Source organism: Hemitrygon akajei, unplaced genomic scaffold (assembly GCF_048418815.1).
Source record: "Hemitrygon akajei unplaced genomic scaffold, sHemAka1.3 Scf000057, whole genome shotgun sequence".
NCBI lineage: Eukaryota > Metazoa > Chordata > Chondrichthyes > Myliobatiformes > Dasyatidae > Hemitrygon > Hemitrygon akajei.
The window spans coordinates 1184344-1245291 of record NW_027331943.1 but is presented as its reverse complement, the minus strand read 5'-3'; the positions used below and the strand labels follow the sequence as shown (position 1 = coordinate 1245291).

At 44.2% G+C, this 60948-nt stretch overlaps 2 non-coding genes across 2 annotated transcripts; both read left to right on the top strand.

Moving 5' to 3' along the window:
* Positions 1-21997: 21997 nt before the first annotated feature.
* On the top strand, positions 21998-22069 carry trnae-cuc (transfer RNA glutamic acid (anticodon CUC)). Its single transcript has one exon. It is a non-coding gene; the product is annotated as a tRNA-Glu (tRNA).
* Positions 22070-28133: 6064 nt separating this feature from the next.
* On the top strand, positions 28134-28206 carry trnav-uac (transfer RNA valine (anticodon UAC)). Its single transcript has one exon. It is a non-coding gene; the product is annotated as a tRNA-Val (tRNA).
* The last annotated feature ends 32742 nt before the right edge of the window (positions 28207-60948 follow it).

Below are 60948 nucleotides of genomic sequence, written 5' to 3'. Positions count from 1 at the left end.
GCTCAGGGACATGAATAGTTACTTCAAGTTTTTACATGTTTCAGGAAGGACAGGGAGGGAGGCAAAAGAGGTGGGGGCGTGGTACTGTTGATCAGAGATAGTGTCACGGCTGCAGGAAAGTTAGAAGTCATGAAGGGATTGTCTACGGAGTCTCTGTGGGTGGCGATTAGGAACAGGAAGGGGTCAATAACTTTACTGGGTGTTTTTATCGGCCGCTCAATAGTAACAGGAAACAGGAGGAGTAGATAGGGAAACAGATCCTGGAAAGGTGTAATAATAACAGAGTTGTCGTGTCGGGAGATTTTAATTTCCCAAAGATTGATTGGTATCTCCCTACAGCAAAGGGTATAGATGGGGTAGAGATTATTAGGTGTGCTCAGGAAGGTTTCTTGACACAATATGTAGATAAGCCTACAAGAGGAGAGGCTGTGCTTGATTTGGTATTGGGAAATAAACCTGGTCAACTGTCAGATCTCTCATTGCAAGAGAATTATGGAGATAGTGATCATAATTCTATCTCTTTTACCATAGCAATGGAGAGAGATTGGAACAGACAAGTCAGAAAAGCGTTCAATTTGACTAAGGGGAATTGTTAGGCTATCAGGCAGGAAAATTGGAAGCTTAAATTGGAAACAGTTGTTCTCAAGGAAATGTACGGAAGAAATGTGGCAAATGTTCAGGGAATATTTGTGTGAAGTTCTGCATAGGAACGTTCCAATGAGACAGGGAAGTTATGGTAGGGTGCAGGAACCGTGGAGCACAAAGGCTGTAATAAACCTGGTTAAGATGAAAAGAAGAGTTTACGAAAGGTTCAGCGAGCTAGTTAATGCTACAGATCTAGAAGATTATAAGGCTAACAGGAGGCAGCTTCAGAAGCAAATTAGGAGAGCCAGAAGGGGCCATGAGAAGGCCTTGGCGGGCAGGATTAAGGAAAACCGCAAGGCATTCTACAAGTATGTGAAGAGCAGGAGGATAAGACGTGAAAGAATAGGGCCTATCAAATGTGACAGTGGGAAAGTTTGTATGGAAACGGAGAAAATAACAGGTACTTAATGAATACTTTACTTCAGTATTCACTGTGGAAAAGGCTCTTCGTGATAATAGTGAAGACTTGCAGCAGATTGAAAAACTTGAGCATGTAGATATTAAGAAAAAGGATGTGCTGGAGCTTTTGGAAAACATCAAGTTGGATAAGTCGCCGGGACGGAGGAGATGGAAAGTACCCTAGGATACTGTAAGAGGCGAGAGAGGAGATTGCTAAGGCAATCACTAGGGACGGGAGAGGTTCCAGAGGATTGGAGAGTTGCGAATGTTGTTCCTTTATTCGAGAAAGGAAGTAGAGATAGACTTGGAAATTATAGACCAGTGAGTCTTATCTTAGTGGTTGGTAAGTTGATGGAGATGATCCTGAGAGGCAGGATTTATGAACATTTGGAGAGGCATAATATGATTGGGAATAGTCAGCACGACTTTGTCAAAAGCAGTTCGTGCCTTACAAGCCTGACTGAATTATTTTGAGGACGTGACTAAACATATTGATGAAAGAAGAGCTGTAGAAGTAGTGTATTTGGATTTCAGCAAGGCATTTGATAGGTACCCCATGCAAGGCTTATTTAGAAAGTAAGGAGGCATGAGATCCAGGGTGACATTGCTTTGTGGATCAAGAACTGGCTTGCCCACAGAAGGCAAAGGGAGGTTGTAGACGGGTCATATTCTGTATGGAGGAAGGTTGCCAGTGGAGTGCCTCAAGGATTTATTCTGGGACTCCAACTCTTCGTGATTTTTATAAATGACCTGGATGAGGAAGTGGAGGGATGGGTTAGTAAGTTTGCTGATATCACTAAGCTTGGAGTTGTTGTGGATAGTGTGGAGGGATGCCAGAGGTTATAGCGAGTCATTGATAGGATGGAAAACTGGGCTGAGAAGTTGCAGATGGAATTAAATCCAGATAAATGTGAAGCGGTTCATTTTGGTAGGTAGATAGATAGATAGATAGATAGATAGATAGATAGATAGATAGATAGATAGATACTTTATTCATCCCCATGGGGAAATTCAACTTTTTTTTTCCAATGTCCCATACACTTGTTGTAGCAAAACTAATTACATACAATACTTAACTCAGTAAAAAATATGATATGCATCTAAATCACTCTCTCAAAAAGCATTAATAATAGCTTTTTAAAAGTTCTTAAGTCCTGGCGGTTGAATTGTAAAGCCTAATGGCATTGGGGAGTATTGACCTCTTCATCCTGTCTGAGGAGCATTGCATCGATAGTAACCTGTCGCTGAAACTGCTTCTCTGTCTCTGGATGGTGCTATGTAGAGGATGTTCAGAGTTTTCCATAATTGACCGTAGCCTACTCAGCGCCCTTCGCTCAGCTACCGATGTTAAACTCTCCAGTACTTTGCCCACTACAGAGCCCGCCTTCCTTACCAGCTTATTAAGACGTGAGGCGTCCCTCTTCTTAATGCTTCCTCCCCAACACGCCACCACAAAGAAGAGGGCGCTCTCCACAACTGACCTATAGAACATTTTCAGCATCTCACTACAGACATTGAATGACGCCAACCTTCTAAGGAAGTACAGTCGACTCTGTGCCTTCCTGCACAAGGCATCTGTGTTGGCAGTCCAGTCTAGCTTCTCGACTAACTGTACTCCCAGATACTTGTAGGTCTTAACCTGCTCCACACATTCTCCATTAATGATCACTGGCTCCATATGAGGCCTAGATCTCCTAAAGTCCACCGCCATCTCCTTGGTCTTGGTGATATTGAGACGCAGGTAGTTTGAGTTGCACCATATCACAAAGTCCTGTATCAGTTTCCTATACTCCTCCTCCTGTCCATTCCTGACACAGCCCACTATGGCCGTGTCATCAGCGAACTTCTGCACATGGCAGGACTCCGAGTTATATTGGAAGTCTGATGTGTACAGGGTGAACAGGACCGGAGAGAGTACGGTTCCCTGCGGCACTCCTGTGCTGCTGACCACCGTGTCAGACCTACAGTCTCCCAACCGCACATACTGAGGTCTATCTGTTAAGTAGTCCACTATCCAATCCACCATGTGAGAGTCTACTCCCATCTCCGTTAGTTTGTGCCTTAAGATCTTGGGCTGGATGGTGTTAAAGGCACTAGAGAAGTCAAGGAATGTAATCCTCACAGCACAACTGACCCCATCTAGGTGAGAGAGTGATTTGTGCAGCAAATATATATGATGGCAGAATATAGTATTAATGGTAAGACTCTTGGCAGTGTGGTCGGTCAGAGGGATCTTGGGGTCCGGGCCCGAGTCCATCGGACGCTCAACGCTGCACAGTTTGAATCAGTGGTTAAGAAGGCGTAAGGTGTATTAGCGTTAATCAATCGTGGCATTGAATTTAGGAGCCGACAGATAACATTGCAGCCATATAGGACCCTGTTCAGACCTCACTTGGATTACTGTAAACATGAGGAAATCTGCTGATGCTGGAAATTCAAGCAACACACACAAGATGCTGGTAGAACGCAGCAGGCCAGGGAGCATCTACAGGAAGAAGTACAGGCGATGTTTCAGTCCGAGACCCTTCGTCAGGACTATCTGAAAGAAACGATAGTAAGATTTGAAAGTAGGAGAGGCAGAGGGAAATCCGAAATGTTAGAAGATAGGAGGGGTAGGGGTGAAGCTAAGAACTGGAAAGGTGAGTGGGAAAAGGGATACAGAGCTGGAGAAGGGAAAGGATCATGATTCGAGGCCTAGGGAGAAAGAAAGGGGGAGGGGAGCAGCAGAGGGAGATTCAGACAAGCAAGGAGAGATTGCGAGAGGGGCAGAGAGAGAGAGAAAAATGTGCGGGAATAAATAAATAAATCTGAGATGGGGTAAGAAGGGGAGGAGGGGCATTAACGGAAGTTAGAGAAATCAATGTTCATGCCATCAGGTCGGAGGGTACCCAGACGGAATATTAGATTGTTTTTCCTCCAACCTGAGTGTGGCTTCATTTTGACAGTAGAGAAGCCATGGATAGACTTATCAGAATGGGAATGGGACGTGGAATTAAAATGTGTGGCCACTGGGAGATCCTGTTTTCTCTGGCGGACAGAGCGTAGGTGTCCAGCGAAACGGTCTCCCAGTCTGAGTCGGGTCTCACCCATATATAAAAGGCCACACCGGGAGCACCGGACGCAGTGTACCACACCAGCCGACTCACAGGTGAAGCGTCGCCTCACCTGGAAGGACGGTCTGGGGCCCTGAATGGTGATGAGGGAGGAAGTGTAAGGGGAGGTGTAGCAATTGTTCCATTTACAAGGATAAGTGCCAGGAGGGAGATTGGTGGGAAAGGATGGGAGGGGGGACGAGCAGACAAGGGAGTCGCGTAGGGAGTGATCCCTGCGAAAAGCAGAAGCGGGGGTAGGGAAAAATGTGCTTGGTAGTGGGATCCCGTTGGAGGTGGCGGAAGTCACGGAGAATTATACGTTGGACCTGGAGGCTGGTGGGGTGATAGGTGTTACGTACCCGTGACACGTGACAGTGGTGTACTTGTCACGTGACAGGTGTCGAAGCTATACTGCACTTGAGGTAATGGTCTTGTGATGGTGGAGTGACGACATTTTCCCGCCAGTAGAGGTCATGTGACAGTTTTTTTTTACAGGGTACAAAAGGACGACCTCTCCCTCTGAGGAGGGGCAGTTCGTGGCTGGATTTGCCATGTTGACTTCATGCCACTGCGTGATTTAATGTTATGACGCAGTTTAGTTGAAAGATGGATTTTTATTTAATGCCTAAAGTTTAAAAGGTCATTGCCAGCAGTTTCTTTATAATACTGCTTGTTGAGAATCAGTGGAGAGTGAAGATCGGAGTTCGGGAGTTAAAAGATCGAGGAAAGTCGATTTCGATGGTGAAACAGGTTCGACCTTGTTTGATCCTCATTGGGAAGGAATTGGTTAACTGTACCCGTGTTAATCCCTGTGAAATAGCAGAAAGGATTGAGGACAGTTTTGTAAAGGAAAGGTCAGTGCCTTTAAGCCGTTTCATTTTCCATCTTCGTAAATTCTCCGTGGGAAAAGTATAGTTCGACTGGGAATCGCAACGACACGACGTGAAGGAGAATTTAAATCGTCTTTAAAAAGTCTCTCCCTTAAATGGACTGTAAGCATTTTGAACATTTGCAATACTACTTTGAAGAACTGTTTTTGCAACATCGCTTTAAGAACTGTTTAAGCTTCATTTCTTTAAGAACTGTTTAAGCTGCCGCACAGCAGCTGATTTCCGGTTACGTTAGTGATTTGTTTATTTTGGGGGGTTTGTTTTTCAGTGTTTAATAAATGTTTTATTTGTTATAAAAACCCATGCCTCACTCATATATTTATTGTTGCTGAATCCGTAACATAAATATGGGGGCTGCGTCCGAGATGAATCATTTGAGTTTAAATGCTTGTTAAATTTTGAATCGGTGTTTTGGAAAAGGGGAATACTCGTTTCTTTTGTTTGATTGGCTTGTGAGTGGTATTCGGCAACAATGAATATTGATGAGTTTCTGGCTTCGCCAGACGCGGACTTGTTAGCGAAGGGGAAGAAAACTGAGGTGTCTGAGATAGCTAGTAGATTGGAACTTAAAGGTATTTTGAAGACTACATCAAAGGCTCTAATATAGAGAAAAATCGCGTCACACTATGTGGATTCGGGTGATTTTGATGAATCGATTTTAGAGTCGTTTCCAATAAGTAATCTGCAGATGCAGTTGCAAATCGAACAAATGAAGTTGGAGCGTTGTAGGTTAGAAGCTGAAAGTGAACAGAAGGAATTTGAATATGCAATGGCGGAATTAAGGTCTGGTAATCAGTCTTCTGGTTCTAGAAAACCGTTTGTTGCTAGTCAAGAAATTAAATTGGTCCCACTATTTAGTGAAACAGAAGTGGAAAGATATTTCCAACATTTTGAAACGATTGCTTAGATTTCAGAGTGGCCGAAAGATAAATGGTCAGTGTTGTTACAGAGTGTAAAGCAGATCAATTTTATACAGCTTTAACTGCTGCGCAAGCACTTCATTATGATATTGTGAAAAAGCATATTTTGAAAGCAGACGAATTGGTCCCAGAAGCGTATAGAGAAAGATTCAGAAGTTTGAAGGAGTCTGTGGAAAAAAACTTATGTGGAATTTGCCTATTATAAAGCTGTGTGTTTTGAGAGATGGGTTTCTTCTAAAAATGTAAATGGGGACTATGATACATTGAATGAGCTGATTTTAATGGAGGAATTTAAAAGAAGCATCCCTGTTGAAGTAAGGACCTACTTAAATGAGATGGATACTGATACATTGCAGGACTCTGCAAGATTAGCTGATGAGTATGTTTTAATCCATAAGAATAAATTTTCTCAGGGCAGAATTTTTAAGTGGAAAAATAACACAGAGACTCAAGGTAAATCAGAAATTAAATCAGAATTTAATGAGAACGGTAAGGAGGAAGGAAAACCTGTGAAGGAAAGACAGTTTGGTCCTATTTGTAACTATTGTAAGAAACCTGGCCATGTAATAGCGAACTATTTCAGATTGAAAAAGAAAGAGAAGGAAGCAGTTCCAGATGCTTGTGTGCAACATACTGAAGCACCTGTAAAATTACAGCGTCCGATAAACACAAATGAGGTTTTGTTAGAGTTTGTCCAAGTTAAAAAGGGATATGATCATTTATAACTGTAGGGTTTGTATCCTTGAATGAAGGATCTACTCTGGTGCCAATAAAAATCCTTAGGGTTACTGGAGCTTCTCAATCACTGATGTTAGACTGTGTATTGAAGTTTAATGAAGAGTCTGATTCTGGTGAGGTAAATTATATAGGAGGTGTTGGGAGTGATTTTATGCCTGTACATTTGCATAAAGTAAATTTAAAGTCAGGGTTAGTTACAGGATTTGTTAAAGTAGGATTACAGCATAGCTTACCTGTGAAGGATATTTCTTTATTGTTAGGTAATGACTTGGCAGGTGGACAAGTTTATCCTGAAGTGCATTTGACAATGGAGTCAGAGGAACCAGAGATGAATTCTAACACAGATTCTTCCAGTGTTGTGACTAGAGCTATGGCTAAAAAGATTGATGCGCAGAATGAGGTTGTTAATCATGACTGTTGAACTCAGGATTCGAGTTCTGAGGATGTGTCAGAGATTTTCTTACCTTCGTTGTTTGAACAAGATTCTTGGAGTAAGTCTGACTATGAAGATTTATCTCTGTCTCGGAAGGAGATGATAGCAGAGCAGAATAGAGACCCTGAGATTCTAAAATTAAGAGAACAAGCTCTACTAGATAGTGAAATTGAGAAGGTGCCAGTAGGATATTACTCGGAAAAAGGAGTGTTGATGAGGAAGTGGAGGTCACCTACAATTCTTGCAAGTGAGGAATGGAATATTGTTTACCAGGTAGTTGTCCCTAAAGTTTACCGAAATGAGATTTTGACTTTAGCTCATAGTATGCCTTTAGGTGGACATCAAGGGGTAAGGAAAACTGTGGAAAAGATTTTAAAACATTTTTACTGGCCTGGACTAAGAAAAGATGTGGCGATGTTTTGTAAAACGTGTCATACTTGTCAAATTGTGGGTAAACCAAATCAAGTTACAACAGTGGCTCCATTACAACCTATTCCAGCATTTGGTGAGCCGTTTTCTAAAGTTATTATAGATTGTGTTGGTCCATTACCAAAGACAAAAACTGGTTATCAGTACTTGTTGACTATTATGTGTACTTCATCTAGGTTTCCAGAGGCAGTAACACTTAGGAATATAACAGCTAAAACTGTGTCAAAGGCTCTTATAAAATTCTTTACTTATTTTGGATAACCTAAGGAAATACAAACTGATCAAGGCAGTAATTTTATGTCTGGATTGATTCAACAGATAGTTTATAAATTGGGAGCTCAGCAAATCACTTCGTCTGCATACCATCCAGAGTCGCAAGGTGCCTTGGAGAGGTTTTATTCTACCCTCAAGAATATGATTAGGACATATTGTGTGGAAAATGAAAGTGATTGGGATGAGGGTATAATTTTTTTTATTTGCGGTAAGGGAATCGGTACAAGAATCTTTAGGTTTCAGTCCATTTGAACTTGTATTTGGGCATAGAGTTAGTGGACCTTTAGCTTTATTAAAAGAACAGTGGGTTAGTAAGGAAATACACACTAATTTGTTGGACTATGTTTTGAAATTTAAGGACGGGTTACATAAAGCTTGTAGCTTAGCCAAGGAAAATTTACAATTGGCTCAGGAGAAAATGAAAATTTGGTATGATAAAGAAGCTATGATGAGGATGTTTAAGCCTGGAGATAAGGTGTTGGTTCTTTTCCCAGTGCAAACGAATCCTTTACAAGCTAGATTTCATGGTCCTTATGAAATTGTGTTTAAAATCAGTGATGTGGATTACGTGATAAAAACTCCAGATCGTAGAAGGTCAACACAACTTTGCCATATAAATATGATAAAACCATATTATGAGAAACAATCTGATACTGTGACTGTTGTGGTTAGTGAGAATGAGTTTGATTTAACTAGGAACATAATAGATGATTCATCTGAATTTCATTCTAAATCCAACATTGCTTCTGTCAGGTTACCAAATCCAACCATTCTGGAAAATATTGTTGAGAAATTAGCACATTTACAGCTAGAGCAGAAACAGCAAATGAAGGGATTAATTTTTAAATGTAAGGATTTGTTTCCAGATGTTCCGAGAAGGACTACTATAGCTTCACATGATGTAGATGTTGGAGATGCTAAACCTATTAAGCAACACCAATATAGAATGAACATAGAAAAATGTGAACTTGCTGAGAAAGAAATTGAATATATGTTAGAGAATAATATCATTAGACCTTCTAACTCGAATTGGAGTTCACCCTGTGTTATGGTGCCAAAACCAGATGGTAGTATTAGGTTTTGTACGGACTATAGGAAGGTGAATGCTGTAACGAAAACAGACGCATATTCAATTCCTAGAGTAGATGATTGTGTAGATAAAGTAGGATAAGCAAAGTTCCTTACAAAGATTGAGCTATTGAAAGGGTATTGGTGTGTTCCATTAACGGACAGAGGTAGAGAGATTTCTGCATTTGTAACTCCATCTGGGCTATATGAATACAATGTTCTTCCATTTGGGATGAAGAATGCCCCAGGTACTTTCCAGAGAATGATTAACTCTGTGATTCAGGCATTGAAAGGTACAGATGCTTATATTGATGATTTAGTGACAGGAAATGATACCTGGGAAGCACACATTATTGCGGTGTAGAAATTGTTTGAAAGGTTTTCAAACGCTAACTTAAATATTAATTTAGCTAAGAGTGAATTTGGACATGCCACTGTGACTTACCTTGGTTATGTTGTGGGTCAAGGTAAGGTAGTTCCTGTTCAGGCAAAAGTTCGGGCAGTTTTAGAGATTCCCACTCGAACGGGGAAAAAAACTCTCAGAAGATTCTTGGGAATGGTAGGATATTATCGAAAATTTTGTAAGAATTTTGCTAATGTTGCCCTTCCATTAACTAACCTTTTGCAGAAGAATGTGAAGTTTGTGTGGACAGTGCCTTGTCAAGAAGCATTTGAAAAATTGAAAACAAAGCTGTGTCAACAATCTGTGCTTAAGGCACCTGAGTTTGAAAAACCTTTTTCATTAGCTGTAGATGCTAGTGGTGAGGCTGCAGGAGCAGTATTAATGCAAAGGAATGAGGGTGATGAGGTTGATCATCCAGTTGCTTACTTTTCTAAGAAATTTGATAAGCATCAAAGAAACTATTCGACAATAGAGAAGGAATTGTTATCTCTTGTTTTAGCTTTAGAATATTTTGAGGTATATGTTGGTACAACTCAAAAACCACTTATTGTTTACACTGATCATAATCCGTTAGTTTTTCTGAGTAAGATGAAAAACAAAAACAGAAGATTATTAAATTGGAGTTTGATGTTACGAGTACAATATTGTGATAACTCATATTAAAGGTAAAGATAATGTGGTTGTTGATTGTCTATCTCGATGTTGAATGTAAAATGTAATTTTTTTATGGAGTGGTTTTTTTTTACAATTGTAACACTCCTTCTGTATTGTGAGTTGTAAGATGTTATGTGATGGTATTGTATATTGTGTATGTTATAAAATTTATACATTTGTCGTTCTTGTAAATAATTTTTGAAATTTTTGTTCTTGTCAGACCAAAGATGTTTTTTTTGGAGGGAGGTGTAACGTACCCGTGACACGTGACAGTGGTACCCTTGTCCCGTGACTGGGGTTGAAGCTATACTGGACTTGAGGTAATGGTCTTGTGATGGTGAAGTGATGTCATATTCCCGCCAGTAGAGGACATGTGGCAGGTTTTTTTAACAGGGTATAAAAGGAGGACCCCTCCCTGTGAGGAGGGGCAGTTCGTGGCTGGATTTGCCATGTTGACTTCATGCCACTGCGTGATTTAATGTTATGACGCAGTTTATTTGAAAGATGAAGTTTTACCTAATGCCTAATGTTTAAAAGGTCATTGCCAGCAGTTTCTTTATAACACTGCTAGTTGAGAATCAGTGGAGAGTGAAGATCGGAGTTCGGGAGTTAAAGATCGAGGAGATTCGATTTCGACGGTGAAACAGGTTCGACCTTGTTTGATCCTTATTTCGGAAGGAATTCGTTGACTGTTCTCGTATTAATCCCTGTGAAATATCAGAAAGGATTGAGAAAAGTGTTGTAAAGGAAAGGTCAGTGCCTTTAAGCCGTTTCGTTTCGTTACGTAAATTCTTTGTGGGAAAAAGTTCGATTTGGGAACCGTAACAACACGACGTGAAAGAGAATTTAAATCGTCTTAAAAAGTCTCTCCCTTAAATGGACTGTGAGCATTTTGAATTTTTGGCAATACTATATTGAAGAACTGTTTTTGCAACATCGCTTGAAGAACTGTTTAAGCTTCATTGCCTTAAGGACTGTTTAAGCTGCCGCACAGCAGCTGATTTCCGGTTACGTTAGTGATTTGTTTACTTTTGGGGGGTTTGTTTTCAGTGTTTAATAAACGTGTTATTTGTTATAAAAAGCCCTGCCTAACTCATATATTTATTGTTGCTTGAATCCGTAACAATCTGTTTTTAGATAATAGTTTTATGACCTTTGAACAGTTGTCCAATAAATATAATCTGCCTAAAACCCATTTTATTTGATACTTACAAAGTAGAATTTTAAAAAAAAAATAAAGTGTTATCATCCTTTCCGAATTTATGTTTAATGGACACTACGGGGGAAAAAAGCTCTGAATCCCTGTCAGAGTGGTTTAGCAGCTGTTATATATAATATGATGATGAAAACACAACCAGAGGTATCAGACAAAATTAAGAAAGAATGGGAAAAAGAAGTTCACTGTCTCTTATCTGCAGAGCATTGGGAGAAAATTGCACTGTTCCATAGTTATTTTCATAGTTAGTTAATTCCTCCTCTATTTGTGCCAAACATTGTGCCTAATGCAATTTAAGTTCGTACATAGGGCTCATATGTCAAAGGACAAACTTGCTCGATTTTACTGTCATGTTAACCCTATCTGTGACAGATGTCACTCTGAAATTGCCTCATTCACGCACATGTTTTGGTCTTACCCCTGCCTGCACAATTTTTGGAAAGCTATTGTTGGTAATATCTCAACAGTTTTAAATATCAAGTTGCATCTTCACACTATTACGGCTATCTTCGGCTTGCCAGTGGCGCACAATGGTCAATTCTCCCCTGCAGCCAGGCGGATGATTGCGTTTACTACATTAAAGGCTAGGTGATCTATCTTATTGAAATGGAAAGAAATTAATCCTCCAACCACATTTCAGTGGTTTCTCAAACAATTTCCTGCTTCAGCTTAGAAAAAATTTGAATTGTCATTTTTGATCCGTCAGTTAAATTCCAAGAAACCTGGAGATCATTTATTCAACATTTTCATATGAGTTAGGCTGACCTTTCTCAAACCTTATTTTTGATATCTTATTTGGGTAGAGGTGCAGAGTTATTGACACTACTGTGTATATTTGATGTATTATATTACCCATGATGGTTAGTATTTTTTTTTAGGTTTTTTTGGATTTTTTTCTTCCATTTTTTCTAACTTACTATGAGTTTGGGAGGCTACCATATATGAACTATTAATTGTTTATATTTGTATTTTAATCTATCAATTATGTACTCTTAAGCTCTCTGTATTCGATGTTTTCTTACTATGATTATTTGAAAATTAATAAAAAGATTTTAAAAGGATCTACAAGAATTTGGATAGACAGAGACTTATTAGAAAAGTCAGCATGGTTTTGTGCGTGGTAGGTCATGTTTAACAAATCTGTTACAGTTTTTCGAAGACGTTACCAGGAAAGTGGGTGCAGGGAAGGCAGTGGATGTTGTATACATGGACTTCAGTAAGGCCTTTGATAAGGCCCAGCATGGGAGGGTAGTTAGAAAGATTCGCTAGGTATACATGGTGAGTTATTACATTGGCTCAATGGAAGAAGTCAGAGAGTGGTAGTGGAGGATTGCTACACTGAGTGGAGGCCTGTGACTAGTGTTGTGCCACAGGGATCAGTGCTGGGTCCATTGTTATTTGTCATCTATAACATTGATCTGGATGATAATGTGGCAAATTGGATCCGCACATCTGCTGATGATACAAAGAGTGGAGGTGTAGTGGACATGGAGGAAGGTTTTCAAAGCTTCCAGAGGGATTTGGACCAATTGGAGGAATGGGCTGAAAAATGGCAGATGGAGTTTAATGCGTACAGGTGTGAGGTGTTGCACTTCGGAAGGTCAAACCAAGGTAGAAAATACAAGGTAGATGGTAGGACACTGAGGAGTGCAGTAGAATAGAGGGATCTCAGAGTACAGATACATAATTCCCTAAAAGTGGTGTCACAAGTAGATAGGGTTGCAAAGAGAGTTTTTGATAGATTGGCCTTTATAAATCAAAGTATTGAGTATAAGAGTTGGAATGTAATGGTGAGGTTGTATAAGACATTGGTGAGACCGAATTTAGAGTATTGTGTGCAGTTTTGGTCACCTAATTACGGGAAGGATACTAATAAGGTTGAACAAGTGCAGAGAAGGTTTACAAGGATGTTGCCGGGACTTGAGAAACTGAGTTACAGAGAAAGGTTGGATAGGTTAGGACTTTATTCCCTGAAGCGTAGGAGAATGAGAGGTGATTTGATAGAGGTGCATAAAATTATGACGGGTACAGACAGAGTGAATGCAATTAGGCTTTTCCCACTGAGGCCAGGGGGAAAAATAGAGGTCATGGGTTAAGGGTGAAGGGGGAAAAGTTTAAAGGGAGCATTGTGGGGGGGCCTTCTACACGCAGAGAGTGGTAGGTGTGTGGAATGAGCTGCCAGATTAAGTGGTGAATACGGGCTCACTTTTGACATTTAAGAAAAACATGGATAGGTATATGGATGAGAGGGGTTTGGAGGGATATGGCCCATGTGCAGGGCAGTGGAACTATTCAGAAAAATGGTTCGGCACAGCTAAGAAGGGCCAAAAGGCCTGTTTCTTCTATGGTTCTAATCTCAATGCCCCGCCGTATCCCCACGACATCGTGTCATTCCGCATACCCATCCCATTGTCCCACTCTCTGCCCGCAGCCCCGGGTCCGGGTCCAAATCCATCACTCTACCCTCTCTCGTCCCACAGCCCTGTGTCAATCCCCAATGTAATTAACTGTATAAGTGGAATTATGATAATATTAGGCTGGAACTTCAAACCATAAATAAGGAACGGATATGTTCTGGGAAATGCACAATGGAAATGTGAAGGTATTTTAGTCTGCATTTACATGGGGTTCTGGACAGGTTTGTCCAATTCGGACAGGGAAAGGACGGTAGGGTGAAGGAACCATGGTTGACAAGAGATGTGAAACATCTGGTCAAGAGGAAGAAAGAAGCTATAGGAAGCTGACCTCGGGATTAGAAAACAGGGATCAGACATGACTGTAGATTTACAAAGTAGCCGGGGACAAACTGAAGAATGGAATTCACTTTGGAAGGATGAATTTTAAGGCAGAGGTGATACTTGCTTGAGTCAACCGAGGGCCGCACATTAGTACGAGTTCCATAATGGAAACACAGTGGTGAGACTCTCTCCAACAAGCCGAGGCCCACTCATCGCTATGATGATAACAATAGACAAAGAGCGGTGCACTGCAGGAGCAGGAAGAAGTGTGTCGGAAGATGAGCTTGAACTGTTCTGCGCATACTTACACTGACACTCAGAAGGCAATATCCCTGAAAGTAAATCAGGAGAAAAAAAATACAATTTTTTGGCAAATAACAGAACCGCCTGGAAACCTGCAGATTGGTCAGAGATTTTACTTGTTACTTTTGTTTAAACAGAGAATGGATGGCGAAATATTGGTCGAATTGTGGCAGATTTGAGAATATTTTTAAAGTTGAATAGTTTGCATCGCACGTCACGGGTATGGGGTGGTCAAGTCATTCAATGGAGCTGGTCAAGTCATTCACTGGAAGTGGTCAGGTTCCTGCCAAACACCCCATGTGTGCGCTGGAAAACATTGTTCTTCAAACTGTCCACAGCCCTCGCTAATTTCCCGAGGACACTCTCCCTTTTTGATCACAGGTCTCTGGAATATCGATGTGCATCTTTTACAGCGTTTGAAGGAATATGTGCAGTGTATTTTATTGTAACACATGCCAGCTGTCTCTGTGATTTCCAACACTCAAAGCGCCCGGAATAACTGGAACGAAGGAAAGAAAAGAATGAACGAAAGTTCCCCTTTAATAAAGAAATGTTCTCCATTTCACCTGTCAGAACAAACACCTTCCCTCAATTTCAGAAGCGAATGTGCTCCGTCAAATATGACAAAATAAGTCGACTTTAAAATGAATACCGACTTTAAAAGTAACACCGATATAGAAAAAAATCCTATTTAAATAGCTGAAGCCAGGTATCATGGAAAATAACATGCAAATTCCAATCATGTTTTGTTTTAAATTTAATAGATTGATATCCCTTGAGGCGCAAAATTTATGGCACGGGAGCAGTGAGTAAAATAGTTTAACATAAGTGTTTGTGCAGATGGTTGTCACTAATGTCCCTGACGTGATATCCACTCTAATTGCCTCAGTGGAATTGCTCTCACCTCAATAAAAGTCTGCTAAACCGATTACCAGTCCATCTGAGCAGCTGAAACGCTCCGTACAATTGAACGTTGCTTCTGACGGAATATGGGATATCCGGCGATTTACTACATCGCGGCCATTTTCTATCCCACAATTGTAGCGGTTGGTGCCCCCGGTAAGATGCCGGAGCTGGTTACTTTATGTATGGTGCCATCGTTACTCTGCTGCGGTATCCGCACTGTTACTGAGCACAGATGCTACCGTCGCCTGAAACGTGTTTCCGGAATGGAGGATTCAGGCATCTAATAGTTTTATTTTCATTTTTCATATTTCGATCGCAGTGTTTTCTTCTTTTCTCAATTAAGCTGGTGTCGTTATTGTCGTTGTTTCATAATTTGATCGAAGTGATTTTTCTTTTATCAATTATGTTCATGCTGATATTGACATTGTTTCATAATTTGACCTCGCTAGGCTTTCTGAAGTGATGCTGGTCTCTGCTTTTCTAGGTCTGAGTCTCTATCAGTGCAGACACTTCGACCTTATAACAACGTGGCAGCTTATTTAAATGACGGTCCACTCTATTTACGACACGTAGGTCTGTTCTTCTGTAAGTCAGTAAATGAGAACTCGTTCTTTATATCTCCTCGATGCCACTTTGACACCGCTACAAATAATCCCGTCTGTTCTTTCACCTCTAATAATGGAAATGGTGTTGTTTACAGGAGCGATCGACTGCTCACCGGTCCGTGAGTCGTGGAACTCGGATGCCTCGCTCTAAACTGTGGGAAGGTCTCCAATCCACTGACACTCACATCCGTCATTGTCCTCCAGCCGGAGTACAGCGACGGAGACCGCACACACTGGATTCCCTCTTTCCACTTCCAAACAGACCATACCCTGCATAGCATCGGTAGAATGGGGGCATTCAGGGAGCTGACAATATTTCTATTTTCTTTCCAAATTTCATGCAGTTAATTTAATGGCGATTGTGATCCTATCTCGGGGAAAATGCGGACTCTCCAAATGCATTACCCGTTACCTATTTGGAATGGCAACAGCGGATCTGCTGGTTGTCATCGTTGCTGCTTTAGTGGAACAGACCAACAATATCTACATTTATTCCAGATCCCTGCTCATCACTCCTGTATGCGCCCGTTTTACTTTGCCATTGAACCTTTCGTCATCATTGACAACACGCCGTGGCGGTGCACTGGCACATATGAATACGCTACTTCACCCGTGTGGAGAGGATACCAATTACTGAACAGTATTTTAACACCATTTCTACCAATCGGCTTAATCCTGGTGTTTAACGGGTTAACCGTAAGACATATCGTTGTGGCAAATAGAGTCCGCAGAAGGCTTCGGCACAGCAGCGACAATCAGAAAGATGCCGAGGTGGAAAATCGCAGAAAATCGATGATTTTGCTGTTTTCTATTTCAGCTAATTTCATATTACTGTGGACGCCCTCTGTAGCCCATACCCTGAAATGGCACCCGGAGAACTATTTTTACCAGGACAGATATTTGAGTTCCCCGGTATACATCCTACAACAATTTAGGTTCATGTTGCAAACACTCAGCATGTGCACCAATACTTGTATCTATACACTGACACAGAGGAAATTCAGAGAAGAGCTGAGGAATGGAATGAAGTATGTGTTTACATTAAACGGCCATCTGTGTAGATAATGCCCGTGTCTACTGACGATTCAGCGGAGTTTTCCAATAAAACCGTTTTGCAATGAACAGGTTTGGCAAATATGTCATAAACTCAAACAATCATGTGCCTGGTCGCCCGGAAATTGCGGAATTGGCGGAAGATTGCCCACATCATAAGTTCAGGTTGGTGGCAATACAAGCGCTCATTGCTGCTGGCGTGATTGTTACATTAGTTGAAGTATGTTCCAAACTATCACAGACACTCGACTGTTACAAGGGCAGGGGTGGCTTCAGGGCTTTCCGCGTTTTAGATGTTTCAAAATGGACAGGGTCGTTTAACATAATGTAAAGGGAGTGCGATGGCTAACCAGGGATAGTATCGCAACTGCAGAAAGGGAGGACAACGTGGAGCGTTCGTTTGTTAATAAAATGTGAGACGAACACAGTAACATAATCACCCCATTTGGAGTATTCTGTACAGCCGCCCTCTAACAAAGTAACTGCAACTGGAACAGTGAGGAACCGATCGGGAAGCGGGACTTGCACATTTTCAAGGTTACTTACATGAGTAACTGAAACATCCAAAATGTTCTTTGGCATCTCCCCAGGGTAAAAGTTTTAATTATGGCATAATTTTTTGGTAGTGTCCAGGAAGGATTCATGTCACTACAAGAAGACAGGCGCACTAGCGAACAGTCCGTCCCGGATCTAATATTAGAAAAGGAAACGGGTCAGGTGACAGATCTCTTCGCGGGTCAGCATTTCAGAACGATAGGACAGAACTCCCCTCCACTTGCCTTGCCCAGGGATAGGACCAGAGAGTATGGAGTGTGTTTAATTGGGGGTCTGCGAATTATGGTGCTGGCGGGCATGATTTTACGAAGGTACATTGGGAAATGATGTACTCGGGGTATTGCGCAACAGATATGTGGGGATTGTTTAGGGGGTACTTACACGGGGTTCAGTATAGGTTTGTCTCAGTGATGCAGGGAAAGGATGACAGTGTAAAGTAACCCTGGGAGACAAGGAATTTGGACAACACGTCAATAGGAAGAAAGAACGATACTTACAGAACAGGAAGAAAGGATCAAATAACGCTATAGCGAGTCACAATGTAGACAGGAAGGAATATAACAGTGGACTGAAAGGAGTGATGGGGGATTTGAGAAATCCTTGACGAGTTACACTGTGAAGAACAGGAGGTGACTGGGGAGAGTGTGGGCAAATCAGAGGTAAAAGAGGAAAACTTGTCTGGAGACCAAGGAAACAGTGAAGATCCTTACTGAATGCATTGATCAATGTGCCCACAACGTAATAAGGCAGATATGCTCGAACGTGCCGACGCTGAGAAAGAGGATGTGCTGGAAACTTGGGAAAACATTATGACAGATGATTCTCGGGTGCCGGAAGAGTTATAGTCCAGCTAATTTTGGAAGGCGAACTCAGATATTGTTGAGCTTTTGGACAGGATATTTGTGTTTTCGCTGGCCACGGAAGTAGAACTAGAAGATTGGAGCGTGGAAAATGTTATTCATTTGTTGACGAAAAATAACAGGGATACTTCTTGGAATTATAGACCAGGGAGTCTTACATCAGTAGTGGGTAAACGACTGGAGACGATTACTAAAGAGGGGATTAATGAGTATTTGGAGAAACGTAGTCTGGCTACGGAGAGAAAGCATGGTATGTTGTCATTAATGAGCCAGATTGATTTAATTGAAGAAGTGAAAATAAAACTAACGGATGAATCAGGACAGTCGATGTGGGTGCATTAATTATGGTCAGGCGTTTGATCAGTTCCCATAGTAGACTCATTCAGAAAGTCAGGAGGCATGGGATCGAAGGAAACCTGGCTGCGCTGATTCAGAATTGGTTTCCTAACAGAAGGCAGATGATGTAGTAGACAGAGTGAATTCTGGCTGGAAGACAAATGGCAGCCGTGTTCCGCATGGAGAGTCGAAACTTCGGGACACTTTACAAGTCTATTGCGAGTCTGCAGTTACAGTGCTCCGAGAAATAGGGCTGAGTAATTAATCTTTTTAATCTGACCACACAGCGGCACAGGATAATTAATGGAATTAGGGCTGATGACGTAAGCAAATGGCTGAGCTATCGACCGCACCAGCGCGTTTTCTGAACTGACCTGTCATTTACATATTACAGGGCAAATGCTACAACATCTGCAAAACACCTTTTCCAGTGGAGACCTACAATTTAAAACCAGCATTTCAAAGTACTCAGCAGCAGCTTCTGGCGCTTATTAAAAGAACCAGCCTTCCAAAATGTCAATTCTAAATTCCCAATTCAAGTACACACCAATTTATCCTAAAGCTAATTTACCTCTGAATCGTGGTTTTATCGTATCGGGTGTAGATACGCTCATATTTCGATCCATTTAACCCTGAATCCACATGGCCGGTGTGGAATCCGTGTCTCCGTCTGAAATCAATAATAAATGTAACATGCAAAACTACACAAAGTGAAAACGCAGCGAGAGCAATGCAAATATCCCGGCTCACACTTGTCTTCCTTCAAAAGCATCTCAGGCAATTGGAGAATACAGAATAAACAATTTCAAAAGCTTCCATCTTCTTCTACTGTAACCATCCATTAACTCAGTCTGCCTGCTTTAGTGTGTGCAAGGACAGAGGGACAAAACAGTATCAACGGCTTTCTAAATTGGTCGGTGCTGTGGGACACTAAAGCTCTAACCCAGATATACAGTCAGACATCCATAGGGAACCACTGCACAGAAGCAGGGTCTTCAGCCGGTCCAGTCAGTGAGGAAATATTTAAACTGCCTACTCCCATCGTCCTCACCCGGACCGTGGCCATCCATATCCCTCTCATCCGTGTACTTCTCCAATCATCTCTTAAACGTTGACATCGGAATCTCAATTACCATTTGTGTTGGCAGCACTGTCTACACTCTGACCACCCACTGGGTGAAGAAGTTTCCCCTCATGTTTCCCTTAAACATTTCACATTTCACCCTTCACCCATGATCTCCAGTTGTATTCTCGCCCAACATCAGTGGAGAAAGCCCGCTTGCATTTACACTCTCTATACGCCTCATAATGCTGACTACCTCTATCAAATCTCTCCTCAGTCTTCTACCCGCTCGGGAATAAAGTGCTGACATATTTAATCTTTCCTTTTAATTAAAAACATTCAGTCCCGGCAATAGCTGTGTAATTCTTTTTCTGCATTCTTTCAGTCTTATTTGCATCTTTCCAGCAGATAGTTGAGCCCAACAGCACACAATATTTTAAATTGGGCCCCAATAAATCCTTAAACCACAGCAACGTAACATCCCAACTCCTGTACTCAGTATTTTGATCTATGAAGGCTAATGTGCGAAAAACTGTTTTTACGACCCTGTCTAACAGTGCCGCAACTCTCATTGAATTATGGACCTGCATTCCCAGATTCGTTTGTTCTATCGTACTCCTCAGTGCCCTATTTCTCGTTGGGTCAGACCAACCCTGGCTGGCCCTCCCAAATGCAACATCTAACACTTATCTGCGTTAATTCCGATCTGACATTTATCAACCCATTTTTTCCAGCTGGTCCAGATCCCGTTTCATGCTCCGGTACTCTTCCTAGTTGTCAACTACACCCGTAATGTTGTTGTCATCGGCAAATTTGCTGATCCAGTTAGCGACATCATTATCCAGATCATTGATAAAGATGACAAACAACAACGGACGCAACAACGATCCCTGGGATACTCCACTCATCACAGGTCCCCAGTCAGAGAGACAACTTTCCATTACCACACTCTAGCTTCCCCAACGTACCGAAAGGCCAATCCAATTTACTTCCTCATTGTGAAAGCCAAGCGTCTGATCCTTCCCGAGCATCCTCCCACACGGAAACCTGACAAGAGTTTAGGAATTTTGAGATTTGTTTATAAATCCAAAGATCCACGATGGCACTGGCGATTCACGCGACGTATTGCGGACAGCTCGCAAAATGTCTCGATGTATTTCTGCTGACCCACTGTAGCTGCAATGTGAAACCCCTAATTTCCCTTTAAGAAACGTACTGTTGAACTGTCTAAATTACTCAGCAGTTTAACGAGCTGCTGAAGGACCAGATGGACTTGACTCTCGGGAATGCAGGTGCGGCACCTTTCAGCGATCAGCGAAGGTCAGCCATTACCATTGCCGGAAAAGAGGTCGGTTCGGAAGACTTCAAGCCAGACTAAATCGACGGGTTATGAAGCATCCTTTACCAGGCATCTTCTTCGCGAAAGGCCAATGACTTGACAACAAGATGCATTACATCAGCGCAACATTGCAGTTTCGGAGGGAAATGAGGTGCTGCTGTCTTCTCTGTTTCATGGAGATATGGCTCAGTTCGGTGGAACAGCCGGAAGGATTCTCGATCCACCGTTCGGAGAAGATAAGAAGGTATTGTGGTGCTGGGGGTGGGGGGCGGTGGAACGGCGGTGTTGTTTCATGACTAACTCTTCATGCTCTCCGTACATAGCGGTCTTGCCGCACCCTTGTTCCCCCAATCACAACATCCAATGATTGTGTCCTGTCGGTGCTGCTTACCGAGAGGTTCTCCTCATTGATCCGGACGGCACTTCACATACCGCCAGAGGAGATGTTAAGCAAGCATACCATGTACTGAGTGCCGCGACCAGCAAGCAAGGAACTGCCTACCCTGAGGACTTTCAAATCATTGCGGGGTTTCTATCAGGCTTATTTAAAGAATTCTGGGCTTATTTATCATCAGCACGTCATTCTCAGTACCAGGGGCTCCCGCACTCTCGACCACTGTTAGAGCACGATCAAAATGCCTAGCATTCCATCCCCAGAACATATTTCGTTCATTCTGAACGTCTGGTTTTCTTTCTCCTACCTCTACCCAGGCGGAGGGTGAGGAACAAGACACCAGATGTATCGGCGACAATGTCACGGGAATCGGGGGCCGACTACTGAATTGTTTCGAGGCGAGGACAGAAACAAAAATGACCCAGGGCTCATAAGAGAATCTGAATGTTACCATCTTTATAAAGACACTGGAGAACGAGTGTTTCCCACCGATTCATACAGTCCAGCGTGTTCCTTAACCAGAAGCATTGGGTGAACAAGAGATATGCAAAGTGATGAGCAGTAGATTCGTGACAATATTCATCACATTCATTCATTCATTATTATTATTATTTATCCATTGATTTTGTTTTGTATTTTTTTGATTTGATAGTGTATGTTGCTGTGATGCAACGCATCATCAGCTTCCCTGGTGGTCTAGTGGTTAGGATTCGGCGCTCTCACCGCCGCGGCCCGGGTTCGATTCCCGGTCTGGGAATAAAAATATTTCCTGCTGTAAATTAATGTGTTGATTTTAAATTATTTTGTGTATTCATTGCTTCCACAACAACCCCATTCCTGTTTGTGTTTAACCAGCATCCGCTTGATTCAGCGCCAGAAAACCACAAAATACAGGAGCAGAATTAGGCCGTTTGGCCCATCGGGTTTGCTTCGACATTTCCTCTCAGCCCCATTCTCCTGCTTTCTACCGTGTGTACTACCTCTTTCCGGCCACAAATGCTGCCTGACCCGCTATACACTGTTTCGGCAGCGATTCGTTATTTGTTCTGTATGACACTTGTTAGACAATGAAAACATGACTTTGAAAAATAGATATCGCAGGTGCAGTCTCAATAAAGCTGGAAATAACTGTGCGACGTCTTACAGACAATACCCTGCAATCGATACAATGTAGATTTGATCTTCTTCACTCCTCACTGCACCTGAATCCACTCAGAGATGCTGTCTCTCTGTAGAACAGGGTGACCATACATTTCCCATATTGGACTCTGGTCCTACTCACTCAGTTTGCCTACATCACCTTGACTCATCTGCCCGGGGTCATCACTGCTCAAATCTCAGTGAGTATTGTCAGGTCCGGTCGGGTTTATTGCCGTGTGCACAGGGACGGTGAGGGACAGGTACAATGAAACACTTGCAGCATCATTGCAGGCTCGAAAAGACAGACAGTACGCAGAACATAAATTGTACAATTCTGCATCATTAACAAACGGTTGATATAAATCTTGTGCCAGTTTCAGACTTGGAAATGATTCATCAGGCAAACTGATGACATAGATTGCCAACTATTATATCCACGGGGTAGCATGCAGGCCCAAGAAAGGCCTGTTTATTCCTTTTCTTTAAACAGACAGACAACAGAACGAAGGGCAAGTCTCTAGTCCTTTTCAGCCAGCCCTGGCATTCAATAAGATCAGGCTGGCCCAGACTTTTTCTCAATCCTACTCCCCATACAGCAGTTGCCGGACAAAAGTCGGCCGGTGTCCTCCACCAAATCGTCTACCGGCTCCCCAGGTGAGAGGAGATAAACTTCTGTCGCCCGCCTTTATTTCGACTCTCTGACAGCGTCCCCAGCTTCGATCAGATGCATATGGATATGAATGTTATATAATGGGACATTGTTCTGAGTTTTGCTCAGTATTGACGGGACTTTGGGGAGACAGAAGCAGTCAGAGTCTGTGGGAGGGAACAGCTCTTGGGTGAAACCCTTTCCCCAATTGGATAACACGTTGGATTGACATCTGCATACACGAATGGGAGCAAGGTATGTTGCACGCCTTTTGATTAGATTGGTTGATGTCGGACCATTACACCGCGTCAGTGACAATTGGCGAGGGTGATTTTGACGGAAGGTCAGCGAACCGATTTGTCTATGGCAATAGGCGGGATCGCTCGCTAGACAAGAGAGAATGGGGAGTCTGTAGAGTGAGTGATATGAAACGGCGAAAGCTTTTCGCGTTCAGAGACCGTGTTACCCACTAATGCGAAAGGACGAAGTCCACTTCTTTACACTGACGCTGAAATATCCGTTCTCTGTATTTGATTCTTTTAGTTTTACAAAGCTCCAAACTACAGAGAGTTTAAGCTGCCCAAAGGGGATTGATCAGAGTTGTAATAGAAATGACATTTGCACAATGGGTGTAAAAATCTAAAAGTCTGCCGGCTGGTACGTAGTTGTCAGCAGTCAGGGTGTTAATTTTTTATTGGCAGCGAGGTTTCTATTCCCTGGTGCCTGTAGTGTGAGCACTGCGAGCAGGGTTCGAGCCTTCGCGGGGAATCCCCATTGGATTTCAAGTCCAACGCCTTAACCACTCGGCCATTGCAGCTCCATCAATGTTCAGCACCCACCGTAGCACTGCACCTGAAGCGAGGGTTGTACTTGATTTATTTCTAGTAACGGAAAAGGTGATTCATCATTCCGATACAAATAGAAAAATTGGACAGCTTTGGAATTTGTTTCAACACCGTTAGGTCAGAACGGGAGGGTGGAGGGATAACACTGGCGTCAGTCTCGTAAATGAAGGAGATTTCAACTGTTGGGGATAAAGGTCAGGATCAGAATCAGGTTTATAATGACGGACATATGTCAACATTACATTGTTGTTTTATATTCTGCTCCTCCTGAACCGAATGTTAAAATTGCATTTGCCTTCCTATACCGCTGACTCAGCCTGGAAGTAAACATTTAGGGAATATTGCACAAGGTCTCTTTGCACCTCTTATTTCTGAAAACCTTCCCCATTCAGAGACTTTTTTATCCTTTCTTCCAAGGTGCATCACCATACCACACGCTGATCTATTTGACAAATCTTCTCTCTTTCTCCTCAACTGTCTTTGATCTTCAATGTACTTTGAATCTTTTTAATTATTTAACACGTTAAAGTCAGACTATCTTTCTTATATTCTCCTTTCTTCAGCCTAACTTCCTTCTTTCGGAGTGAAGTGACACATCGCAATTTTCCAACCATCAGGATCTATTCCAGAATATCAAGTCAAGTCACTTTTATTGTCATTTCGACCATAACGACTGGGGCAGTACATAGTAAAAATGAGACAACGTTTCTTTTCAGGACCATGGTGTTACATGATACAGTACAAAACCGAGACTGAACCACGTAAAAAGCAACACAGAAAAAACCCCACAGAGAAACTAAAGTAGATTACAGACCTACACAGGACTGCATGAAGTACACAAAACAGTACAGGCATTACAATAAATAATAAATAAGCAATAGGGCAGTAAGATGTCAGTCCAGGTTCTGGGTATTGAGGAGACTGATAGCATGGGGGAGGAAACTGTTACATTGTCTGGTCGTGAGAGCCCGAATGCTCCGGTACCTTTTTCCCTGAAGGCAGGAGGGAGAAGAGATTGTATGAGGGGTGCATGGGGTCCTTCATAATGCTGTTTGCTTTGCGGATGCAGCGTGTAGTGTAAATGTCCGTGATGGCGGGAAGAGTGACCCCGATGATCTTCTCAGCTGACCTCACAATCCGCTGCAGGGTCTTGCAATCCGAGATGGTGCAATTTCCGAACCATGCAGTGATGCAGCTGCTCAGGATGCTCTCAATACAACCCCTGTAGAATGTGATGAGGATGGGGGGTGGGAGATGGACTTTCCTCAGCCTTCGCAGAAAGTAGAGACGCTGCTGGGCTTTCTTTGCTATGGCGCTGTTGTGCATATAATGATACGTGAAGGAGTGCCTACAGAATCTCTTCAGTTACCACTTTCAGAACCCTGGGGTGAAGTCCAACTGGTCCCGATGACATCTAACTTCAGACCTTTCAGCTTCACAGGCACCTTCTCCAGGTCACAGCATCCACTCTCACTGATGCCCTCTGACACGTGTTTCTCGGTGCCATTATGCTGGTGTCTTCAACTGAGCAGTCTGGCACAAAATATTCATTCAGTTCGTCCCTTTTCTTTTTCCCCATTACTGCTTCTTCCGCGTCATTTCCAGGTTTCTGATACCCACTTTCGCATCCCTTTTAATCTTCATATGTCTGAAAAAAGGTATTTTCTCCAGTGTTAGCCATTTTTGAAAGCGTCCCAAACCCCCGGCTTCCCTCTAATGCTTCCTTCTAAGCCCTCACTTTTGCCTTTATGCTGTCTTTACTTTCCACTGTCAGCCATGGTTGCCTCATCCTCCCTTTCGAATATTTATTCTTCTTTGGGATGCACCTTTCCAATTGCCCCCAACAAACACCAGCCATTGTGGATTTTCCGTCAGTCATGCTGGTGCCCCTTTCCAATCCACCTGGCCCGCTCCAGACTGAGGTCGCTGTTCTTTTCTGCCAGTAACGGGTGGAGGACTATTATCGTCCCTGTTTTTATTTCCGCGAGTGACGGGGTCGAGGACAGTTATGGTCCCTGATTTCTTTATTCTGCGAGTGTGTCTGATCATAAGACCCTGGGGTATATTCAGACCGCCAAATGATTGAACTCCCGCCAGGCCCGTTGGGCATTGTTTTTTTTTTTGGACGGTTCAAGTTTAACCTCACGTACCGTCCACGATCCAAGAACGGGAAGCCGTACGCGTTATCCCGCTAGCATGACTCCAAGGATGACACCTCCATTCCCGAGACGATCCTGCGAGGAGGTCGCCCTCACTTAGGAGATCGAGGCTAAGGTAAACAAAGCCTAGCGGGACGAATCCGCCCCAGGGAATGCACCCGGCGATCGCCTGTACGTGCGATCGCCTCAGGTTCTCCAATGGGGGCGCACATCCAGGTTCACCTGCCACCCCAGGAGTGATCGGACCCTGGTTCTCCTGAGGAAGCACTTTTGGTGGCCGTCCACGGAGGGGGCACCCGTTCTTATGTCTCGGCTTGTTCCATCTGTGCCCGGGGAAAGGACTCTCATCTACCGCCTGTGGGTCTTCTTCGTCCTCTACCTGTACCTGGTCGTCGCTGGTCACACATCGCCCTAGACCTCGTCACCGGTCTACCCCTTCCCGCGGAAAACCCACTGCTCTCACCGTGGTAGACCTATTCACCAAGGCGGTGCACTTTGTGGCTCTCCCTAAACTCACTTCCTCTCAAGAAACCGCAGATCTTCTCGTCCTCCACGACTTCCGCCTCCACGGAAGACGGAGAATGCCATAGTATCAGATCGAGGTCCCCGGTTCGTCTCGCAGCTATGGAAGGCTTTCTGTCGAGTCTTAGGTGCATCGGCCAGCCTGTCATCCGGCTTCCACCGCCAGACGAAAGGGCAGACGGAACGGGTCAACCAAGACCTGGAGGCGACGTTACGTTGTGTAACAGCAAACAACCCGTCGACCTGGAGCGGCCACCTCCCGTGGGTTGAGTACGCCCACAACTCCCTGGTGAGCTCGGCCATTGGGGGGTCTCCGTTCGAGTTCTCCCATGGGTACCAACCCCGCTGTTCCCCGCGCAAGAAGGGGAGATTGCGATACCGTCAATTCGGGACCATATTGATCGGTGCCGTAAGATTTGAGAGGAAACACGCACGGCGCTACTCAGATCAACAAATGGAAATACGAAGAGAGCCGACTGACACCGGACTCCGGCACCGGAGTACCAACCTGGGCATAGGGTGTGGCTTTCCTCCAAAGACATCCCGCTCAAAACCTAACATAGGAAACTCGCCCCTCGCTTCCTGGGACCATTCAAGGTTGAAAGGATTATCAACCTTGGAACCTGGGAATGATTGGGAATCCCACAGCGGTCCGCCTAATGCTGCCAAGGTCCATGCGCATTCACCCAACTTTTCATGCGTCTCAGTTATAGCCAGTCTCCGTCAGCTCCTTGTGTCCCCCAGCTGAGACTCCCCCACCTGCCCGTCTCATCGACAACCATCCGGCATTCACCGTCCGAAGACTACTGGATGTGTGCGGTCGGGGCTGGGGTCTCCAATACCTGGTGGACTGGGAGGGGTACGGTCCTGAAGAGTGTTCCTGGGTCCCCCGCTCCTTCATCTTCCACCGTTCCCTCATCCAGGACTTTCATCGGGACCATCCAGACAGGCCTGGAGGATCGCCGGGAGTCTGCTGTTGGGGGGGGGGGGGGAGGGTATACTGTCTCGATCCCTTCTGACAATCGCCTACCTGGCTATGTTCCTCAGGAATTATGCCTCAATCACCTCGTTTAGTTCCCAATCATTCCCAGGTTCCAATAACTACGAACACCTGCATTCCAACAACCAAAGTAGTATAAGAATCCTGTGACCACAACTAGAAGGTGCCAGTTCGTTGGTCGTGCCATGGTTCTTAGGACTATCAGTTCTAAGTCTGGCATCGTTCCTGAATTCTCTACTAAAACCAAGACTCCGGGTAAATACTCCCTTGGCACCCATTCCACGCCCGTGTTCAGCACTTGGGTTCGTTCCACCGCCACGTCCTTGTAACACTCTACCTATACCCATATTCCAGGGAATAAAGTCCAAACTATTTAATACTTGGTACTGAAAACGGAAAGGGACGGTGGGCAATGTTTTGTACTTATTGCTGTGCTTCAGAGCAGGGCGGGGAGGGGCAGCCTCGGGTCATTGCTCAGGAGCGCAAAGCATTGAGCGATTCACACGGTTTCTGTGGTGTAGTGGTTATCACGTTCGCTTTACACGCGAAAGGTCCCCAGTTCAATCCCGGGCAGAAACATTGTTTGGGCTTCAGTGCTTCAAATGAACTTGAGACACAACTTTTCAGTTTGTGTTCAAGTTTACTGTCATGGGCATCCAGGTGTAAATATAATGAACATTCGCGTTTCTCGCAATAGCGCATTGTATTTCAAACCTGACAAAGGTAAATTAAAGAAAGAAGAATTAATAGAAATTATATATAATTTCCAGGAGAACATAAACGGACTTAAACCTAAGGAGGTTCGTAGATAACGTACACTTCAACGAACACGGGAGAATCAGCCTTCAAACCTATTGCCATGTATTGTCGCATGAGGATGCATTGTGGTTTCAACGGAGCTCGCTTCTCAAATGTTCCCATTCAGACAAACATCAGGAAGAATAACCGTGTGCTGCAAAATTTCAAACCTACTTTAAAATGTTAAATCGCTTTCTTTTTCCTCCCTCCTGTTCCACTCCTTCCTAGTCCCACCATACAGACTCTCTGTTTCAATTTCTCCGCCAGTCTTCTAGGTTCCACCTTTTCCGTCTGCCTCTCCCTCTCTCTCTCTCTCTCTCTCTCTCTCTCTCTCTTCTCCTCTCTCTCCTCTCTCTCTCTCTCTCTCTCTCTCTCTCTCTCTCTCTCTCTCTCTCTCTCTCTCTCTCTCTCACTCTCTCTCTCTCTCTCTCTCTCTCTCTCTCTCTCTCTCTCTCTCTCTCTGTCTCTCTCTCTCTCACACACACACACCACACACACACGCATTCAATCTCTCTGCTTCTCTTTGTTTTCTCTGTCGCGATCAGCACCACAGCCACCCCACGTCAGCCGCGCAAATATGTGTGCTTCGTACAGTTTTAAACGCCGTGGAAACAGTGGTACATCAACACCTAATATTTTCTGGTCTCGAACCAGCGATCTTCCGATGATATTGCTGCGCAGACAGAAGCCAACTATCATACCATTGGTGTCGCACATTCCATTCCTGTTAAAGGACCAGGGAGAAAGGACTGATCACAACGCTGACATCGTGGTCTGCAGGAATGTGGAAAAGTATGGTTAAAACCTTCCTGTGTAATGACGGTAATGGTAGAACAGGAAAACTGGGTACTGTTTAGTTTGAAACGAGGTGACGGTGGGAGATCGCATATCGCTATAGAGTTGGGATCACGGTCCTTTTCAATATATCGAATTTGTTGTGACTCCATGTAAAATTAAAATTTGGGCGAACATATCCCGGCGCCCTGCATAAGGGTCAGTAACTGGCCGTGGAGCTTCTTCCGCAATGTGAACATCAGCAATTAATACTTATCTCGGAATACGCTCTGCCCCTGATTCAACGTTTAGAATTACACCGAAATAACCCCGATCTTTCCCCGGTTACACTCTTAACTCTATCACCTTATTAAAACCTTACGCCGGTCATTCTGATCAAAACCGGCCCACAATTATATTGTTTAACTTTTCGGCAATGTAATGACCAGTGATGCTTTACTCCAGGATCCCCACAGTGGATGTGAAATGTTTGAAATGTATGCCACTGAAAAGTGATCAATGAAAATGTATCCAGGGATATCAGTGGAGTACAGTTGAAAAATAACACCTCGCCATTGGACATTAAGGAACAGATGGATGGTATATTGACAGTGGTAATTTGCCCTGCTCAGCAGTCGCGAGTTTTGCATGTAAACTTCCATGGCAACATTTGGCGTTTTGTGCTTCTTCGGTCCGGCATCTTGTGCCGCTTTTCCACGCCTCATGTACAGTGGCACGCAAATGTTCGGGCAGCCCTGGACAAAGATTCTGTTACTGTGAATAGTTTCAGTGAGTAGAAGCTGAACTCATCTCCAAAGTCATAAAGTGAAAGATGAAACATTCTTTTTCTGCATTTTAAGCAAGATTAGTGTATTATTTTTGTTTTGAACAATTTTAGAGTGAAAGAAAATAAAACGAGCACCAAGCAAAAGCTTGGGCACCCCAAGAGAATTGAGGACTCAGATAACCTTCACCAGTGTCTCAGACCTTTATGAGCTTGTGAGGGCTCTGGCGTGTTACTGTCGTCGTAGGAAAGGCCAGGGGATGGAAATTTCAAAGCTTCATAAATACCCTGACTCCTCAAACCTTGTCCCAACAATCAGCAACCATGGGCTCCTCCTGGCAGCTGATAAGAAAATAAATAAATGATGCCCCAAAACAAGAGAAGGCTATAAGAAGATAGCAAAGAGTTTTCAGGTAGCCGTTTCCTCAGTTCGTAATGTAATTAATAAATGTCAGTTAACAGGAGCGGTCTGGAAGACCAAGAAAACTTTCCGAGAGAACTGCTCGTAGGATTGCTACAAAGGCAAAACAAAACCCCCGTTTGACTACAAGAGACCTTCAGGAAGATGGAGCAGCCTCTGGAGTGGTGGTGTACTGTTCTACTCTGCAGCGACACCTGCACAAATATAACCGTCATGGAAGAGTCATCAGAAGAAAACTTTTCCTGCGTCCTCACCACAAAATTCAGCGTCAGACGTTTCAAAAGGAACATCTAAACAAGCCTGATGCATTTTGGAATCAAGTCCTACGGACTGATGAATTTAAAATAGAACATTTCTTAGGTGTTCTATATGCATAGAAAGGTAAAATATGTATTATATACTAAAACAAACGTTTGACTAACTGACGCTAAATAAACCGATATGCCTGTTCCGACTTCAAATCCGTTTTAAAAACGGTCTCAAGAACGGAACTCCCTCATAACCCAGGAACTGCCTGTACTTTGAAATCCTCTCTAGATTACTTTTCATACCTAATACAATGTAAATAGTTGGTATACTGCATTGCTTAGGGAATAATGACAAGAAAAATAGTCTGTACATGCTCAAACAACGAGTGCTGGAGAGAGAACTTCAGGGTTTTCTTGATCCACGGTTGGTTGAATCCGCGCATGCGGAATCCGCGGATAAGAAGGTCCGAGTGTACACTTTGTTGAAGGCGTAGACAAGATTCTAAATGGGCAGTAAATTCAAATATCGAAGATGCAAAGACAACTGGGAGACCCTGTGCAGGATTGCCGAAAGGGTAAACACAGGCTGAGTTGGTAGTAAGGACGACAAATGCAATGCCAACATTCATTTGGAGAGAACCAGAGTACAAGAGTGAGGCTGTAATGTTGAGTCTCTATAATGCATTGGTCAGTCCGCGCCTGGAACAAGATGAACAGTCTGTGTCCCTTATTTAAGAACTGATGCCCTGACATTGGAAAGGGTCCAGAGGACGGTGACGAGAATGATCCCGGAACGAAAGCTTTAATGTATGAGGATCGTTTTATGACTCTGTCCCTGTACTCGTTGGAGATTAGAAGAAGGAGTTAGGGTTTTCTTTGAAAAATATCAAATACTGAAAGGCCCAGGTAGACTGGACATGGAAAGGACGATTCCAATTGTGGGTGAGTTTAGAGTCAACAGAGCTCAACCTCAGAATATTGAGACGCCCTTTAGGACAGGGATGAGGAGGAAGTTGTGTCACCAGAAGGCTATCGATATGTGGATTTCATTGCGGGGATATCTGTGGAGTCAACTCAGTTGGTAATATTTTAGAAACATAGAAATCCTACAGCATTATACAGGCCCATCGGCCCACACAATTGAGCCGAACATGTGTATAATTTAGAAATTACCTGTGGCTATATATTGCCCTCTATTTTTCTAAGCTTCAAGTACCTGTCCAGGAGGCTGTTAAAATATCCTTTTATATCCACCCCCACCATCGTCGCCGGCAACCCATTCCACGTACTCACCACTCTCTGCGAAAAAAAAAACCCTAAACCTGACATCTCCTCTGTCCCTACTCCCAAGCACCTGAAAACTGTGCCCTGTCGTGCTCGCCATTTCAGCCCTGGAAAAGAGGCTCTGACTATCCATATGATCAATGCCTCTCATCCTCTTATACACCTCTATCAGGTCACCTGTCATGCTCCATCGCTCCAAGGAGAAATTGCCGAGTTCACTCAACCTATTCTCATAAGGCATACACTCCCATTCAGGCAACGTCCTTCTAAATCTCCTCTGCACCCTTTCAATAGTTTCAGCATCCTTCGTGTAGTGAGGTGACCAGAACTGTGTACAGAACTCCAAGTGGGGTCAGACCAGGGTCTTATAAAGCTGTAACATTACCTCTCGAAACCTATTCTTAAGCGGAGATAGACAAGTATTTGATTATGAGGCGTGTCAGAGGTGACGGCGAGAAGGCAGGAGAATGGCATTGAGAGAAAATATATCAGCCATGATGGAACGGACGGAATGGCTGAATTCTGCATCTATATCGTCTGGTATTATGGCCAAATTATTAACAAACGTTAATAGAAAAACGTTGATTTTCATGATTCCCAGCCAAACACTCTATGTGACAAAAGGTGAAGGCTCGGAATTCTAATAAGTGATAACTTCAATATTTCATCCCCCAGATAAACCTGCCTCGACTAGGATTGGATTCGAACCCACGCGTGCAAAACACAACGGATTAGCAGTTCATCGCCTTAACTTTGCGGCCACCTCGTCAGCTCTTCAGCCATTTGTGTTTTATTGCTATGAGTTTCTTTCCGATCACTTGCAACCCCTGCTTATGATTCACACGTTTGTTTTCATATTCCAGTTCTAATTTCCTTGGCTGCCATGGTTACCAGAATTCCTGGGCATGGATAGGGAAGGCCTCGGGCGATATGCCCCAACCACAGGAGAATGGAACTATCTTTTGTAGGGAACTCAGACACTCTGATCATGCTGAGTTAAAAGTATTGATCCCGTGCAGTTTAAACCCGAGAACTTGTGAGTATTTTCAGTTGTGCAATGAGCGGTGGGCAGGTGTGCAAATCTCCTGGTCCAGTTGTAACTACTTTATATCCAAACACAACTACATTGTAAAATATGACAAATTTCCCATGAATCAAGCATTTTAAAACGGAGGTATAAAATTAAATATTCTTTATTAGACTGACTTAACTTTATTACACTCTTCACATACACAAGGAGCAAAAATCCTTACGTTATATCTCGGTCTAAATGTACAATGCGCAACCTTATAGTAAGTTATAATAAATATATGTACAACTCTATAGTTAATATAACATAGATATACAGTTGTGTTAGCGTAAATTAACAGTCAGATGTCCTGGTGGAAGAAGCTGTCCTGGAGCCCGTTCGTCCTGGCTTTTATGCTGCTGTACCGTTTCCCGGATGGTAGAAGCTGGATCAGTTTGTGATTGGGTTGACACGGGTCTGGAATGGTCTTTCGGACGCTTTATGCACACTTGTCTCTGTAAGTGTCCTGAATAGTGAGAAGTACACATCTACAGCTGTGCTGGACTTTCCGCAGAGCTCTCTGCAGCGTCCTGCGATTGAGAGAAGTAGAGTTCCCAAAAGTGCCAGTGATGCAGCCAGTCAGGATGCTCCCAAATGTGCCTCTAATGAAAGTTCTTAGGATCTGGGGCCCACGCCAAATTTCTCCAACCGTCTGAGGTGAAAGAGGCGCACAGCCGGTATGTACAGACCACGTGAGTTCCCCGGTGATGTTTATGCCGAGCAACTTAAAGCCGTTCAACCCCTCAACCCAGGTACATTGATGTCAATAGGGAAGAGCCTGTCATTTGCTTAGTACAGCTGAAAATACATTTATTGACGTGTTTCGTTTTAATTCAGTTGTGACATGTTAGTAAATTAATTCAACCGAAACATTTAAAATTCCCCTGATTGCAAAAACGTGTCTTCGCACTTAATACAGCGTACTTGCAGCTAATAATAATAATAATAATAATAATAATAATAATAATAATTTAGTGATCCCGCGTGGCCTAGTGGACAAGGCATCGGACTAGCAACCTGAAGGTCACTGGTTCGAGCCTCAGCTGAGGCAGCATGTTTGTGTCCTTGAGCAAGGCACTTAACAACACATAGCTCTGTGACGACACCGGTGCCAAGCTGCTTGCGTCCTAGTGCCCTTCGTTTGGACAACATCTGTGGCGTGGAGAATGGAAGGCTTGCAGCCTGGGTAACTTGCAGCGCCGGGTGGAATGCAGCCAAAATATTGTGATCTAGGTCTAAGTTCAAAGTCAAGCAATGTTCTTGTTAAGTGTTTTTAGTTACATACTCTGTGTCTATATAATGAAGCGTGTCTACAAGCTAAGCAGAGCCCCTACACACCGCTCTCAGGTGCAGAGGCTCTCTGTGATATCATGTATAATAAAGTCCTTTAGTCTGAAACATTTCTCTGAGTCTGCCTGATTTGTTCTGTCTGCTGCTCCAGAGATTTATCTGCAACAGATTGGCGACGTTGGTGGGATCCTCAATTTAGTCTCCTGGCTGAAAGGGGGAGGCTGGAAGAGCGGGATCCAGAAAAGGAACCCTAAGCAGAAAAGGAAAAGCAAGACTAAAAGGGGCCGACCAAGTTGGGAAGGGAAATCAGTCTTCTAGCTGAAAGGGGGAGACTGGTGCCCTGAGTCATAGCCGAAAGGGGGACGGCAAGGGGTGCTCGTATTGGTACCAAGGTAGCTATCGATCAATTCCGTAACTGAAATCAAAGACCCGTGGAAAGACAGAGGAAACACACTGGTGAGCGCTCTCGGTAAGATTCCGTGTGGCATAATACGAACGCTCGGTATAGCTACTCTCTTTTGCATAAAACTGGAAGTGCCAGCAGTCGAGCGACTTCTGCTGCTCCTGCGGCGAAACCTCGACGGCTGGGAATGCAAGGAAAGACCTTGAAAGCAAGAAAGAAGACCGAAAATGAAGACTGTGAAAAAGACCTGGCAGAAGGTAATAAACCTCTGGTGCCCCCATGGTCGCCAGCGGACACCGTAGTAAGAGGAACTGGGGATAACCGGTAGGCTGTAACCTTTAGCAGTGATCTCTACGGGTGGTCTCAAGGAGGCTGGCCCTATGGGGCAGATTTAAGATCCCCCTGATTCAGACTTGGTGGGACGTAGTAGCTAACGGGAATGGGGACCCTAAATGGGATTTTGAGCATGATAGGATGTTTTAAAAAATGGATGGAGGTGGCCAAGAAGCACCAACTCACCCAAACTCAAAGAGAAGGAGGAGCAGGGGCAGGAGCTGTAGGGGGACGGGACTTTTTGCTTGCTTCACTCTTAGTTATACTTCATGGGCTGACTCGAAACTACAAAAATGGTTGCAGTGTCAGAACTTCCGGTTCCTCCTTGAACTTACTTCCCTCTTCCGGATTCATGAGTTCATCATTTTTTTTAACCTTATGTGTTAATTGTAATACATATTGGCAATATGGATAAGATTATTAATTTTGTTTCTGGGAATACTAATGGTTTAAATCATCCGATCAAACGGAAAAAATATTCAAAGTATTCCACAGAATGAATGCTAATATTATCTTTGTACAAGAGACTCATGTGAGGAAGGTGGATCGTCAACGTTTTTTTTAGGTTTTGGAAAGACCAACAGTATCACTCCAATTCCCAAGCCAAAGTAAGAGGCGTTTCCATTTTTGTAGATTCTTCAACCTCCATTATACACTATGAAACAATTTCGGACCCACAAGGTAGATTTTTGCTTATTACTGGTTTACTTTTTAATCAAAAAGTTGTTCTAGTTAATGTTAATGCTCCAAACACTGATTGTCCTGAATTTTTAAGTGTCTATTTACATCCTTTCCTAATATGAATCAGTACATGCTGATGATGGGTGGGGATTTTAACTGCTGCTTAAACACTTCGATAGATAGATCTAAGCCCACCCAAGCTCTTCCGAATAAATCGGCCTCTCTTATTAATTCCTTTATAATTGATTCTGCAATTTCCGAAATTTGGCGTTTTTTACACCCCAATGACAAAGGATTTTCATACTTTTCTCATGTTTATTTTAATTATTCAAGAATTGACTACTTCTTTATTGATCATCGTTTACTTACAGATGTTATTGATTGTAAATATGATTCGATTACCATTTCTGACCATGCCCCTTTGAAGCTATCTATTAAGACAATGGATTCATCTTCTAACGCTAAATCTTGGATGTTCAACTCCATTTTATCGCAGGACTCAGAGTTTCTTAATTTTATTAAACAACAAATTGATTTGTGTTTCTCAACAAATTCTACTGCAGAGATCTCTAGTGGAACTTTATGGGACACTTTTAATGCATTTATTCGTGGACAGATCATTTCATACTCTGCTGGAGTTAGAAAACGAACTAATCTTGAAATATCAACATTGGTTGATAAAATTAAAGCAATTGATCAGATTTATTCAGTGACCCCCAGCAAAGAACTTTATAAAGAAAGAGTGGAGCTTTAAATGGAGCATAGTTAGTTATTATCCTCTTCGATTGAAAATCTGTTAATTAAATCTAGAACCCAGTTTTATGTACACGGAGATAAGTCTGGCAAATTATTGGCTAATCAATTGAAAACTGCTTCGGTTAAACGACAGATTACTAGGATTCGTAAACAAGATGGCACTCTGACGATCGACCATAAAGAAATAAATAAAGCCTTTCAAGATTTTTATATTTATTTATATAAATCAGAATTTCTTGAGGATTCTTCCATAATAGATGAATTTTTAAGAAAATTGAATATCCCAAAATTAACAACAGAGGATAGTGTATTCCTAGATGCACCTATTACGGAAACTGAAATAAAAATGACTACTTTTTCAATGAATTCCGGTAAAGCTCCTGGTCCGGATGGTTATAATGTAGAATTTTTAAAATCCTTTTCCTCTATACTTTCTCCTTGGCTTTGTAAAACTTTTAAAGATGCGTTAACTATGGTAAGTTGCCACAATCTTTTTATGAAGCCACTATTTCTTTAATTCATAAAAAAGATAAAGACTCCACTGAATGTGCATCCTATCGGCCTATATCCTTGCTGAATACGGATTTTCAGATTTTTAGTAAAATTTTGGCCACTAGATTAGAAAATATATTACCTCGAATTATTTCAGAAGATCAGACTGGATTTATTAAAAACCGTTACTCATCTTTTAACTTTAGAAAATTAATTAATATTATTTATACTCCTTCACCCAAAATACCAGAATGTGTCATTTCTTTAGATGCTGAAAAAGCATTTGATAGAGTTGAATGGCCATATTTATTTAATACGTTGCAGCATTTTAATTTTAGTTCGAAATTTATATCATGGATTAAATTAATATACTACAAACCCTTGGCTTCGGTCTTTACCAATAATCAAAGATCTCCTTTTTTTCAGCTATTCCGTGGTACAAGGCAAGGCTGTCCTTTAAGTCCTTTACTATTTGACATTGTTTTGGAACCTTTAGCTATAGACATTCATGAATCACCTAATATTTTGGGTATTACTTGTGGGGAAGGGACGTATAAATTATCATTATATGCTGATGATTTGTTACTTACATATCTGACCCTGAGAGATCTATTCCTGCTATTTCGTTCTTGCTTGCTCAGTTTTGTAACTTTTCTGGTTACAAATTGAATTTTAATAAGAGCGAATTATTTCCATTAAATATGCAAGTTCCAATTTATAAACATTTACCATTTAAAGTTGTCACAGATTATTTTACTTATTTGGGTATTAAAATTACCAAAAAACATAAAGATTTATTTAATATTAATTTCTTACCTTTAATTCACCAAATTAACCAACTTGTTACCAGGTGGTCTCCATTATCTTTGTCATTGGTTGATCGAATTAATTCTATTAAGATGATGGTATTACCCAATTTCTTATATTTATTTCAAGCCTTACCAATTTTTATTCCGAAATCTTTTTTTGATATTATTGTCTCCAAAATATCTTCTTATCTGTGGCAGAATAAAAATCCTAGACTAAGCAAAACATATTTACAAAAGCCTAAGAAGGAGGATGGTTTGGCTTTGCGAAACTTGAGATTTTGCTATTGGGCAGTTAATATACGGTATTTAATATTTTGGACACAAGAATCGACTATAGCAGCTTGTCCACAATGGGTAAATTTGGAATGTAAATCTGTACAAGACTTTTCATTGTTTTCAATTTTAGGATTTTCACTTCCTTTTTCTTTATATAAATTGAATAAACAAATAACTAATACTATAGTTAAACATACATTGCGAATATGGTTTCAATTTCGAAATTTTTTTCGCTTGAATATGTTCATCTTATCAAGCCCTATAATATCTAACTTTCTTTTTCGGCCCTCTTTTATGGACCAAGCCTTTGTTTCATGGAAAACAAAAGGCATAACATGTTTTTGTGATCTATTTTTAGATATGAATTTTGTCCTTTGAACTGTTATCTAATAAATATAATTTACCTAAAACTCATTTTTTTAGATATTTGTAAGTTAGAAATTGTTTGAATAATGAGTTACAGTCTTTTCCGAAACTATGCCCATCGGACATTACGGAAAATATTTTAACTCTGAATCCTTGTCAGAAGGGTTTAGTAGCTATCACTTATAATATGATCATGAAAATACAGCCAGAAGTATCAGAAAAAATTAAGAAGGAATGGGAAAAAGAAATTCATTGTATTATACCCACTGAGCAGTGGGAGAAAATTTTACAATTACTCAATTCTTCTTCTATTTGTGCTAAACATGCCCTAATACAATTTAAGGTTGTACATAGAGCTCATATGTCTAAGGATAATATTGCTCGATTTTATTCTTATGTTAATCCAACCTGTGACAGATGTCATTCTGATGTTGCTTCATTGACCCACATGTTTTGGTCTTGCCCTTGTTTGCAAAATTACTGGAAAGATATTTTCGGTATTATTTCAACAGTTCTGAATATCAATTTCCAACCGCATCCTATTACTGCAATTTTCGGTTTACCAATGGTGGATAATAGTCGTTTATCCCCCTTATCTCGACGGATGATTGCATTTGTTACATTAATTGCTAGAAGATCTATTTTATTGGATTGGAAAGAAATTAATCCTCCAACTATACGTCAGTGGTTTTCTTAAACTATCTCTTGTTTGAGCTTAGAAAAAATTAGAAGTGTTGTCTTTGATCCTTCAGTTAAATTTGAAGAAACTTGGAGACCATTTATTCAACATTTTCATATGAGTTAATTTGTCTTTTCCTAAAGCTCACTTTTATTATCCTTAATTATTTGGATGGAGGTACGGAGTTATTGGCACTACTGTATATATTTGACGTAATTCTTTTCTCTCTTTCTTTGTTTTTTTTTTTACTTCCTTTGTTCGCAATTACCATGAGTTTGGGAGTTTATTGTATATTGATTATCATCTATCTGAATGTTTATTTAACCTATTAACTATGTACTCTCAAACTCTCTGTATTCATGTTTCATTTATGTTTGTTTAAAAATTAATAAGAAAATTTAAAAAGAAAGAAAGATTGTGTTTACAGTCACTGGGTGTCTGACACTGAACATTAATGTGATCGGGAATTGTGTTATTGATATACTCTGGGGATTTGTACCGTCTCCTGTCTCTCTGTATCCTTCACCCTCACTCTCTCTCATCTCCAGGCTGAGGGGCGTCGGTCTCAAAGATTCTGGTGCCGCGGATTTCGTCTCCCCTCTCAGTACAAACCGATCACTGACGGAGCTGGACTTGAATGTTAATGAACTAGGAGATTCCGGAGTGAAACTGGTGTCCGCTGCTCTGAGGAATGCGGGGTGTAAAATACAGAAACTGGAGTAAGTACCAGACTGTGGGAGATTGCGTTTACAGTCACCTGGTGTCTGACACTGAACGTTAATGTGATCAGTAATTGTGTTACTGATAAACACTGGGGATTTGTACCGTCTCCTGTCTCTCTGTGTCCTTCACCCTCACTCTCTCTCATCTCCAGGCTGATGTAGGTTGGTCTCACAGATTCTGGTGTTGAGGATCTCGTCTCCGCTCTCAGTACAAACCCATCACTGACAGAGCTGGACCTGGGATACAACTCGCTGACAGACCGATCTGTCCCCGCTCTCCGCCGCCTCCCGTTTCTGGAGCTGATCGGGTGAGTGTTTGTGCTAATGTTTAATGTTGTAAAATGTCAGCTTATCCGCGGATTTCCTGATGGTATATGTCTGTGAGTGTCGGTGAAGCATTAACCCCAGTCCCCTGTTACGGACACTGTTGTGTAATCTGTTTATTTCATCTTTATTTTTCCATCTGTGTAGCCTGTGGAACAATCAGTTCAGTGAGACCGGGAGGAAGGAACTGAGATCTCTGCAGGAACCCAGACACGGATTGGCAGTGAAAGTGTGAACATCTGAATGTGTGAACAACCCGGCCCGGCATTTTGCCCGATTCCCCCGCCCTGCCCTTCAAGCTCCGGGCTTAACTCCCAACGGTATTACCGGACCCCGGCTTCCCTCGAACGTCCTGTGATGTCAAAAGCGGCACCGCAGAGACGTATATTTGACTCCTATCCAGCGGCGCTGCTTCCGCTGCATATTCGGATTCCCCCAAATGGAACACCGGGGAATTATACGGAAAGGCCCGGGTAGCGGTGTGGAGTCGGGACTCGGCGGAGCTTACGAGAGTTAATGGCTCCTAACGACGACTCCTTTGCTTGCATCTTCGGAAACAGCTCGATTTCCACCTTTAATACCTTTATTGTTCCCTTTCAGGGCTCTTTCGAAGACCCTGACCTGGAGTTACATACGGACTACGGTTTTCGGCGTTCCAGGACGGGCCGTTATTCGACATGCCATGGGTTTTTGGCCTGAGAGTCTCGTTCGTCTTTGGAAGCCTAAGATCGCGGGGCTCTGGAGCGGGCGGATCGAGGGTCGGTGTCACGGCACGATATTGATATGTCTCCCGCTCGCTGTGAAAATCGGGGACACCTCCCTCTCCCTTATTAGGAAGAGGGAGAACCTGTGGTTTGTCGAAAGTCCGACGAAAATGCAAAGCTTTTTGGGAAACTTTGGTCTGTGGCTTTACTATTGCTTAGCACACGTTTGGGCTCGGTGACTCTACCGATGCGCTATTTTTGCTCGGGGGGGGGGGGTTGAGAGGGCGATCGTTGCTCGCTGCCACTTACGCGAGGCAGGAGACTTTGGGGTTCTCACATTTAACTGTCGTTCATTCATTGGGACACTTTTCTGTTTTCGTGGATGTTTGCGAAGAAAAAGCATTTCAGGATGTTTATTCTATACAGTTCTCTGACATTAAATTGGAACTTTGCTCCTTTGACCCCACTGTCAAAGGGGACGGGACTTAGTCTGGGACACAGGTGTTCTGGGTGGGATTATCCCGGGAGGGAATCCGTTTGCTCCCTTTGCTGAGGACGGTGCATTCGGCAGCCTGGCCGATATAATGATGTTAAATTGACAAATCCCTCGGCAGTGACCCTGGATCTGCAGCGATCCCGGACACGGCTCTGAAGTGTGATTTTATAATCATCGGTTCCCCGATGCAGAGTGACGGTGAGAAACGGGACTGATTATTCAACCGGTCACTCGTTGTCGCCGGTCAGTTAATTGTGTGTGACTGTGAGTGAGTCGGGAGCAGCTTATTTATTCCCGCACGTCAGCAGCTCACACGTTGTTTAATTTACATTTGTCATGATGAAATCAATAAACCGCTGTAACTTCCTGTCCTGGTGTCGGAATCGAGTCTCATTAGAGGAGAATGAGTGGCCTGGGGTTACTGCTGCTCCCCCCCTCCCCCCGCACCCGGTGAACTGCAATAACGGGTCGGAGCTCCTCACACTGGTACAGCAGTGTCTCAGCTCCAGGCTGAGGGATGTCAGCCTGATAGTGTCTGGTTCCCAGGACCTCTTCACTAACCATCCCCATGCAGGCTGACCACCGCTTCATCGCGCCCCAGATACGCGTATTAAACTGACCCCAACTTTCCTGTGCGCTCTCCTGCTTCCGAGACATTGGAAGCTCATATACTGTATAAAATCTGAACTGCATCCACAAAGGTCACGAGCAACAGAATGGAAGCAAACAAAATGGGATGTCAGATATAGAGTTAATCTCTCTCCACAACGTCACATCGCACATTAACATTGACTGAATCTCCCAGCACAAGACCTTACCTCACAGTCACCGGATCAGACACAGAGTGAAGCTCCCTCCACACAGTCCCATCACATACAACCCCGCTCAGACGCAGAGTGAAGCTCCCTCCACACAGTCCCCTCACAACCTCCCAGGTGAGACACACAGTGGAAGCTCCATCGACGGAGACTTATCACACACTCCCAGATCAGCCACAGAGTGAAGCACCCTGAAAACCGTCCCGTCACACATATCCTGAATCAGATACAGAGTGAAGCACCCTGAAAACCGTTGCATCGCTCAATCACAGGGCGAGAGACAGAGAATACCCTCCACACCATCCCCAATACAGTCCCAGCGTCAGACCGTGAGAAAATCCCATTCCGCGCCGTCCCGTTACAAATTACTTGTGTCAGACGCTGAGTTTGGATCTCTCCACAGCGTCACATCACACACTCACAGGGTCACTCATTGAGATGATCTCCCTCCGCACCATCCCATCCCGTGTGGTCTGCTCCTGTTCCTCTTTGTGTGTTTTAAGAGAAGGAATAATCAGACCCTTCTTGGGTCTGCAGGATGTCCCAGTGCGTGTTGTAGGGACCGGTGGTTGGAGCCCAGTTGTTCCTAAAACTATGTCAACCATTTAGCTGAGGGACCAAATTCAACATTTCCAAGTCTGTTATTGACACAAAATGTATATCGATATCTTGTTAATAACAGAAAATAAATATTTATATATTATGCATAAATGTTTATTTATATATTGACAATTATATAAAACTTATATTTCTATATTATTACTGACAGAGATTTGTATAATTTATGTTCCGTATGTTATCTGAATATACTTGCCTGTGATGCTGCTGCAAGTCAGTGTTTCTCTGTACCTTTACCATGTAACCATATAACAATTACAGCACGAAAACAGGCCATCTCGGCCATTCTAGTCCTTGTCAAACGCTTACTCTCACTTAAACCCACCGACCTGCACTCAGCCCATAACCCTCCATTCCTTTCCTGTCCATATACCTATCCAATTTTACTTTAAATGACAATATCAAACCTGCCTCTACCACTTCTACTGGAAGCTCGTTCCACACAGCTACCACTCTCTGAGAAAAGAAGCTCCCCCTCGTGTTACCCCTAAACTGAGGGGAACTGAGATCTCTGCAAGGATTCAGACCTGGACTGAATGTCAGTCTGTGAACATCTGAATGTGCGGAATGGCGATATTTTGGCCGATATCTCCCCCTCCCCTTTAATGGTCGTGCTCCAAGTTTAATTCTCAACGGCTTGAACGAAATTGGAACCAGTCTCGCGCTCTGTTACGTCCGAAGCGGTCCAGTAGTGATGTCATTCCACCTCATGTCCCCCCACTACTTTCAAATCTCTTACTATCTTTCCTTTCAGTTAGTCCTGACGAAGGGTCTCGTCCCGAAACGTCGACAGTGCTTCTCCCTATAGATGCTGCCTGGCCTGCTGTGTTCCACCAGCATTTTGTGTGTGTTCGCTGTAACTCCTGTTTATTTCTGCCTCTGCCTCATGAATGGTCCCGAGTTCATCCAGCTCCAGCTCCAGTTCCCTAACACGGTTTGTCAGGAGCTGCAGCTGGATGCACCTTTTGCAGGTGTAGTCATCAGTGACAGCTGTGCTCGCCCTGACTTCCCACATACTGCAAACGGAGCACTCGACTGCCCTAACTGCTGCCTGCATTACCTACTCCTAAGCTAATTAAATTAATTAAAGGAGCTTACCCGGCCTTACCTCACTTGGAGTGAAGCTCGAACTCAGCCTCTGCTCGCTTTTTAATTTTCCCCGTTGATCTCAGAGGCCGACATTCACGTGCTTGCGCAGTCGTGCCCTGTTCAAACCTCGCCTCTGCCTGATTGAGCCAAAGCCGTCCCACTCTGCCTTAGTCCGCTCCGACGATGCCCGCTGTATATGGCGGTCTTTCTTTTAAACCTTTGGCGCGCTACGTCACGCGCCTGCGCAGTCCAGCCTCTTTGCCCCGATCAGTTAAAGAAAACTTCTCTAAAAGCTGCTTTTCTTCTTCCCTCTCTGCCTCATGCTTCGATTTAAAAGACCGTTGAAAAATCCCTTTCCTGTTTTAAACCTTTGGCGCGCTACGTCACACGCCTGCTCAGTCCAGCCTCTTTGTCCCAATCAGTTAAAAAAAAAACGGCTTCTCTCTGAGTTGTTTTTCTTCTTCCCTGTCCTCCTCCTGCTTTGATTTAAAAAAGCTGGTTGGGGATGGAAGTCTGGTCGCGACCGAGAACGATTCGTTGCATGGGAGCTGTGACTAGCTCCATCTGTAAAAGGATCTCTTCGACCGTGATCCCCCCACTGCGAGCCCGGTGCAATAACTCATCATTCCCCGGATAAAACACTGCCTTCCGGAACTCCTTCTTGGTGGTCAAAATACCGCCTTTCGCAACCAAATGCTCCATGCCCTCCACTCATTGTTCCATACTGATACCAGAATGCAAAATACATTGCACCCCGCGTTCATCTAAAGGCTGATTTATACTTGTGCGAACTGGCCACGCCGCAGCCTACGCCATGGCCCTGATTTTCACTGCTGCGTAGCTCTACGCCGTAGCCAGCATGCGTTGGTGTGCGCCAAAACGCTAGATGGCGGTGGGGTTTCTATGCCACTGTGCTGAGTTTCGTCATGAGAGACTTGGACGAGGAAATGCATTTCAGACATTTTCTCATGTCGGCAGGTAGATTTGACGATTTGGTTCATCTATTTCGTATCGGTGTACGCACAGCCTACAAACATGGCGGAAGAGTAGCAACCCGAAATGCGATGATACCAAGCTGACCAATCACAGTTCTTGCGCTCTGCGTATCCACGACGCGTGAGTAGCTTTTCTGGAGAGGTGTCGCCACCCTACTGCGTAGGGTACGTGACGCCTACGGCGTTGTTGCGACGCACAATTATAAAGAGCCTTTAAACCGATCAAAACAGGGCATCGGCCAAGGTTGGAAAGACAGCCGCCTTTGCATAACTCCACAGAGGCCTGCGACTCCCTGGAGCGTTCCGGCATGCTGGCACTATGTTCAGGAGCGAGTAGAGCAAGGACGGAAAAGGTTGTACTCGACACTACCCAGAAATTCCAAAGCCAGGTAAGGCTCCGTCCGTCCTGAAGATCTCCCAGGCCGTGAGAGTTTGAGACGTCTCAGAAATATGCTCTGACTCCTTACCGAACGAGAATCAAGACGGTAAAGGAAGAGGGAAGTTGTCCCTCTGTTAGTGGGGGAACAACGGTGTTCGTCTCCCTTTCTTTTTTGAGAAAAAAATGGCTCCCTGGCTTCCTTGCCAGTGGCCACAGCTGGGAGATACGCAATTTGCAGCCGGCAACAAAACCAGACCAAACTGGCAGAAAAGCTCCAAGCGAAGCTTTCACATTAAAACAGCCATTCACTCAGATGTCCAAGAGATATTTCGAACCATCTGCAAAGTATATCACGAAATTAATACAGCAGTTTTTCCTCGGTTTCTCCCAGCTGCGCGCTGTGTCTGAACCGGAGAGTGCGTGATGGGATGGTGTGGGTCAGAGCTTCACTGCGGGTCGGAATCCGGGAGTGTGCCGAGGGAGCTGCTGCATGTGTCTGTCCCCGGGATTTCGTGATGGGACGGTGAGGGGGGAGATTCACTCTGTATCTCTGATGGGATGGTGTGGGTCAGAGCTTCACTGCGGGTCGGAATCCGGGAGTGTGCGAGGGGAGCTGCTGCAGGTGTCTGTCCCCGGGATTTTGTGATGGGACGCCGTGGAGTGACCTTCACTCTGTGCCTGACCCTGTCAGTATGTGGTTGATTGGTGCGGAGGGAGTTTCACTCAGAGCCAGACTGTGGGTGTGTGTGATGGGACGCCGTGGAGTGACCTTCACTCTGTGTCTGACCCGGTAAGTGTTTGATTGATTAGTGCGGAGGGAGTTTCACTCAGAGCCAGACTGTGGGTGTGTGTGATGGGACGCCGTGGAGTGACCTTCACTCTGTGTCTGACCCGGTAAGTGTTTGATGGGATGGTGCAGAGGGAGCTTCACTGTGTGTCTGACGCAGGAATTTTGAAATGGGACGGCCTGGGGGGGTGGGATATTCTCACAGTGTGTGACACTAGGTGTGTGTGATGGGATGGTGTGGAGGGAACATCACTCTGTGCCTGGCCCCAGGATTGTGGGTTGGAAAATGCATACGGATCTTCAGACTTTTCATGACCCCGGGATTGTCTGGTGGGATAGTGCGGAATGAGCTTCACTGTGTCTGACGCTGGCATTGCGTGATGGGACTCTGTGGCGGGAGTCCCCATCCCTCTCCTGTTCGCGGCCTTCGTAGACACGGTCAGATATTCTACAGTACATGGGCTTCCAATCTCTTTTGTCATTTATCTCTGCGGAAGCAAGGGGAACACGCAGGAAGGTGGGAGTCAGGATAGTGCGTCTATCTGGGGTGCGAGGAAGCGGTGGTCAGCGTGGATGTGGGATGGGGTGTGAGGAGTTCCTGGGGACCAGACACTATCAGACTGACGTCCCTCAGCCTGGAGCTGAGACGCTGCTGTACCAGTGTGAGTATCTCAAACCCATTCTTGCAGGTCACTGTTTCTCCTCTAATGAGACTCGAGTCCGACACCAAGACAGGAAGTTACAGCGGTTTATTGATTTCGTCATGACAAATGCAAATTAAACAATGTGTGAGCTGCTGACGCGCGGGGATAAATAAGCTGCTCCTGACTCACTCACAGTCACACACAATTAACTGACCGGCGAGTACCAGTGATAGTTTGAATCCCGTTTCTCATCGTCACTCTGAATCGGGGAACCGATAATTATAAAATCACACTTCAACGGCGTAAAGATCGCTGCAGATGCAGGTACAGGGACGAGGCGTTTGTTAACATCACTATATATCGGCCAGACTGCGGAATGACCCGTCCTCAGCAAAGCGAGGAGAAGGATTCTCTCCTCGGATAATCCCACCCCGGGACACTGTTGTCCCAGACTGAACCCCGGCCCCCGGGCTGTTCCTGTGTGTGTAATTTTCCGGGGTCTCACGTGGGTGAGCTCTCGAACTCGGACACCTCCGCAAGCAGCGGCGCTGGACATGAGGTGGAATGACGTCACTACGGAACCGCTTCGGACGTAACAGTGCGCGAGACTGGAGCCAATTTCGTTAAAGCCGTTGGAAATTAAACTTGGAGCGTGGCCATTAAAGTGGAGGGCGAGGAATCGGCCAAAATATCGCCTTTCCGCACATTCAGATGTTCAGAGACTGACAATCAGTCCAGGTCTGCATCCTTGCAGAGATCTCAGTTCCATCTCGTTGAACTTACTGAAATCATTGTACCACAGGCTGAAACAGATGGGAGAATAAAGATGGAATAACCAGATCACACAACAGTGTCAGTATTAGGGGACCGGGGTAAATGTTTCAACAACACTCACAAACAAATATCACCAGAAAACCCGCGGATCCGCTGATATTTTACCACATTGAACATTAACACAAACACTCACTGGATCCACTCCAGGCTCGGGTGCATCCGTATGAGGTGACGGAGAGCGGGGACAGATAGGTCTGTCAGCGAGTTTGCTTGCAGGTCCAGCTCTGTCAGTGATCCGTTTGGACCGAGAGCGGAGACAAGATTCTTGGCTCCAGAATCTGTGAGACCGACATTGATCAGCCTGGAGATGAGAGAGAGTGAGGGTGAAGGACACAGAGAGACAGGAGACGGTACAAATCCCCAGTGTTTATCAAGAACACAATTACTGATTACATTAATATTCAGTGTCAGACACCCAGTGACTGTAAACACAATCTCCCACGGTCTGGTACTTACAGCAGTTTCTGTATTTTACACTTCGGGTTCCTCAGAGCCGCAGACACCAGTTTCACTCCTGAATCTCCCAGGTCATTCTGCCCAAGTCTAAACACAAACAGACAGATTGATGAAAAAAGTAATTCAGACCGTGGGTCTGAGGTATTTTCTCTCACTTGGACATTTCAGGAAACATTAAACCCTTCAGTAAATCACTGATCGGAGTTCCCATCACGGTCAATGTCTCTCTCTGACCAGCTCCAGGGCATTCACCGAATATCAGTAATTTAGTCTGTCGGTGTGACCCTGTAACCGCCACATATTGTGTCTTATTACCCAACTGATTAGTGCTCCTGACGTGAGGGTCGGAAGGGGCGGGGCCGAAGGGTGGCAGAAAGTGAAACAGTGAGGCAAATTTGTGAATCAGAAAGTGTCGATGGGAGATGGTGGAAGTGAACCCACCTGAGGAAAGGGGATGGGGAAGAGAGAAACGGCAGTAGGACGGAGATGGGGAAGAGAGATCTCACGTGAGGGAGGGGCATCAGCATGAGAGATCCCACAGGAGGAAGGCGATGGGAAAGAGGGATCCCACGGGCGGAAGGGGTTGGGGATGAGAGATCCTACAGGAGGATACCGTTGGGAAAGGATAATCCGCAAGAAGAGTTGATGCGGAAATAGATTGTACGGGAGGGGTGGGTCTGAACGGAGGCCCACAATCGGGAGAGTAGATGCACCCATGGGGTCTGGGTATCCGGTAGTGAGCACAGTCACACAGGTGGACTGATGGTGATAGTCACACACGGGGAAGGGCGGGGAGGACAATCTCACAATGGTATTTCTTTCCGTCTCACTGGGACAGTCTGCTGACGGTCTCTTGTCCCTCACCGGGAAGGCGGTGTGAATCTCTGACCCACCTGCTGCAGTCAGTGTCGGTCTGGGTGTCAGTAACAGTGAGAAGGAACATTGTCAATGGACGTGTCACAGGCAGCGAGAAACACGGCCATTCCTGTGATTTACTACCATTAAACCAATGGCCGTTGTTCACTGATCTGATGAAGTCTCCAAAATCCCTTCACAAGGAACTACAGAACCCTCCCTTCCTTGGGGAATTACTGACCGATCCCCTGGTCATTTGTCTCAATTCTTCACAATCCGATTTAATACAGTTTTACCCAAATTCCTTTACATTGAAACAACACAATGAGACACTTTCACAGTTCAGAGTGAGAGATAAATCAAGTTACCCCAACTCCTGGCACTTGTGCAGTACGGGACCAAGCCGCTGGATTCCTTCCCACTGAATGTCGCAGGCAGTAAGGTCGAGGTGTTTTATTGTATCACCGAGTCCGATGACACGAGACAGGACTGCGCAGTCAGTTGGGGTCAGTGTCATTCCACCAAATGAAAGTTTTTCCACAGATTCCAGTGCGGCCTGAGCCAGTCCACGATTCTGAGACTCAAACAGGTAGTGCAATGCGTTCAGGAGTCTCCTTTTCTCATCTTCATCATCTGTGGTAAAGAGGGCAAATGCAATGTTGGCATTTATTTCAAAGGGAATCGAATGTAAAATCAAGGAAGTAATACTGAGCCTTTACAAGACACTCGTCAGGTCGCAGTTGGAGAATTGTCAACAGTTTTGGGTCCCATATTTAAAAACATAGAACATAGAACAGTACAGCACATTACAGGCCCTTCGGCCCACAATGTTGTGCCGACCTTCAAATCCTGCCTCCCATATAACCCCCCCACCTTAAATTCTTCCATATATCTGTCTAGTAGTCTCTTAAACTTCACGAGTGTATCTGCCTCCACCACTGACTCAGGCAGTGCATTCCACGCACCAACCACTCTCTGAGTGAAAAAACCTTCCTCTAATATCACACTTGAACTTCCCTCCCATTACCTTAAAGCCATGTCCTCTTGTACTGAGCAGTGGTGCCCTGGGGAAGAGGCGCTGGCTGTCCACTCTGTCTATTCCTCTTAATATCTTGTACCCCTCTATCATGTCTCCTATCATCCTCCTTCTCTTAGAAAGGAAGTGTTGCCGTTGGAGAGTGTCCAGAGAAGGTTCACGCGGATGATTCCGGGTGTGAAGAGGTTAACATATGAGGAGCGTTCAGCAGCTTTGGGCCTGTACTCAGTGGAATTTAAAAGAATGCACGGGGATCTCCATGAAACCTACCGAATGTTGAAAGGACAAGATAGGGTAGATGTGGAGAGGACGTTTTCTAGGCTGGGGGTATCCAGAATTAGAGGGCACAGCCGCAAAATTGTTTGGCGACCCTTTAGAACAGAGGAAGGAAGGAATTGTTTTAGCCAGCGAGTAGTAATTCCGTAAAGTACTCTGCCACAGATGGCGGCGGAGGCCAAGTCCGTGAATGTATTTAAGGCGGAACGTGATCAGTCATGGCATCAAAGAGAAGGCTAGTGGATGGGGTTGAGTGGGATCCAAGTTCAGCCATGATGGAATGGAGGAAGAAACTCGGAGGGCTGAATGGCCTGATTCTGAATCCGAGCTGTGTGAGACTTCCTTTGCTGGGGCTCGATATTCGAAATGTAAAGGCTTGCTTTCAGTTTTGTCAACTCTCCAGATATTCGGCGCTAGGGAAAAGGGAACACCGAGGCTTCCTCTCTGACCGACGGGAGTGTTTGTTTATAAATCTCATAGAGGCCTCTAGGTGCACAGCCCCTGGCCCGGAAGGTGCCAGGTGTTGTGAAAAATGCAAATTGATTCCTGTCCTCCAGCTACAGCAAAAAAAAAAAACTGTCTCCTAGACTCTAACAGGCCTCTAATCACACGTATTCAGACTCCTAAAGTGAAATAAAGACTTTGAGGTTTCCGTTCCATCGCTTACCTTTCAGATGCGCGGGCACTTCAGATAATCCCCGCTCAGCGTCCATGTAGGCGAACTGGCCGTCACCTGTTGAAACAGATTAACCTGCATGAAGTCTGTTCTGTGTAATACTGTAAATTCATCAGCATTTACATCTGTAACACACAGTGTATTGTTCAACGTACCACGTTCCCGTATTTCATTCAATATTCTGCTCAGCTCCGGTAAATGATGATGTAGTTTCACAAGGGATTGCCACATCATCCTCTGGGCCCCGGAGCCCTTCTCCATCACCAGATCCAGAAGGAGTTTGGAAGCGCCCGCTCGGTTTCCCTTCTCCGCGAGCTCAGTCACCCTCTGTAATGAACAATGAGGAATATATTGAGGAGCGGAGGGATGGGTACAAATCTACCCTGGACATGGACTGACCCAGCGCGCTCTGCTCGCCACTGATCACTAACAGCCATTGAAGAGTTCATAGTGGGAGAAAGATTTTAAAAGAAGCAAGAGGGGGCAGTCGGGAGTTCCTATACGCCATAGATTGCGGGGTAATTATCTACGGTAAGTTTTAAGTGGAGCACACATAGCATAAATGAGCCAGAAATAGACTGGGGAGTTTAAACTTTGTGCCAGAGTTGGTTCAGTGAGGAGAGGCGGAGGTTTTAGGTAGATTTTGGGTAGTATTTTACCTCTCCATTTCACGGGTAGATCAGTGGGAAAGCCAGGCAGAATATTGGAATGATCTTCCTACATAGTGTGGCAAGATACGGAGACCTCCAGTGTCCCTGACAACTGAACCTTCAGGAACTGCATCTAGCTGCAGCTTCTTACAGACTGTGCTGAGGAATTGGAGCTGCAGCTGGATGAACCCAGGATCACTCGGGAGGCTGAGAGGTTGACTGACAGACTATACAGGGAGTGAACGAAATACAAGGGGCAGGACACGGGTAACTGGGTGACAGTCAGATAGGGGAAAGGGGATAGAGAGACACTGCAGGAAACTCCTCTATACAGGTGTACAGCGATCAGTTTCGGGGTGTGACCAGCAGGAGAAAGCCACGGCAATTGAGATTGGTATTGTGACTCATAAGGATTCAGAAGAGTGAGCTGCATTAATAGGGGAATTCAATGGTTAGAAGAAGAGGTCGGATATTCTGTTGACGAGAACAGGATTTCTGGATGGTGTGTTACCAAGGTCATGATATCTAACATCAAGTCTGAAACTTTTTTAAGGGCAGGGTGAGCAGCCGTCTGTCGTTTTTCACATTGGTAACAATGACAAGGGCAGGAAGTGTGTAGAGGTCCTGCAAAGTCAGTTCATGGAGTTAAATGCTGTGCTAAAGGGCAGGACAACTAGGGTTGAGTTCTCAGACTGTTACCCGTACCACGTGCTAGTGAGGCCTGAAATAGGACGATTATACAGACTGACGTGTGACTAATGAGATGGTGCATGACCGAGGGCTTCAAAAGTTTGAATGATTGGGATCTCTTCCAAGCAAGACTGGACCTGGACAGAGACGGTTGATTTGCACCCGAACTAGAGGGAAGCTGATATTTTTGCAGGAAGGTTTGTTAGCACTGAGGGTTGGAGGTGGAGATGGTGCGGGGTGTTAAGCTTGATTTGCAGGAGTTGAAGAATCAGAGCGGATAGTGGAGCGGTTGGTTGGGAAATATGTTGTTAAGCCGATATACAAAGTCAGGAAATTAAATGTTGAACATGGTGAAACTAATATTCGGAAATATATATTATTTGAATGCAGGGAGAATTTTAGGAAAGGCAGATCCGCTTAGAGCATGAATTACAGCATCGTAACCATCAAGGAGGAGGTGTGGGGCTGGCAGCTCAGCATTCCAGGATCCCCTTGCGTAAGACACGATTCAATAGAGTGGGAGGGATGAACGAATGCGGGGTGACATAACTAGTCATGAAAAAATGAAACTCAGACAGGCAAACTGGAGAGCTCGTCTACTGAGGGCTGCATGGCACAAAATAAGCAGTAAGAGATGGTCCTGAGAGACCAGGCCTGGGTAGGGTTGTATGGGAGACCGGCAGCTGCCCAAGCTGCCCTCTCCACGCCACCGATGTTGTCCAAACGAAGGGCACTAGGACCCAAGCAGCTTGGCACCGGTGTCATCACAGAGCAATGTGTTGTTAAGTGCCTCGCTCAAGGACACAAACACGCTGCCTCAGCTGAGGCTCGAACCAGTGACCTTCAGGTTACTAGTCTGATGCCTTATCCACTAGGCCACGCGCCAACACAAGAGACGGATGGGATTATGTTAAAGAGCACCCAATAGCCAATGGGATATCTGAGAAGATCAAATGTGCAGAGAAGTCGCGAGACAGTTCCAAGGAACACAATATAATTCAATCTTTCCATTTAGTAATTGGACACTCATAATTCAAAGGTCTGGATGGTATAGTGTTGGTCAAATATGTCCAGGGAAGTTTCTGTAATCAATATTTTGAGGTCATAACTATAGACAGTGCCTACTGGAATTCTATTCGGGAACAGGACAGGGCAGGTGACAGAGATCACTTTGCATCTGGTGATCACAATCCTATTAGATCATTGTGAAAAGGGTAGGTCTGGTCCTCAGGTTAAGATTCTATATTGGAGAAAAGCCAATTTTAATGGTATCAGAAAGGATCTGACGAAAGTGGATTGTGACCGGTTGTGACCAAGTCCGAAAGCCAAGCCAAGACAAGCGCAAAAGACAAGCCCAGTCAAGAGGCAAGTCAGAGTCAGGTCCAAGCCAAGACCGATTCAAGTCCAAAATCGAGTCAAGTCCAAACCAAAACAGATTCAAGTCCAAGCCAAAACAGATTCAAGTCCAAGCCAAAACAGATTCAAGTCCAAGCCAAAACAGATTCAAGTCCAAACCAAAACAGATTCAAGTCCAAGCCAAAGCAGATTCAAGTCCAAGCCAAAACAGATTCAAGTCCAAGCCAAAACAGATTCAAGTCCAAACCAAAACAGATTCAAGTCCAAGCCAAAACAGATTCAAGTCCAAGCCAAAACAGATTCAAGTCCAAACCAAAACAGATTCAAGTCCAAGCCAAAACAGATTCAAGTCCAAACCAAAACAGATTCAAGTCCAAGCCAAGTCCGAGTTAAGTCAAGTCCCTAGCCCAAGTCTAGGTTTTCCGATTTGTCTCTCTTCATCTCTCTTCCTGTTATCATTTTGTCCTCGCGCCTCGGTTTACCTAGCATCCTTAGTAAATATAGTCCAGTTCCCAGTAAATTCAGTGTCTGTCTCTTGCGTTTGGACCCGCTACCTCCTCCACCTCCCCCCCCCCCCCAGCAACAGAACGGTCCAGCCAGACATGGACCCAGCGACACAGACACTGTTGTTAAACTCTCGCCGTTCAAGGTCCATTTGGTTGAAACCGTTTCACCCCCTGCCCCCACCCGTCCGGGTCGCCGATGATGCGTGCAAGCCTGTTGGATCGCAAGGAGGCTCCCATGGTGGGGAGGGGCGGGGGTTGGTTCTGTCATAATACGGTGGGGTCCGTATTCCGGTTCACGATCAGGGCCGCGGATGCCTTACTCCGGTTATTCCGTCTTTCTCTTGTTTCCGTTCGGTGCCGTAATTGAGGCACCTGATTCTCGTTTTGGGCTGGGAACATAAATAGTTCTGGGGTCCAGTGATTCCTTGCTGGATCGTTCTTGTTAGTACCCTGGTCAGTAACCTCGCCAACATCCTTGACAGTAACTTCGCCAGTATCCTCGTCAGTACACTCGTCAAGTTAACCCGCCGGAGTGAGACTAGAGCTGTTGTCTTTCGTCCTGTGCCGCCTCGACGGTTTGCCGCTTTCCTGAGTGGGGAACGGTCTCCGTCTTCCGTGTCCAGTGCCTGACAAAAATTCCGGCTCTGGGTCCTGTATCCAAGGAGGAGCCCCGGCTTAGTGTTCTGTGTCCCGTGTCTAAGCAGAGTCCGAGCCAAGCCAAGTCCAAGAGACGAAAATACACAATGCTGGCAGAACTCAGCAGTCCAGACAGCATCCATTGGAGGAGGTAGCGGTGAAGGGTTTCGGCCCGAAACGTCGTCGCTACCTCCTCCCATAGATGCTGTCTGGCCTGCTGAGTTCTGCCAGCATTTTGTATTTGTATTTATTTCCAGCATCTGCAGATTCAATCGTGTTGTCCAAGGGACGAGCCAAATACAAGCCAAGTCCGAGTCAAGTCGAAGCCAAGTCCGAGTCAAGTCCGAGTCAAGTCCGAGTCAAGTCCGAGTCAAGTCGAAGCCAAGTCCGAGTCAAGTCCGAGCCAAGTCCGAGTCAAGTCGGAGCCATGCCCGTGTTCTGGTCAAGAACCAGGTCTATACCCAGGTACCGAGTCCCGACCAAGACCCGAGTTCCGCGTCATGACCCGAGTTCCCTGTCCAGTTCAAGTTCCAAGCCCAAGTCTAGGTTTTCCGGTTTGTCTCTCTTCGACTATCTGCGTGTTATCATTTTGTCCTCGTTCCTTGGTTTACCTAGCGTCCTGATAAAACATAGTCCAGTTCCTAGTACTTTCTGTGTCCGTGTCTTGTGTTTGAGTCCACTACCAACGCCCCTTGTAACAACTACTGAGGTTGGGTGGAAGTAGAATTAGAATTAGAGGTCATGGGTTAAAGATGAAAGGTGAAAGGCAATATGAGGGCGTACTTCGCTCAGAGGTTGGTGAGAGTTTGCAACGTGCTGCCATCGAAAGTGGTTGGTGTGCATTCGATTTCAAAATGTAAAAGCAATTTGGATAAGTACATGGACGGGAGGGGTATGCCTTTTCCGGTCTGGGTGCAGATCAATGGCGCTAAGCAAGTTATTACGTCAATGTGCACTACATTGGCCGAGGAACCCATTGTTGTACTGTGGAGTTCAACTGCTATGACTGAGTCGGACTATAACAGGGTCACTGCCGATTTTTTTCGGAGGTAAATCCCTGGTGAAAAGGTTAACAATTCACTGCCAGGATCCATGAGGGTCCAATGACAGCCTGCAGCTGGGAACTGGCAGTGAAGAGCAGGTGGCAATCACAGGGCTTTTGTGCATGTGTGTGAGACCAAAGCCTACTGTTAGTAACGCAGAGAAGGAATTTTGGAATGAAACTGTCAGCTGTCTTATAAGAAATTTTATGGTCAGGGACAGTTTATAGCTCTTCATTAAAATTCAGTTTGGGTGGCAACAGATGAATGTGCCTGGGTAATTCTGTGTTATCTATGGATGTTTGGAATATTTTCAATGATTCTAATTTTTGCAATTCTCAGTGCTAACATTACATGCTGTGGTAATTATAACCGCTACACGGAACTGTCACAAGGAGCAGAAGGTAACTGAACCACAAGGCACGACTGGATATTTGATCAAATGAAAGAGATTCAGTCGGTCAAACTAGAGATAATAGTCAAGTGCTGTCTGTTCGAGTTATTCTGTGGGATCCAATGACAGGTGAAGGGTGGAGAAAGAAGACAATCTCTATGGATTGTGTGATCCCAGGAGTCTTCAAGGCAACACTGTTGCATGGTCGCTGAGGAGAAGCATTGGAAACATGTTGGGAAGTTGGACAGAGTAAAATAAAGCCTTTCTCTGTCCACTGCCAGTACCCATCACATGTCACATCACTAACAATCACCTTTCAATCGCTGACTATATCCTAACCCGACTAAAAATGAATGTGTTCAGATAATGGGAGAGACTCCTGTCACATCTTGTACCTGCCAAATGAAGGCCCAGCGTGGCGGCAGGCCTGGTCTGTCTTGTTGACCCACACAGACCTGTTGCCTTACATCTGTTCAATCAGTCTGTCGAAGAATTTGCTTTCAATTACTGTCTTTTTCACTTACGTGAAACATTCGCCCGGTGAAGTGATCCTTGCCGGTTAACATGAGGCCAAGTCCTTCCACACCCTCTTCAATCGCCTGCTCCAGTTGCTGCATGTAGAATCTTGTCAACCGGAACAGTTGGTGGTCGTCACAAATTGACAGGAAGGCAGAGAAAGCGGAACTCAGATCTGTGAACAGACACAGAACATGGAACAGTACAGCACAGGAACAGACCTTTTGTGTCACCATGTCTGTGTCGACCAGGATGTCAACATGAAACAATCCCATCTACATGCTCATGGTCTATATACCACCAATCCCTGCCTGTCCATGTGCCTATTTGAATGTCTCTGAAGCACTTCAATCAGATCTGATACCATCACCTCCTTGCCGGCTCATTCCAGGCACTGATCGCTCTCATTGGAAATCTCCTTTGCAGAATCCCCTCTCAGATGACCTCAAGCCCTCAGTAAGTTACTAACTGTCCATGTAGTCTATGCCTCTCTTTTATATACCCCTACACTTATATATACCCATATCTTTCCTTATATCTGACACTTTGTAATTCATACAGCATTGTCCTGAACCTTGTCAGGAGACTCCACACTGTTCATGTAACGGACAAACCAGAACTGCACACAAACTGCAACTGGGCACTGATCAAACTTCCCTACAGCTAAGGCATGACTTTACATACTGGTACTCCAATGCTGTAGATCGTATTTACGGTCCGACTATATATATTTCCTCTTACACGGAGATATGCACTTGTACATCTCCCGATACATCAATTCTCCTCAGTCTTGCGCTTTACTGTCATGAAATTTCCTCTTACATTTCACTTCCTAATAGGCACCTCCTCACACTATCCCCCATTAAAGTCCAGTTGGCATCTCTCTGCCCATGCTTTTAGCGAATCAATATTCTAATGTATACTTTGACCAACATCCTTGATTTTCACAACTCCGCCTAGTTCTCTATCGCCTGTAAATTTGTGAATCAGCGAAATCAGAGTTTTCCCAAGTCATGGATAGTTATCACTGAAAACAGAGAGTTCATTACGGAACCTTGCGGAGCACGACTGCTCACAGAACTCCAGGCAGAAGAATGCCTCGCCACCAATACCTGTTTTGTAAGGTCAAGACAACTTTGAATTAAATTTTCTATCAGACTATTGCAAGAAACCATTTTGCAAGTTTCTCTAACATGCATGCCTTCAGAATTCACTGTTTTCCATTCATCATTCCAACACGAAAATATCAGTCAAGTTTGCAGAACATAGCCTAGTGCGCTGAGCCCATGCTGACCATCTCTAGTAAATCTATCCTATTACAGATACAAGTAGAATGTCCCGCTAGGACGTTGCAAAACTAATCCCTCTGTTACTGATACAAGGTTGACCAGGCAGAGATATATTAGATTACCTTTACGGTTCTTCTTAATCTGACAATTAGCACTGACTATTCCAGTAACGGCGGAGGGATGTTGTCTTCAGTCTCCCGTCCCTCCCCCTTGATAGAAACAACGAATCCTCAATGACAGAGAAGGTCTTCTTTTGGTATCGCTTTTTGAGGCTGACTCAATACTGGAGAAGTATCTCCGTGATGGAAATGACTGAGTTTGCAAATTTCTGCAAATTTTCCCTGATGCTATGCAGTGGCCCCTCCATAACAGATGTTGATGCAGAAAATTTGCAGGCTGTCTATGGTACTCTGTAGAAATTTGCAAATAACGTTTCTTTGTTGATTTAGATATATATATATATATATATATATATATATAGAAACACACAATAACCATTGTACATGGAATATTTACACAACCTAAAAACTGGATTGTACTTGAAATGTTTGGTAATATGCTTACTATGAATATGAAGAATGAGTATTTTAAAATCATATGTCTGATTTTATTTATTAACAGAAGATTATAATAACAAAGGCCGAATGCTTTAATAAGATGGCGTCGGCGCTCAGCGGCAGGCAGTGTCAGATACCCAGTTTTTTGAGCTCCAAGAGGTAGGTTGCGCCCCTGAAGAACAGGAGATTGTCTAACGATTAGTAATGATCATTCAAGAATCACTTGATTCCGGCATAGTTCTGGAAGTCTGGAAATCTTCACTCTTTCAAAAGGGAGGGACGCAGAAGAAAGGAAAATATAGGCCAATTAGCCTGACCTGGGAAGATGATAGAATCGATTGTTGAGGATGTGATTTCCATGTGTCTGGAAACGCCTGAGAATATAGGCTGAAGTCAGCATGGTTTCCTGTAGGGGAAATCTGTTGGAATTCTTTGAATAAATAACAAGCAGGATAGACAAAGGCGAATCGGTGGATGTTGCGTACTTGGATTTTCAGAAGAACTTTAACAAAGTGTAGCACATGAGGCTGCTAAACAAGGTAAGTCCCATAGTGTTATAGGAAGGATATTAACAGGCCTAAAGGACAGGCTGACTGGCAGGAGGCACAGAGTAGGAACAAAGGAAGCCTTTTCCTGTTGGCTGCCGGTGTTGCACAGGGATCTGTGTTGGAACTTCTTTTGTTTACGTTATATGTCAATGATGGAATTGATGGCTTTGTGGCGAAGTTCTCAGACGATATGAAGATAGGTAAGGGGGCGGGTAGTGTTGAGGAAGCGGGGAGGCAGCAGATGGACGTACTGTGGAGAGATTCGGAGAACAGGCAAAGAAATGGCAGATGGAATACAGAGTTGGGAAAGTGCATGGTCATGCACTTAGTCAGAAGGAACACAAGCATGGACTATTTTCTAAACCTGCCAGAATTTAACAACGTTTATATCCCCTGGTTAATCCACCGTTTTTGATTTTCGTATTTATGAAATGTTCTCGAAGGCAAGCATTCTTCCATACAGGTCTGAAAGAAGTCGGTGGTCCATTCATTCAGATTCAAAGATTCCTGAATATTATCCAGTCCGCCTACTCACCCCTCCACCTTCCTTGATCATACCGTCTTGGTCCTCTCACTTGCGCTGTGTTCTTTTGTCTGTGTCTATGCACCAGGAGTCGATGTACAGCCAGTTAAACGGAGTTTCTAAAGTGGCCGAGACCGTTCATGAGAGCTGACCTTCCTCGGCTAGCCCGGAAGAAGGATCTTGTCCCCACAGGTACACTGTTTGACCTGATGAATTCTTCCAGAATTTTATGTGTGTGTTAGTCTGGAGTTGTAGCATCAGCAGAACTCATATTCATTACTGCATTAAAATGTTATAAGACGGTAAAACTGTAAGAGTGATTTATTTACAAAGAGCTGTTCCCTAGACCTTTCCACCTATTGGAAACATTCTCCAACTCAGCCACAGGCAAGCTCCGAACTCCAGTAAGCTCCGAACATCTCTATATGAAAATATACCAAAATATAGGCAATTGTCTTTCCAAAACCTGAACTGTACACATATCGTTCAATTCCAGAACATCTTGGAAATGCTCCAGTCATCTGGCATCAAATTTAAAAAAAAGAAAATTAAAGTTGGAAGCATCAGGGCCTGTCTAGAGGTGAAACAGACCCTGATTATTCCCTACACTGTTACATCAACCACAAGACCACTGTTGCATTCCTGTCTGTGCTTCACTCACAACCACATTATTCAAGACTTCCTGCTCCTTTCATTCAGGTGAAACTTTTGATGGTGAGCGGAGTGATTCAACAATTACCGGTGCCCTGGAACTATTGGATTGGCCGCTTTACCAGTGGGATCAATGATCCTGTTTGATGAAACGTCTGTGTTCCGTTAGCGCCTGTGTAAATATTTCATCTGAACTATTCTGCAACAACAGGACAGAAGTTTAATTATTAAGATCCAAGTGAACATACCTGTAGCCATTCTAATTCTGTCTGAAGATTGTTGATAGTCGTATTCTTGCTTATACTTTGCTCGCAGTGCAGGAGAGCTCCACCTGCTGGTGAATTACGAACAAGCAGACAATGAGTCAGAGAGAGTACGATTACTTTGCAAATATGACAGTATCTGCATCTCCTGGATCAGAACAGCAGTTGGCTTAGAGACCAAACATTTCCCGTTAACATCATGTTCCACAGCATGTCTGTTGTCTATCCAGTGATATCTGTTGCATCTATAGATAAAGTCACAGAGCAATAGAGCACAAATACACACCCTTCAGCCCAACGAGACCCTGCCAGCCACAATGCCCACCTGGATGGTCCCAATTTCCTGAGATGAGCCCAAATTTTCCTCCTACCTTCTTCACTCCATCAAACTATACCAATTGCTTCTGTAATCATACAACTGCGCCTGCCTCATCCACTTCCTCTGGCTACTCCCTCCACAGAATCACCAACCTCTGCATGAAACCATTGCTGCATGTCTTTGGTTTGCAATCTATTTACCATCCCTGCCC